The 67613-nt window shown below is 33.2% G+C and overlaps 5 protein-coding genes across 6 annotated transcripts; 3 read left to right on the top strand and 2 right to left on the bottom strand.

Moving 5' to 3' along the window:
* Positions 1–23391: 23391 nt before the first annotated feature.
* Positions 23392–33846, top strand: LOC110657239 (uncharacterized). Of its 2 annotated transcripts, XM_058133751.1 has the most exons (24): positions 23392–23687; positions 23841–23980; positions 24365–24449; positions 24927–24980; positions 25149–25240; positions 25363–25466; positions 25774–25849; positions 26296–26746; positions 27236–27565; positions 28002–28205; positions 28316–28414; positions 28507–28579; positions 29725–29852; positions 29993–30287; positions 30372–30610; positions 30697–30821; positions 30985–31102; positions 32037–32092; positions 32200–32293; positions 32380–32569; positions 32652–32720; positions 32801–32901; positions 32981–33043; positions 33377–33846. In XM_058133751.1, exons 1-24 carry the CDS (start codon positions 23634–23636, stop codon positions 33482–33484), a joined length of 3348 nt encoding a protein of 1115 aa, XP_057989734.1. In that variant the 5' UTR covers positions 23392–23633; the 3' UTR covers positions 33485–33846. The 2 variants fall into 2 exon arrangements, with proteins under 2 accessions (XP_057989734.1, XP_057989733.1); XM_058133750.1 differs by having other exon boundaries at positions 32652–32901.
* A 639-nt stretch (positions 33847–34485) lies between these two features.
* On the top strand, positions 34486–37553 carry LOC110657237 (omega-3 fatty acid desaturase, chloroplastic). Its single transcript, XM_021814377.2, has 8 exons — positions 34486–35426; positions 35615–35704; positions 35824–35890; positions 35993–36085; positions 36173–36358; positions 36462–36542; positions 36722–36859; positions 36959–37553. Exons 1-8 carry the CDS (start codon positions 34915–34917, stop codon positions 37142–37144), a joined length of 1353 nt encoding a protein of 450 aa, XP_021670069.2. The 5' UTR covers positions 34486–34914; the 3' UTR covers positions 37145–37553.
* A 255-nt stretch (positions 37554–37808) lies between these two features.
* On the bottom strand, positions 37809–40277 carry LOC110657238 (N-(5'-phosphoribosyl)anthranilate isomerase 1, chloroplastic). Its single transcript, XM_021814379.2, has 5 exons — positions 39949–40277; positions 39580–39642; positions 39045–39409; positions 38805–38965; positions 37809–38254 (listed from the first exon to the last, which is right to left on the bottom strand). The coding sequence occupies exons 1-5, from the start codon at positions 39956–39958 to the stop codon at positions 38029–38031; spliced, it is 825 nt and encodes a 274-aa protein (XP_021670071.2). The 5' UTR covers positions 39959–40277; the 3' UTR covers positions 37809–38028.
* Positions 40278–43122: 2845 nt separating this feature from the next.
* Positions 43123–46516, bottom strand: LOC110657236 (zinc finger CCCH domain-containing protein 29). The gene is made up of 2 exons (XM_021814376.2): positions 46231–46516; positions 43123–45601 (listed from the first exon to the last, which is right to left on the bottom strand). The coding sequence occupies exon 2, from the start codon at positions 45590–45592 to the stop codon at positions 43565–43567; it is 2028 nt and encodes a 675-aa protein (XP_021670068.2). The 5' UTR covers positions 45593–45601; positions 46231–46516; the 3' UTR covers positions 43123–43564.
* Positions 46517–58439: 11923 nt separating this feature from the next.
* LOC110660168 (jasmonate-induced oxygenase 2) lies at positions 58440–61296 on the top strand. The gene is made up of 3 exons (XM_021818360.2): positions 58440–59169; positions 59455–59785; positions 60758–61296. The coding sequence occupies exons 1-3, from the start codon at positions 58652–58654 to the stop codon at positions 61004–61006; spliced, it is 1098 nt and encodes a 365-aa protein (XP_021674052.2). The 5' UTR covers positions 58440–58651; the 3' UTR covers positions 61007–61296.
* The last annotated feature ends 6317 nt before the right edge of the window (positions 61297–67613 follow it).

Genomic DNA, 67613 nt, shown 5'->3' with positions numbered 1-67613 from the left:
ATGAGTGTCTTGGATTTTGGAGGTCAATGGGATGGCACCCTATGAGGCATTATATGGAAGAAAGTGTAGGTCTCCTCTGTGTTGGACAGAAATGGGGGAAGCGAAAGTGCATGATGTAGACCTAGTGCAGTACACTTCAGAGGTAGTTCCTTTAATCAGGGAACGAGGGCGACTTTCAGATGGCGTAAGAGTTATACTGCACCCAGACGGAGGGATGTGGAGTTTGCAGTGGGCGACTATGTATTCCTGAAGGTTTCTCCAATGAAGGGAGTCATGAGATTTGGAAAGAAGGGCAAGTTGGCACCTCGGTATATCGGACCTTTTGAGGTTACTGATAGAGCTGGAGCAGTTGCCTACCGGTTGGAGCTACCACCCAACCTTTCTCACATTCATCCCGTGTTTCACATCTCCATGCTCAGGAAATACATTCCTGATCCTTCTCATGTCGCTGTAGGATGTGATAGAGCTAAAAGAGAACTTGACATTTGAGGAGCAGCCTGTAGCCATAGTGGACTACCAAGTGAGACAGTTGAGATCCAAACAGATCCCTATGGTTAAGGTTTTGTGGAGGAGTCAGTCAGTGGAAGAGTGCACTGGAGTCGAGGCGGGACATGCGTAGCAAGTACCCTTACTTGTTCAATGCATAATCATGTGTTTTATTACGCCTTGTGTAAAAATTCGAGGACGAATTTTTCTGTAAGGGGGAAGAATGTAACACCCCAAAGTTTCTTATTTGTTAGGATTTTTGCTGTTTTAATTTTATTTTATGTTTAGTAATTTTTTTGAGATTTTTCTGATTTTATAAATCGGGTTCTATTTTTCGAAAATATAAACTTTGATGATTTTTAAAAATTAATTTAAAGACCACGTGGCAAAACTAAAAATATATTTGGAGTCTACGTATTTTTCTGAGTTTTACGGAATTTTTTCGAAATTTTTGGACCTCGTTTTCGGTCCCGAGGCAGAGTAAAAATTCAAAATTTTGTATTTCGAATCGAACCGGCCGAATCGAACCGGACCGGTCGAATCGAACCGGCTCCCTTTCCTTTTTCTTCTCCCGCGCGCGTCGTCCCTCTCTTTTCTCTTTCTTTTCTCTCTCCTCCCCTCCCCTGCGCGCGCGCGTCGCTCCAGTTTCTCCGGCCAAATCCGGCCGATCCGGCCACCGATTGGACCGGGTCTTGTGTCTAAAATCATCTACTCGGCGAGAGCTTTCCATAGACACCAAGAACGCCGAAATCCTTCGAGCGGTTTGTCCGTTTTTTGATCGGTATGATTTTATCCGATTTCGTCTTTTGGGATAGATTTGTCGAAAACCGTGAATGCCACGAGGTCACCGAGGCCACGAGCACGCTCCATTCGTCGAGAGCTTAGCGACATAAATTTCGAATTTTTCCGACACCGTTTTTGGTGGGTCCCACGAACCGCAGTGTAATTTCGAGCATTAAATGAGCTTAGAAAATTCTGAAAAATTTATGTGCTAACCCCGTGTTATGGGCTTCGTAGGTATCCTCGATTCGAAATTCGGCGATTGACCGTTCGCAAATTTCGCCGCATGCACCGTGACCGGGAAAAGTCTCCGAATGGGCCGAGGTTTTGGCTAGCCCCATTGTCGACGTCCCAGCGCCCTCAAGTCGGAATCGGCAAAGGTAAACCCAAACCTAGTTTTTACGTAATTTTCTAGTGCTTAAATAGGATTAAAAATCCATAAAATATTCGTGGTAGCTTAGAAAATTACGATTCTTTTTGCAATAGCTTAGTAATATTGCTAAGGACCGCTGGTCAAAGTATTATAATTTTTAGATCTTGATTGGGCTGTTTTGCAAAAATGATCAATAATAAGGACTAAATTGAAATCTTGCGTATTGTGATGGATGATTGATTTGATGGGCCCAGGAGGGGCTGTGTGATATGATTGAACTGTTGATGTATGGATTGTGAGCATAGAAGTGCGTTTTTAGCCCTTTTGCAGGTTGGGTAGGTCCTAGGTATAGGGGAGACTCTGCCGGATTTTCGGCACGACTTAGGACGTAATTGGTCTTTTTCTTTATTTATATTGAGTCAGATTGTATTAAATAAATGTAATATGATTGTCGTGTGAGCGGGACGACCTTCTTCCTCCGCCCGCGCCACGGTAATTTGTCGTCAAGTCCGTGAGTAAAATATTAATTTTAATTATAATTTCGATATTATTATATGTTCAAGATGCCCATGCATCACTTATATGCATATATTTATGTAGTTAAACTCTAGGCACGATTTATGTTGCATTCATAACTGTTGATGTACCATGGATGTTGTTGTGGTAATTTGGAGCAGTGTGCGTGCGTTGGCGTGCGTGTGATGTGGTGTGGACTATGGATAGGGCGGGGTAGTCACGGCTTGAGTAATTATTGGGACGTTCCTTCGAGGGTAGTCACGGCTTGAGTAATTATTGGGACCCTCGATTTGGTTATTAAGTGGAAGTCCGAGCTTGATTAATTATTGGCACCAGTTGGATTTAAGAGAGTTGTATAGGGATCACTCCCATATGTTATGATTGATACTACAGGTGTGTGAGTGCTCCAAATTACCTTTTGATGTTATGATGTGAAAATGTTGTGTATGTTGCATTTCACTCTACAAAGTTGCATTAGTTTGAGATAGTTATAGAGATTATAGTTAAGATTGATATTTTACTCTACGAGTCGAACGCTCACTCTGTTCAAAAATTTTTACAGCCACAGGAGGATATTTTGTTGCAGGTTAACTGCCTTTTTACCTCGCAGGTTGTTTATCAATATTGTGTAATTTTAATTACTCCTAGAATTTCCGCATGTGTTAGCAGTAATTATTTGAAATTGGTCTGTAATATTATATTCATGTTGGACCTGTAAACTTAATATTTTAAGTCTGTTTGATGGATTGGATGAGGGAGCTGAGCTCCCATTTATTATTATGTTGATGAGTAGGTGGAGGGTGAGCTGAGCTCCCCAATGGATTGTTTATTGTGTTTACAGGTCGGGTGAGTCGAAAACTCCCCGTTGGAAAGTCCATTTTATGGCCGGACTCTGTCCGTTTGTTTTCTTGATATTGGGCCCAAATGGGCCTTAGAGTCGGGTTAATGAATAGTTAAGGCTTACTACGGGCCTCGGGGGCTTTAGGCTGGCCCAGGTCCTAGTGCCGGTCCGGCCCATAGGTTGGGTCGTGACATCAATCCATCGCCTCTGTCTCAAATTAAGTTCCTTCTGGGTTGGCAGATACTTCAGACTCTTATGGTCTGTGTATATGTAGCATTTTTCTCCATACAAGTAATGCCTCCATATCTTCAATGCAAAGATAATTGCTGCTAACTCTAAATCATGAGTAGGGTAATTCTTTTCATGTGGCCTTAACTGCCTGGAAGCATATGTGATCACTTTCCCTTCTTGCATGAGTACACACCCTAACTCATTATGTGAGGCATCACTGTAGACTATAAAGTCTTTTCCAAACATTGGTTATGTTAACACTGGTGCCTCTGTCAACATAGCCTTCAGTCTCTCAAAACTGGCTTGACACTTGTCATTCCAGTCAAATTTTATATTCTTGTGTAGTAATTTGGTCATGGAGCAGCTATCAGGGAAAATCCCTTTACAAATCTTCTATAATATCCAGCTAACCCCAAGAAACTTCTGATCTCAGTTGTATTTCTGGGAGGCTTCCATTCTATCACTGCTTCAATCTTCTTGGAATCCACTCTAATCCCTTCAGCTGATACTACATGTCCAAGGAATGCAATCTCATTCAACCAGAACTCACACTTGAACAATTTAGCATACAGTTTCTTCTCTTTTAGAGTCTGCAGAACAATTCTCAAATGCTCATCATGTTCTACTTTATCCTTGGAATACACCAGGATGTCATCAATGAAGACCACTAAAAACCGATCTAGGTATGGATGGAAGATACGGTTCATCAGGTCCATGAATGCTGCTGGAGCGTTTGTTAACCCAAATGGCATCACTAGGAATTCATAATGCCCATACTGGGTTCTAAATGCAGTATTAGGCACATCTGTATCCTTAACCCTTAGCTGATGATACCTTGATCTGAGATCAATCTTAGAAAACACACAAGCTCCCTTCAACTGATCAAACAGATCGTCAATTCTAGGCAACGAATACTTGTTCTTCACTGTTACTCTGTTTAACTGTCGGTAGTCAACACATAACCTCAGTGTCCCATATTTCTTTTTTACAAACAGTACCGGAGCTCCCCACGGTGATACAATGGGGCGTATGAACCCCTTGTCTAGTAATTCTTATAGCTGGATTTTCAACTCTTTCAATTCAGCAAGTGCCATCCTATACGGAGCAATTGAAATTTGAGTTGTACCCGGCATAATCTCAATAGCAAATTCAACTTTCCTTTCTGGTGGCAAACTAGGCAATTCCTCAAGAAATACCTCAGAGAAATCCCTTACTGTGGGTATGTCAGACAAGTTAAGTTTACCCTGCCTAGTGTCAACCACATGTGCTAGATAGGCTTCACACCCTTTTCTCAACCATCTCCTTGCAATTGTAGCTGAGATGACATTGGACAAGAAATCTGTCCTTTCACCCACAACTGTTATTTCTTCGTTCTCAGCAGTTTTCAGAGAGATTCTCTTCAATTTATAATCTACTATTGCCTGATGATGGGATAACCAGTCCATTCTCAAAATCACATCAAACTCATGGAAAGGCAATTCAATTAAGTCTGCTGAGAACTCTTTCCCTTGAATCTTCAATGGATAGCCCTTATACACCTTGTTTACTACCACACTGTGGCCTAACGGATTTGTGACCAGGATGTCTTAGTCACTTTCCTCCACTGGTATTCCCTTTTTTACGGGCAGCTTGATACAAATATATGAATGAGTAGATCCAGGATCCATTAATGCATGCACAGAAGTATTATAAAGGAGGAACGTACCCTTGATGACATCTAGAGTATCATGTTCCTCCTGTGCCCTTATAGCATAGGCTCTGGCTGGTTTTCTGCCTTCTGCTCTCTCCACAGACTCTGACACAGGTTTCTGTGAAGTACCGGCTGCCTCAGCCTTACCCAGCCTTCTACCCCTTGGACCTAGAGGGGCAGGCCTATCAGTTGATACCGGAGTGGATGTAGCAGTTCTTCTAGGACAATCTGGGACTAGGTGGTCTATAGATCCACACCGTAAACAAGCACCTATCATCCTCCAATATTCGCTCTTATGCCATTTTTGGCAATGTGGGCAAGCAACAGATACTGTTGGGGCTGGTCCCCTAAATCCTGTTCCTGGAGAGCTAGCCATTGAAGGTGTGGACTGGCCTCTCCTTGGTGCAAACTGAGATTTGGGCCTCTGTGATTGACCCTGACTTGGTGCTCTACTGAAACTCTGAGTAGGTGAACCTCTAAATTTCTTACTAGGGGCAGAAGATGTACTGGTCTGACCCTGACCTCTTTTTTGCTGTCTGTCCCTTCTGTTCTACTCATTCATTCTAACTTTTTCAACCTTCAGTGCAGCTTCCACTAACTTGGCCAACTCTGTAATCCCCAAGGCTGTAATCATTACTTTAATGTTATCATTGAGTCCTTCCTCAAATCTCTTGCATCTCTCTGCCTCATTAGAGACTATTTCCCGCCCATAGTGACTCAGTCTGACAAATTTTCTTTCATATTCAGCTACTGTCAGCTATCTCTGGCGTAGGGTAATAAACTCCTTTCTCTTCTCTTCCAGGTATACACTGCCCACATACTTCTTTCTGAACTCAGTGAGAAAGAAATCCCAAGTTATCTGTTCTGGTGGCACCTCACTAGTTACTGTACCCACCACTGGTATGCATCATCTTGCAGTAGTGATACATCAGCTTCCAAATTCTGCTTTGGAGTACAATGAAGTTGTTTCAAAACTCTTCCAGTTCTGTCCAACCAGTTTTCAGCTGTGATAGAATCATCTTCCCTTTTGCCCAGAAAATCCACTGCTCCAAACTTCCTGAGTCTCTCCATATGAGATTTTTGATGTGGAGGTGGTGGTGGTGGCATAACTCCTACCATCTGTCTAAAGAACTCAGCCATTTGCTGAAATGTGGCTGGTGCATTTGGTACTAGTGGAGTAGGTTCCCTCCTATCTCCTGGTTCAGTCATAGATGGAGCATGACTTTTCACTTCCTCATCGACCACTCTCTGCGATGTGGAGTCCATATTCTGATCAAAATAACAAAATAAATCAAAAGATCTGCATTAGAGTCATCTTAACACTTACAATACAATGCATGATATGCAATCCATCTAGGTCCAGAAATGCCTAAACCATGTTTTGATATCACTAAATGTAACACCCCTCACTCGTCTACAGAATAGCCGAGCAAGGCATGCTACACGGCGTGCCGAAACACCTAGTCTGTGATTATTTCATTTATTTTGAGCTCAATTTGATTTTAAGAAGTCTTTTATGCAATATTCATATCATGCTGATACTTGTAACAACCCTGAAGAAAAAAAAAAAAAAAGGTGATTTGAGTTTGGCGTGTGACAGTGGGTTTCCACTGTCACTACCAAACATTTAAACAAAAAAAAAAAAAAGGGTGATTTGAGTTTGGCGTGTGACAGTGGGTTTCCACTGTCACTGCCAAACATTTAAAAAAAAAAAAAAAGTTGAAAACGGGAGGAGAAACCCCCCCCCCCCTCATTCTCTCTTTTCTCTCCTCTCCTTCCCTCTCTTCTTCTTCTTTATTTTTCCGGTGACCGGCCGGTGACCTCCCGAGCAGCTCCCCACCCGGCCGGCGACCCTCCGGCAACGGCCATAATCACCAGAAACGGCGGCAAGAGAGGGAGAAGAGAGAGAAAATGCGCGCACAGTGGGCAGCGGCTTTCCGGCGCGATTCCGGCTTCATCCGACGTCCGATCGAGGCGATTCAGGTGGAATTGGAAAGCTTGTTCCGAGAGCTTTCTTTTGATACCAATTTTGAAGCAAATGGAGGTCCGATGAGTGAGATATGAAGGAGAGAAGTTTCGGGTTTTTCAAGCTTTTTCATCAGATCTATGACGATCCGACCGTTGGATCGACAATCCGAGACCACCTATGGACTGAGGAAGAGGAGAGGAACATGGTGGTATGATCAGATCCAGCAAATGTCGCCGGTGACCGGCGGGCGGCCACCGTGCGCGGTGGTTCCGGCGGTGGCTCCGGTGGGCTATGGAGATAATTCAACTTCCAGAGGCTTCCTCATAAATTTTTGGAATTTTTGAGACACAGATAACTTTGGGTAAGACAATTTTTATTATTTCTCTGTCTGTTGAGCATAAATACAGTGTTTCTTAAACAGGAAAAAATTGGAGAAAAATTCTAAGAAAAATATATGATGAAAGTAAAATTATTTGGAGATATTCTATGGTGTTAGTTGAATTTTTGAGTGATTGTAGAATATTTTTGAGAAATATAGATGGATTTTAGTTAGATTTTTAGCATATGGACATATAAGATTATTTGAAATTAAGATAATTAAATTTTATATAATTGGTTGAAGCTTGAGGATAGAGGTTTAAATATGTGAATATTTAATTAGGTTGAATTAAGAATATGTTAGATGTTGGAAACTTATGGAATCGAGTAAAATTCTTGAATAAAATATTCATGGGTGATTAGAAAATTACAATTCATTTTGCAATAGCTTTATAATATTATTAAGGACCACGGGACAAAATTTTAGAATTTTTAGAGCATGTTTGAGTGGATTTTTGCAAAATGTCGATTATAGGGACTAAAACGTAATTTTTAAGATTTTGAGTATTATCTGATTTGGAGGGCCCAGGAGGGGCCATGTGATATTGATGAGATGTGATTGTGGAAATTGAGAATCTAGAAGTTTTATTTGAGCCTTTTTGCAGGTTGGGTAGGTCCCAGGTATAGGGGAAACTCTGCCGGATTTCCTGCATGAATTAGGCTGTCTATTGCCTCTTTAGAGCTTTATCTTAACTTAGTACTAATAAATTTACAATTTAATTATTAGGTGATCGAGGTCAGCTATTTTTACGCATCCAATGACCACAATAGTCATCGATTATCGTGAGTAAAATATTAATTTTAATTGTAATTTCACTATTATTATATGTTCAAGCATGCCCATGCATCACTTATATGCATATATCTATGTAGATAAACTTTAGGCACGATTTATGTTGCATTCATAACTGTGAAAGTGCCATGTATGTTGTTGTGGTAATTTGGAGCAGTGTGCGTGCGTTGGCGTGCGTGTGATGTGGTGTGGACTATGGATAGGACGGGTAGTCACGGCTTGAGATCTTCGCTGGGACCCGATCCTTCTGGGGTAGTCACGGCTTGAGTTCTTCGCTGGGACCCCCAATTTGGTTTATTAAGCGAAAGTCTGGCTTGAGTTCTTCGCTGGGACCCCCAATTTGGTTTATTAAGCGAAAGTCTGGCTTGAGTTCTTCGCTGGGACCCCCAATTTGGTTTATTAAGCGAAAGTCTGGCTTGAGTTCTTCGCTGGCACCAGGTTGGATTTAAGAGGGCTGTATAGGGGATCAGCTCCCATATATTATGATTAATGTTACAGGGTGCGTGAGTGCTCCAAATTACCTTTTTGATGTTATGATGTGAAATAATTGCTGGTGTTGCATTTCACTCTACAGGGTGCATTAGTTTTAGATAGTTATAGAGATTATGGTTAAAATTGATATTTTACTCTCTGAGTCGAACGCTCACTCCTATTCAATATTTTTCTAGGCCACAGGAGGAGTTATTTTACAGAGCAACCTGTTTTCTTCCTCGCAGGTTTAACGTCGATTATTTAATTGTTTTACTATCTTTTCTAAATTTAAAATCTAGAACTCAGCATGTGTTAGTAATAGTGTGGGCCTTTTTAGAAATTGTGTTAATTTAAAATTTTGAGATTAATAAATAAAAATTTGTATGGTATTTAAACAGTTTGTAAATGAGGTAACAGGGTTGAGCTGGGCTCCCCTAATTTTAGTTTTCTGAAAATTTCTGGGCTAAGTCGGCTTGAAATGAAATTATAACAGTCTGATTTAGATTATTTTATATGCATATTGGGCCTAAATTGTGGGCCTGGTTATGGATTTGAGAAATAGTTAGGCTTACTACGGGCCTCGGGGGCTTTAAGCTGGCCCAGGTCCTAGTGTCGGTCCGGCCCATAGGTTGGGTCGTGACAAAGTTGGTATCAGAGCTTAGGCTCTAGATTCATGGGAAATAATATAAAAGGGAGTGTAAAAGTGAGTCTTGTTAGGATGTTACATGCGGAGTATAGGATTCCGTTTTGTCTTTTCTGTAATTCTTTATTTCTAGATTCTGCGTTATATCTCGGGAAATATAAGAGTACCTCAGTTAGTGTCTTGATTTTCGTGGAGTACATAGAAATGTGAAATAGAGTTAGTAGACATGTGAGGTCTATCATGAGGATACATACTCTAAGAAATGCTATGTTTCTGTCTGTATGGGTTTAAATGGTGTGCCCATTTCGTGCAAGGCACAAGTACATAAAGGTGAGTCTTGAAAGTACAGTTGCCCTAGATAAGGATGATGATACCACTGCTGGCAGTCATCAGTGAATGACCCAGTCAGAATAAGTTTATGATAATAGAAGATTCAAGAGAAATAAGAGATTAAGAGACTTAGTCTGTCAGGACGTATCGTAGTAACTATACAATGTTCTCGATGTCTGCTCTATAAGCTGCAGATTACAGTACCGATATGAGATTATTGTGTAGAGCTGCGTACTTCCCTGTAGTGTTTATGATGAGGATGTTTTCAGGCAGTCTCTGTTTTGGTACAGTAATACCAGAACAGAGTTTTATATTTGCAGAGGAGTTGAGAACTCCTGGTTACGAGTCTAGAGTTAGAATATTGAAATGTCACAGTTGAGTGATAACTAGAGTCAGTGACTCAGTTACCCTAGCATGAGCTAGAGTTACAGTAAGAGTTGCCATCAGACCAAAGGTTTCAGACTAGTTGCAAAGTAAAGGTGACACCTATAGAGTGAGACCATCTAGTCTTCGGTGTGGAATTTTGGATGATTTTTGCAAAACGACAGACGTTTTGCTTAGAGCTTAGTGAGAATAGAATATCTTGTGTGTATTAGCAAGGTGTAAAGTATAACCCTACTACCTAGGGAAGGTCAAAACTATGAATTGATGATTCACAGAGCTATGATATGATAGGAGAGTCATTAATTTGACATGGTTTGGGCAAGGTGGTAAATGTAGTACCTTTGTTGCAGTAAGTTAGGGTATAGTCCTATCTTTTCAGAAGGGATTGAAGGTTATTATTGATAACGATGACTTATGGAATAGTGTCCCAGATGGGACTGTAGAGTGTGGTAGAGAGTAGTTGGCTCGGGTATCCTGCGGAGGATACAAGTTCCATTATAGAAATCATATATAATCAGATCACGATGGATGTAAATCCTTTGAATTGGATGACGGGTTTGGGTGCCCGGAATCTTAAGTTTTGGCTAGTTGAGTAAACATGGAAAATAATAATAATAATAATAATAATAATAATAATAATAATAATAATAATAATAATAATAATAATAATAATAATAATAATAATAATAATAACAACAAATAAATAAAATTACTACAAAATTAGTTTTCGAGGTAGTAAGGGTATTATGTAAGCTAAAGGATAAGAATAGAGATCATACAATAAAAGTATGACTGTAATTTGCTGAGTTCCTTTCTAATTTCAAATTATTCAAAACAATAGTATAATCTAATTATAATAGTGTTAAGAGTAATAAATTAGCGAAGATAAATCACAGAAAGCCAATGGATAAAGAAAGTGCAGAATGAAAGTTTGGACAATTGATTGCAGATGCAATATAATCTAAATGCTAGTGGAAGTACTAGCTAGAGTGGTCAAAGGACCAAATCTGAGTTGCACAGACATATGATAACGCGATAGAGACTCTGAAAGATATAGTTAGCAAGTATAGCTGTTATGTTAGGAAGAAGAATGGAACCAGGGATAGAATAGTCAAGTTCTATTTTGGGTAAGACAAAGGAAATAAATGAAAGGACAACCTAAAGAGCGCATAATAAAAGGAACAAAGTTAAGATATAGGGTAGGCTAACTGTTATTATTGGCAAGGTGAATGACAAGGATGCAGAACCCAAAATGGGACCATATTAGCGAAAATAGTGATGGAGGTGTGGAATCTAGTAATGTGATACTCATAGCATGATGTAGTTGAAGTAGTGCAAGATTCTTTTAACTTGTTAACAGTATCAAGAAGATTAGGCGAGGAATACAATAATAATGAGCAAAGGTTAGAAGGTGTGCGATGGTATTGCGGACTACCTAATTAGGTAGAGAAAGAGAAGCTAGTAAGCAGTAAGTTGAATAAAAGTCAGTCTAAGGGATCAAATAAGTATGATGAGTGGAAAGAATTATAGATAATGACACATAGGCTTTAGGTTAGACTTTTGAGATAGTGAGAAGGTAGTTAGAGGTTCGTTATGAATGTCAGGCAAACATTTTTAGTGTGATCAACATAATCACTTTGTAGTGAAGCAATAACAACAGGACAACAGTAGGGGTAGAACGGAAAGTGACAAGTCTAGGTGGTTATAAATCACTAAAAAGTTTAAGGATCAAATTAATGACTATAGAAAAGGGTGAAATTAGTGTTGGAAGAATCTATTAGTGAGAAAAATCTTTCAGGATTCAACAAGAGTTAAGGGCACAATATAAACGATAATAGATATGAATCATAGGTCGAGTATAAGTAAAGTTAATAAATTATAAAATATTATGTCAGGAAGGACAATGGTACGGTAAAGGGTTCATGCAGATGATACCTTATAGGTAGAGCACAATTGTGCTAAGAGATAATGAAATTTGGAGAGAAAAACCAAGAAACATAGGTTAAACATTATTATATGGACAATCAAGCGTAGTTGAATATAAGAGAATATTTTTCTTTCTTTTCAAGTTTAGCTCGTGTTTTTTATTCTAGAGCGTTATATAAGGAGCAGATACTGAGGCAAGGAGACCTAGTTATTTGAGATTTTGATAGGCACCAATTCATATACAATTTCTTGATATGAGAATGACAGTAAGTGCATACCTAGTGCTAAGTATGAAAGGACGATCAGAGTAATGACAGGAGTTAAATTGAGTTAGCTACTAAGGCTTGCAACTGTTTTAAACTATGAGCTAAAGGAAATATTAATTGTGGATGAGTTTCAATAGATGAAATTGTTGCTGATGGGTAATTTGAGGTTGAAGTTTGGAAAGTTATGGGCAGTATATGTGATTATATTAAGAAGAATAAACACGTGAAGTATCTTGTTTAGAATTAAGGCATGGCACACATTTCCCACAGCCGTGTTAGTTCAGATGGAACATATAGTTTCTGGAGCTCATATCCATCTAGGATAAGCAATTTCCTACTAAGGCTGGTAGAGAATGATAATGTTCTGATAGTTAAGTTGGGAAAAGGGGGATACAAGGAAAATTTTCTATGGTTAATTACAAGTGTTACATAAGGTGAAGAATGTACTGGTAGGAGTAAATCGTAAGGTTAGAATTCCTGAAGTAATAGAACTAGTAATCAAGACAAGACTAAGAAATAAAATGAAAGTTAAAGTTGATGATGGGATAAACATCTTTGAAGGAAAAGGTTTAAGGATGAGATAGGACTAAAATTAAGGAATAAGTACAGCAGGTTGAAAAGATATCAACAATACCAAAAAATAGGAAAAGGGAAGTGGATAAGATGCAAAGGACAGAAAGAGAGCTCGATAGAGCCAGTTATAATGATGAGAATAAGGAGGAATAGGTATGCTAGGAACACACTAAGGGATGTTTAAAATAAGTTATTATGAGATGATAGATTAAAGGAGTAGTGGAGCGTCGATCTGAGTGCCAATGTATCAAAAGTAGGCCACATACTAAGAAGCTAAAGGAAGAAGTCTAGATATTTCCATTTCAGAGAAGGAATGAGAATTGATAAAGTCGCATGGATTGAGTTGTCAGGAAAAATAAACATGTTTGTCATATAAGAGAGGAGACCCAGTTTACTTTCCAATGTTGATAAATGATACACTTGGCCCTTGGAGGAGACTCTACCTGACTAGTTACATAAGATGGATAGAGGTTGGTCTAAGTACCTTAGTAATGACACAAAAGAGATTAAAAATTTGAAGTATCATGGGAGTGAGAAGATTTATAGGTATTGACCACTGAGGTCATAAGAAGAGTGAAGATCTCGAACAAGATGCCTGGTTTAGGTGCTACAGGAAAGCTACTCATAGGATACCATAGAGTAAGGAACATAAGTTATGTCATTGGGGAAACAGAGATTATTGAAACAAAGGGATGAGGACTGAAGTCACTAAGAGACACGTTAGGGCGTAATAAAAGTGAGGTAAGCGCCAAAGTTAATTAAAGTTATCAGAAATCAAGTCGAGAGTAATAGAGTTATAATGAATACCTGAGATGTTAGAAGAATGGTCAGTGAATAGCCAAAAGATAAGAGCATCTCTAGAAAGAGATGATGACAAATAGGAAACTATAGTAGAATCAGAGAGCGGTAGAATATCATATATAACATACAAAGAGTTTGAAGAATAAATATTTTACCAATCTCTGCATAGCTGGAGGAGTAATGATTGCACTTGTTCCGATAATCTTCTTTTCCATATCTCTTGTTTCTTCGAAAATTCGAGGAAGAATTTTTCTTAAGGGGGGAAGAATGTAACAACCCTGAAGAAAAAAAAAAAAAAAAAGGTGATTTGAGTTTGGCGTGTGACAGTGGGTTTCCACTGTCACTGCCAAACATTTATTAAAAAAAAAAAAAATTGAAAACGGGAGGAGGAACCCCCCCTCCCCCCCATTCTCTCTTTTCTTTCCTCTCCTTCCCTCTCTTCTTCTTCTTTCTTTTTTCAGTGACCGGCCGGCGACCTCCCGAGCAGCTCCCCACCCCGCCGGCGACCCTCCAGCAACGGCCATAATCACCAGAAACGGCGGCAAGAGAGGGAGAAGAGAGAGAAAATGCGCGCACAGTGGGCAGCGGCTTTCCAGCGCGATTCCGGCTTCATTCGACGTCCGATCGAGGCGATTCAGGTGGCGTTGGAAAGCTTGTTCCGAGAGCTTTCTTTTGATACCAAATTTTGAAGCAAATGGAGGTCGGATGAGTGAGATATGGAGGAGAGAAGTTTCGGATTTTTTAAGCTTTTTCGTCAGATCTACGACGATCCGACCGTTGGATCGACGATCCGAGACCACCTATGGACTGAGGAAGAGGAGAGGAACATGGTGGTATGATCAGATCCAGCAAATGTCGCCGGCGACCGGCGGCCGGCCACCGTGTGCGGTGGTTCCAGCGATGGCTCCAGTGGGCTATGGAGATAATTCAACTTCCAGAGGCTTCCTCATAAATTTTTGGAATTTTTGAGACACAGATAAACTTTGGGTAAAATAATTTTTATTATTTCTCTGTCTGTGGAGCATAAATACAGTGTTTCTTAAACAGGAAAAAATTGGAGAAAAATTCTAAGAAAAATATATGATGAAAGTAAAATTATTTGGAGATATTCTATGGTGTTAATTGAATTTTTGAGTGATTGTAGAATATTTTTGAGAAATATAGATGGATTTTAGTTAGATTTTTAGCATATGGGCATATAAGATTATTTGAAATTAAGATAATTAAATTTTATATAATTGGTTGAAGCTTGAGGATGGAGGTTTAAATATGTGAATATTTAATTAGGTTGAATTAAGAATATGTTAGATGTTGGAAACTTATGAAATCGAGTAAAATTCTTGAATAAAATATTCATGGGTGATTAGAAAATTACAATTCATTTTGCAATAGCCTTATAATATTATTAAGGACCACGGGACAAAATTTTAGAATTTTTAGAGCATGTTTGAGTGGATTTTTGCAAAATGTTGATTATAGGGACTAAAACGTAATTTTTAAGATTTTGAGTATTATCTGATTTGGAGGGCCCAGGAGGGGCCATGTGATATTGATGAGATGTGATTGTGGAAATTGAGAATCTAGAAGTTTTATTTGAGCCTTTTTGCAGGTTGGGTAGGTCCCAGGTATAGGGGAAACTCTGCCGGATTTCATGCATGAATTTGGCTGTCTATTGCCTCTTTATAGCTTTATCTTAACTTAATACTAATAAATTTATAATTTAATTATTAGGTGATCGAGGTCAGCTATTTTTCTGCATCCAGCAGCCACAATAGTCATCAGTGTACTGTGAGTAAAATATTAATTTTAATTGTAATTTCACTATTATTATATGTTCAAGCATGCCCATACATCACTTATATGCATATATCTATGTAGATAAACTTTAGGCACGATTTATGTTGCATTCATAACTGTGAAAGTGCCATGTATGTTGTTGTGGTAATTTGGAGCAGTGTGCATGCGTTGGCGTGCATGTGATGTGGTGTGGACTATGGATAGGACGGGTAGTCACGGCTTGAGATCTTCGCTGGGACCCGATCCTTCGGGGGTAGTCACGGCTTGAGTTCTTCGCTGGGACCCCCGATTTGGTTTATTAAGCAAAAGTCCGGCTTGAGTTCTTTACTGGCACCAGGTTGGATTTAAGAGGGCTGTATAGGGGATCAGCTCCCATATATTATGATTAATGTTACAGGGTGCGTGAGTGCTCCAAATTACCTTTTTGATGTTATGATGTGAAATAATTGCTGGTGTTGCATTTCACTCTACAGGGTGCATTAGTTTTAGATAGTTATAGAGATTATGGTTAAAATTGATATTTTACTCTCTGAGTCGAACGCTCACTCCTGTTCAATATTTTTCCAGGCCAGAGGAGGAGTTATTTTACAGAACAACCTGTTTTCTTCCTCGCAGGTTTAACGTCGATTATTTAATTGTTTTACTATCTTTTCTAAATTTAAAATCTAGAACTCCGCATGTGTTAGTAATAGTGTGGACCTTGTTAGAAATTGTGTTAATTTAAAATTTTGAGATTAATAAATAAAGATTTGTATGGTATTTAAACAGTTTGTAAATGAGGTAACAGGGTTGAGCTGGGCTCTCCTAATTTTAGTTTTCTGAAAATTTCTGGGCTAAGTCGGCCTGAAATGAAATTATAACAGTCTGATTTAGATTATTTTATATGCATATTGGGCCTAAATTGTGGGCCTGGTTATGGATTTGAGGAATAGTTAGGCTTACTACGGGCCTCGGGGGCTTTAAGCTGGCCCAAGTCCTAGTGCCGGTCCGGCCCATAGGTTGGGTCGTGACAATAGTATTTTCATACTTAGATAAAATCAGTGTTTCAAGATTGGTAATAAAAATTTGGTAAGGTGCCGTCTGTATTTCGGACAAACTGTCCTTCCAAACCTGTTGAAAACAGTTCAATATGATAATATCAAAATCTCAAATATTTCACAGTCTCTATTTCTCAGTAAAGTCAATAGACTTTTATAGTCATTAAACAGTTCCATAATACAGTCTATAATAATTTAAATATATCTAGAAAATCTCCATGTTATTTAATATGTACAAGATATTACAAACTTTAGAGCTTTCATAATATTACAAAATACAAGGCCGAATTTCAAAAATACAACAAAAGTATAAAATACAAGATATCCTAAGTCCTACCATGTATGCAATGCAGTGCAGATGACTCTGGACTCCTGTGCAGATTTGATGTCTCACCCGGTCGTAGGTCTGCTAGGCTTCCCAGTTGTGTCTCCAATACCTACGCGTTACAAAAGCAACGCGCTAAGCAATTTTGCTTAGTGATGCCAAATATAAATAAATATACACTAAAATAAAGTAAATAAAGTGTTTACGAATTTTTGGTGGTGCTGTATGTCAGTAGACTGGATTTAGCTATTTGAATTTAATAGTACTTGAATTACTGCCTATATAGCCTATATACTAACCAGACTGGATAAACGGATATACTGGCACTGGGTACCTAGTACCTCGGCCCGTCACACCATCGGTCACAAAGTGTCTCTAGGTGTGCAAATAGTGTGGCTAAAAAGCCATATAGTCAATCAGGCGATAAGCCAAGAATAAATACACAATATGTATAGCCGTAGGCTATTAAAGTCACAGTGCGGCATAATAAGCCGTAAAAACACAATATGGCATGAAGCCATTTATAGAACAATTGTCAGAATCCTATTGGCATGACAACCTATCCAAACTAGTCAACTAGGCAAACTAGGGCACATTGTAAATTAATTGTTTAATTCATCAATTTTTTTAAGTTTACTAGCTATTATGTAATTCATAAGTCAATGCATATGTTGACCTTTTTATGTACTATGGATAAGTTGTTTCTAGCATCATCATGTCACATATTGTAATTCAATATGCTGCCAATATAGTGCAATTTACCATTTTTACAAGTTGGCATTCATTGCCAAAGTGCTTCAAGCATCATTGTATGTAAATGTCAAATTCTCAAATTTTGGTGTGCTAGATTGGTCTAGCTTAAAGTCCTATTTCTTTTGGTTTTTAGCTTTTGGTCAAAGAAGAAAAATTGTAGCTCTATGTCTTATTGCATGCGGGGCAAAATTTCAGGTCATTCCGAGTTGTATAGACCAAGTTATGGTCAATTTACTAAAACTGGACAGATTGCACCTTTAGTGCAAAATTTGGTCAATTTTAGGTCATTTTTGGTTCGACAATTTTTGTACCCGAACTTGTGCAAGCCATTTGACTTGGTTCTGGCCATTTCTGAGCTTTGGTGTCTGCATAAGAATTGTAGATCTATGTCTAAACTAACCATGGTAAAAATTTCAGTTCAATTGGACCTATTTTGAGTGAGTTATGGTCATCCCAAGGACTACTGTTCATATGGTCAAAAATCTGGATTGCAAGGTTGCTATTCCAGATTTGGTCATTTTTAAGGTCAGTTTCTAGGCAGAATTTTGGCAACATTTCTACATGAAAGTTGGCCTATTTGGTATCTAGTTTCACTCCCCATTGGCCTCATACCAATTGGGTTCACAATATGGCACTTATGACCTAATTTAGGTGCTGCCAACATACACAACCTGCATTTGAACATCACACTTCCAATTTTAACAATCCTCCTCCTCCCAATACTTCAATATTCAATCAATGGAACTTCTATATATATATTGGACACAATTCCAGTAAGCATTCTGGGTAGAATACTCAAGTGCACAAAGCACACAATACACCATTAAACTTCAACATTTACATCCACCCAAATTCAATGTGCATCAACACTTATGTTACACATATACTTTCATTTTAACTACACATGCTGCCCACAATTTACTACCATTACATTTCATTAATAAACTACATATTCACACACACAAATTCATGATATTATAGGCTGCCAAATATGACAGTTTGCCAAAGCATCAAAATCTCATTTCAAACTCTTAATTCAAGCATTAACATGCACATACTTGGATATAAACTTACTACAACTTTCATTTGAATTAATCAACCTTCATTTCCATTCATTAGAAGTAAAAATAACTCAAGCTCAACAAAGGTTCATGGCTGCTGAAAATGGACAAGTCCATATCTCACTATTTCTTTCATTTCTCTTCACCAAACTACTCATCTCAACCTAAACACAACTTTTACTAAAGCTAGGGAGAAGATTTGGACACTTACCACTTTTGAAGCTTATCAAAACTGTCACACCCCGGCTTAGTGGGCCCCAGCTCAAGCCCCTCTAGTGAGCCTTCTTGCCAGCGTACCCTTCTAGAGGCCGGGCCTGCAACTCAAATCAGTACTGTCCGCTTTGGTGGAGTTAATCCCTTGGCCCTGCAGAGCTAGGATTCGAACCCATATCACCTCACGGTTTTACTCGCCTCTTACCAATTGAGCACCTCACGGTTTTACTCGCCTCTTACCAATTGAGCTGCAGCTCAGCTCAATTGGTAAGAGGCGAGTAAAACCGTGAGGTGATATGGGTTCGAATCCTAGCTCTGCAGGGCCAAGGGATTAACTCCACCAAAGCGACAAGATCGATTTGAGTTTGTGCCCTACTCTAAAAATGCCGCAAGAAGGCTCACTAGAGGGGCTTGAGTCAGCCCACTAAGCCGGGGTGTGACAAAAACTTCACCAAATCTTGTTTTTCTTGTTGCCAATATCTTCCCCAAAGTAAGTAGGTAAGCTTTAATGAAGGAACTAAGTAGAAATGGATTGGTAAGAGGCGAGTAAAACCGTGAGGTGATATGGGTTCGAATCCTAGCTCTGCAGGGCCAAGGGATTAACTCCACCAAAGCGGACAGTACTGATTTGAGTTGCAGGCCCGGCCTCTAGAAGGGTACGCTGGCAAGAAGGCTCACTAGAGGGGCTTGAGCTGGGGCCCACTAAGCCGGGGTGTGACAAAAACTTCACCAAATCTTGTTTTTCTTTTTGCCAATATCTTCCCCAAAGTAAGTAGGTAAGCTTTAATGAAGGAACTAAGTAGAAATGGTGGCTTGATCATACACCCATGGAGGTTGCATGTGGGGCGACCATGGTGATTTCCATGGTGAACTTCATTTCTCTCAGCTGGTTATTTCTCAAGGTGGAAGATGATGGTTTTGCTGTCCCAAAGGCATATTTAGGTGTCCCAAATTAAGAGTTAGTGGAGCACTAATTTGGATTTTAATGTTAATTATTCAAAGTTTCATAAATTGGATTTTATCCCCCATTTCTTTCACTATTCTTATAATGTATCACAATTTAATTTTTCATGATATTCTCTGTAACACCCCGAAATTTTAATTTTTATGAGTATTTTGGTATTTTAATTTTATTTAAATTTTAGAAATTTTTTTGAGATTTTTCGGATTTTAAAAATCGGGTTTGATTTTCCGAAAATATAAACTTTGATGATTTTTAAAAATTAATTTAAAGACCACGTGGCAAAACTAAAAATATATTTAGAGTCTACGAATTTTTCTGAGTTTTCTGGAATTTTTTCAGAATTTTTGGACCTCGTTTTCGGTCCCGAGGCAGAGTAAAAATTCAAAATTTTGTATTCTAAATCGAACCGGACCGGATCGGACCGGTCAAATCGGACCGGCCTTTTCCTTTTTCTTCTTCCCTTCCCCGCGCGCGTCGTCCCTCTCCCTTTTCTCTCTCATTTCTCTCTCCTCTCCACCCCAGCACGCCGGCCAATGAGACCGGCGCCGCCGCCGACCAGCCAGTGCCACGGCACGCCGCGGAAAAATCTGCGAAAGCGCCCTGAACGCCGCTCGACTTCCCGGCCAAATCGCCGATCCGCCACCAATTGACCGGTCTTGTGTCCAAAATCATCTCCTCGGCGAGCGCTTTCCAGAGACCCCACGAACGCCGAAATCCATCGAGCGGATTGTCCGATTTTTGCTCGGGAAGATTTTAGCCCATTTCGACTTTTGGGCTAGATTTCTCGAAAACCGTGAATCCCACGAGAAAACCGAGGCTACCAGCACGCTCCATTCGTCGAGAGCTTCGTAACGACATAAATTTCGAATTTTTCCGACACCGTTTTTCGGTGGGTCCCACGGAACTCCGCAGTGTTTTTCCAAGCATTTAATGAGCTTAGAAAATTCTGAAAAATTTATGTACTAACCCCCGTGTTATGGGCTTCGTGTAGGTATCCTCGATTCGCGGAAATTCGGCGATTGACCAAGTTGCGCAAATTTGGGCGCATGGACCGTTCTGGAAAAGTCCCCGAATTGGACCGAGGTTTTGGTTAGCCCCCCATTGTCAGACGTCCCGAGCGTTCTCAAGTCGAAATCGGCAAAGGTAAACCCGAACCTTGTTTTTTCGTAATTTTCTAGTGCTTAAATATGATTAAAAATCCATAAAATATTCGTGGTAGCTTAGAAAATTACGATTCTTTTTGCAATAGCTTAGTAATATTGCTAAGGACCGCGGGGCAAAGTTTTATAATTTTTAGAGCTTGTTTGGGCAGTTTTTGCAAAAATGATCAATAATAAGGACTAAATTGAAATTTTGCGTATTGTGATGGATGACTGATTTGATGGGCCCAGGAGGGGCTGTGTGATGTGATTGAGTTGTGGGCATATGGATTGTGAATATAGGAGTGTGTTTTGAGCTCTTTTGCAGGTTGGGTAGGTCCTAGATATAGGGGAGACTCTGTCGGATTTTCGGCACGACTTAGGACGTATTGGTCTTTTTCTTTGTTTGTATTGAGTCAGATTGTATTAAATAATTGTAATATAATTGTCAGGTGAGCCGGGACAACCTTCTTCCTCCGCCCAGCCGCCTCAGTGACCATCGTCAAGTCTGTGAGTAAAATATTAATTTTAATTGTAATTTCGATATTATTATATGTTCAGCATGCCCATGCATCACTTATATGCATATATTTATGTAGTTAAACTCTAGGCACGATTTATGATGCATTGATAAATGTTAAAGTGCCACGATGTTGTTGTGGTAATTTGGAGCAGTGTGCGTGCGTTGGCGTGCGTGTGATGTGGTGTGGACTATGGATAGGACGGGTAGTCACGGCTTGAGTTCTTCGCTGGGACCCGATCCTTCGAGGGGTAGTCACGGCTTGAGTTCTTCGCTGGGACCCTCGATTTGGTTTATTAAGCGAAAGTCCGGCTTGAGTTCTTCGCTGGCACCAGGTTGGATTTAAGAGAGCTGTATAGGGGATCAGCTCCCATATGTTATGATTGATGCTATAGGGTGCGTGAGTGCTCCAAATTACCTTTTTGATGTTATGATGTGAAAATGTTGTTGATGTTGCATTTCACTCTACAGGGTGCATTAGTTCTAGATAGTTATAGAGATTATGGTTAAAATTGATATTTTACTCTCTGAGTTGAACGCTCACTCCTATTCAATATTTTTTTCATGCTACAGGAGGATTTTATTTTGGTTAACCTGCTTTTCTCCCTCGCAGGTCAATTATTACTGTTTGTATAAACTTGTTAAATCTTAGAATTTCCGCATGTGTTAGAAATGTTATTTGATTTGGGTCTGTAAACTAAATTATTATTTTGGGACACAGAAACTTAATATGCTATGCATGTTTGATGGATTGGATGAGGGAGCTGAGCTCCCATTTATTATTATGTTGATGAGTATGTGGAGGGTGAGCTGAGCTCCCCAATGGATTGTTTATTGTGTTTACAGGTCGAGTGAGTCAAAAACTCCCCGTTGGAAAGTCCATTTTATGGCCGGACTCTGTCCGTTTGTTTTCTTGAATTTGGGCCCAATGGGCCTTAGAATTGGGTAAATGAACAGTTAGGCTTACTACGGGCCTCGGGGGCTTTAGGCTGGCCCAGATCCTAGTGCCGGTCCGGCCCATAGGTTGGGTCGTGACATTCTCTAAGTATAATATCATTTATTTTTAATGGGCATTGAGGTCAAAAGGCAACTCTAGGTGTCAAATGACCAAAATACCCCACTTCAGGTTATATTCCTGATTTTTCGGTAACACCGATTTTGGTCTGTTTCTTGATTTTTCTTTTTTCTTTGCACTAATTTATTAATTTTTCTTTGATATTTCTAGTGTCAATTACATTTCAATAAACCTTTATTTATATCTCAAAATTAAACTCCGAGGGTTCTCCGTGGTCCTGGGGTCGGCAGCGGCCTTCTCGGTGTGGTCACCCATCGCTACGGTGCCGGCTCGTTTAACTTAGCTTCATTTTCTCTCTTTCATTTTTCTCTAATTTTTCTTATATTTTCTTTTTATTTATTTCATCATTAGATGTCTGTTCACTATCACCAAAGTGTAGTTCCAGATATCCTGACTTGTCTGGACTGTTATTTGGCCACTGGAGCAACAGAACTAGAGTGTGGATGTTACAATCTTAAAAAATCTAATCATAAAATTTAAAATCTTTCTTAAATTAAATTTAATGAATTAAAGGTTGAAATCTAACTAATTGTTTATAGTTTCAATTTCTTTTGAGTTTAATACTCATCATCTTGGTGATAATAACAAAGAAAATTCTCTCAAGCTCTTTCTTTCTTGAAAGCAAGAATCTCTCCCTCTACTTTGCAAGATAAAAATTATCCCCAAAAAAAAAAGTTTGGCTTCATTCAGAATTTTTATACTTTAAAATGTTTTATATATTTTAAAGGATAAACAAGCTTTAATAATTTGCGATTTGTACATTTTATTAGTGAGAGTATGAAATTCTTTTATACTAATTTTCTCGATTTTTAAGTTGACGTGATAATTATGTTTATTTATTAATTTTCTCATGATAAAGATATATATCGATTTAAGAATACAAAGAGACATGTTAATATATATTAATATTATTTATTTATTTTATCTTTAAACGTTAATAGTATAATAATATAAACTTTTAAAAAAAAAAACTTTTAAGTTTTTAAAATATACTTACCACTGTTTTAAAGTATAATTTAGTATTAAATAATTAAAAAAAAAAAAAAAAGAAAGGCAAGCCCCATTTGTTTGATGGGTCCCTGCCTACTTTCTTCTGTGGCTAAAGGCAAAACCTTTCACCTTAACGACCAACGAACAACCAGTCATCCGCTTCGGATCACCGTCGATCATCAAACCCAAAGCGCAAATTCCCAATGAAAATCTCCTCATTATCTTCTTCAATTACGTGAAATAGACTCGAACTCAATCTCAATCTGAAGCAGCAGCTTGTAACATCTACTCTTCTATTCAATTTCACCATGCTCGCCAAGCTCTTCCAGAAAAACCCCGCCCAATCTCCACTCTCTGCTAAGGTGCCGCTGCTCTACTTTCTTTTGTAATTTTTGTAGCTTCAGGAACAAAATTTTTCTATGTAATTTATAAAGATTGAATCTTTTTTCAATTTTATCATACAAGATTTTGTGTCTGTGTGTGTGTTTATTGATGAAGATTTTTGTGATGTTAAGGTGGTGGAGGGAAATGTGGAGAGAGTAGTTTTGAGACCTCAAGATATAAATCCACGGATTGATGTTCACTGTGGGATCCCTTCTACCGCTTCCATTCTTGCTTTTGATCCCATTCAAAGCCTCTTAGCAGTTGGAACTCTGTGAGTCAATGAATTGCTGCTGCTGTTTTTCCTTTATAGAAGTTTCTAATTAAGTTTGTTAGATAGTTTCTAATTAATTAATTAATTAATTAATCTAACAGCTATTTGGTGTGCTTTGATGATATTATGGATTAAGAATTTAAATGTGGGTGCTAGATAGTTCAGTTGGTATCATCTCAAATATCAGGGATTAAAGGAACAAGAATAATTACTCCCCTTGTGTAAATGTGAATGGTTTGCGTTTGGCATAACATATAAGTGATTTAGCATGATGGGACTGGATGAAATGTGCACAACTGCACACAATAAGGTTCCAATTTGAGTTTTTTTAAATTTCTTTTATTTGTTTTTTGTCCCTAAAAATTCCCTTTCTGCGTGCTGTAGGGATGGTAGGATAAAAGTGATTGGTGGTGATAACATTGAAGCGCTTCTTGTGTCTCCTAAAGAATTACCTTTTAAGAACTTGGAGGTTTGTGTGTTCATATGCAGAGAGTGGTTTATCTCTTTTTTATTTTTTCCTATCTTCCTTGTTATATGCTGTTGAAGCTTCTTGTTTCTTCCTTTCACAATTTTTTGGCATCTGTTGCACATGTATACTCGTTTTTTCCTTTTAAAAGCTAATTTGGAATCCATATCTAAGAAAATGGATGTGCAAGAACTTTGTTTTAGTAAATTTTCTTCATTTCCTTTCTCATATATTCTGATAACTTGCCTACAGCATTGTTTAAATTTTTTTAATTGGTTATTTAAATACGACAACAAGGTGTAATTCATCAGTTTGGGGTATCTATCTTCAAATAATACTTGTTAAGTGCTTCAATATTTGAAGCCTTAAACAATCATTATATGGTCAAGCAAAGCTTCTTGCTAGTTGTCATTATGTGCTTCTGAATTTGGCAAGTGGCAGATAAATATATTGAGCCAATTTTTTAAATTTCTTTTACAGTTCCTGCAAAACCAGGGTTTCCTAGCCAGTGTCACTAATGAAAATGAGATTCAGGTATCATCCTTTCTATTTATGCTTATTCACAACTGTTTTACTGCTAGCTGTTATTTGTATCCTCCTCTCATACTCTTTAGATTTCTTGAACTATTGCATCTTTTTTATTTTTTCTCTTATCCTTGTAACATATGTGATTGGTTTATTAGTAGTTATTGATGTTGACAGGTGTGGGATTTGGAGCGAAGGCGACTAGCTTCAACTTTACAATGGGAGTCCAATATAACTGCATTCTCTGTTATATGTGGCACAAGTTACATGTATGATATTATATCTGAAAATAATAATTTTATACTGCACTCTAGTTTGGCATTTATTTTATTGGCTGCAAATGCATGCAGAATTTTAGAATGACAGAAATTTCGTCATGTAATCATCTTAGGTATGTTGGAGATGAGTATGGGATGGTTTGTGTGTTAAAATATGATGCTGAAGAAGTAAAACTTATCCAGCTTCCATATTATGTTCCCCCAGAAGCAATAGCTGGTAATGGTTTCATTTCTATAGTTTTTTATTAAGTTTGAACAAGTGCATTCTCTTCAAAAGCTTTCCTCATTCAATTTTCTTTTATCAGCACTTCATATTCATTTAACTATCAGTTCTCATATTAGTTTCTTTTGGATAGATGATTAATTACTGGTATGGCTGTGATGTTCATGGTAAATTTAGACATTATATTAAAGCCCTAGTTTGTGGTCACCTCAATTTGTGCATTTTGCATGTACTTAGGTGTTTACGACTATATCACTACATATTGTTAATTATTGTCACACTTTTTTGCTTAATTTCACAGAAGCATCTGGGATGTCCTCCCCTAATCAGCACTCTGTTGTTGGACTGCTCCCTCAACCCGCATCTCAAGGAAATAGGCAAGATGAGCTTTTCTTTATTGTTTTCTCCCCCTTATAAACACATTTAATTCCTGGTTTTGCATTTTGATATCTTAGAGCGTTTATTATTCTACTAGCATTCAACATAGTTTTCTTCAGAGATTATTCTTGTGCCATCTAGGGGCATATGGACTGGATACTGCCCTCTGGCGCAATATGCCACTCAATACATGTCGGCTGATGACTGTGCTATTGTTTCAGCAAATTTTTACCTTAGCATATTTCTGTGATGGAGATTCAGATAACAAATACACACATAAATAATAATTTGTGTTCATTGATCTCTGTGTATGACATTGTGTGCATGTTCCTGAACATATAAATTGTTTACCTGTATGCTTGGTAGTAAATTTAATTTTGCTAGATGGCATACATATTATTTTATGTTTTTCTGGATGCATTTTAAAGAATTTATCCTTTTACAGATTGTTGATTGCATATGATGATGGCTTAATTATTCTCTGGGACGTTTCTGAAGATAAAGTCATTCTGGTTAAAGGCAATAAAGATCTCCAATTGAAGAGTAAAACATTGGCTGATTTTCACAAAAGCAAGGAACAAGAGCTTTCAGATGGTGTGTCAGAATATGAGCACATGGAGAAAGAAATAAGCTCTCTCTGTTGGGTATCTGCAGACGGGTCAGTTCTTGCTGTTGGTTACATCGATGGAGATATAGTGTTGTGGAACCTATCAACCACTGCATCTGATAAGAAAACTGAAAAATCAACTGATGTTGTTAAGCTGCAATTATCCTCCGTTGACAGAAGACTCCCTGTTATTGTTTTGCATTGGTCTGCAGACAGTTCACACAATGATTCCTGTGGTCGGCTCTTTGTCTATGGTGGAGATGCAATTGGGTCTGAAGAAGCTCTAACGGTGGGCTTTCCTACTTAGATTTGGTTTCTTACAAGTTTTCAAAGTTAATGTTTCATAATAACAGGCAAAAGAATACCTCTACTATCTTTTTTCACTTATTTGTAGTTAGCTAACTCCTAGATGAATGGTAAGTGATTTAACTTCATAGGGAAAAAGAAGCTGCAGGGTAAAGGCAAAGAAACTATGGAACATGAAAGAGAATTGTTTAAATAGAAGATAAAAGCTTTTGTGGACTGTGTAACATGTTTGTCAACGTAGTTTTCTTTCCACATACATGGTATTCTATGTTTAGTTAGTGTTTAATAAATGATAATTTTGACTGTCTCAGGACCAAGGTAGATGTTAACATCCTCTATTGTTGCAAGATGTTAGATTTCACATGAAATTAATAATTAAATCCAATAATAACTTACTGAGTCATTTTACTTTTTGAAAATTTCATCGTTGATGATGTTCATTTTCCATTAACGAATATCTGTCTTTTTACAGATTTTGAGCATTGATTGGTCTTCTGGGATTGAAACTTTTAAGTGCAATGGGCGTATAGATCTTACTCTTAATGGTTCTTTTGCCGATATGGGTTCATTACTAAGTGATGGTGTGAGCAAAACTGGAGGTGCTTTCATATTGACAAACCCAGGACAGCTGCACTTTTATGATGATGCTTGCCTTGCTTCGTTATTGTCCCAGCAACAGAAACAAAACTCTGTTTCTTCAATGGAGTATCCCACAGTCATACCAGTTATTGAACCTGGCATGACTGTGGCAAAGCTGGGTTTGATATGTAGAGATGGGAAGTTCTCAAAGGCTTTCTCTAAGGTATGTCTTTCTTGAAAGAAATACTTCATTACTGTTGTATTATCAGGTGGGTGGAAAATCATTACACCATAGAGGTGTCCTAGGTTCAAACATTGGTAACACTGTCATTACCTATCAAAAGAATAAAAGAAAATGTTTTCAATTTTCCTGAATTCTCATCTTGCATCTTTAAAGAAACAGGTTCTTTCAGACATACTTTTTGGGCAAACTGATCATTTAATTTCCTCTTTTTGTACTTTCCTTGTACTTCATTTTTCCCAGAAATCATTTTCTTGCAAAAGTTTACCAACCACTAAATGGAGTCTTAGGCTGTCTTTGTGGACTGCTTTTTTCAGCTTCAAAACTACAAGAGCCGCATGTTTTGGCAACAAATCCTTTTTGTTTTCTATTGCCACATGTTTAGTAAAGTTGTTTCGTTTGGGGATTTTTCTATCAGACAATTTCTGCTGCAAAACTTCAGGCAGCACATACACCAAGAAGTGTGAATTGGCCTCTTACTGGTGGGGTTCCTAGCCAACCCCTCAATGTGGAAAATTATCAGGTTGAAAGAGTATATATAGCAGGTTACCAAGATGGATCTGTTAGAATATGGGATGCCACAAATCCAACCTTTTCACTTGTTTATGTTTTAGGACCCGAGGTTAGTACTTTGTCACAGCTTTCTAACTTTCATTTTTGGATTTCTATAGACGGGATCACTGTTTTTCAATGACACTATTGATCAAGAATCCAAAAAATTTTTATGGACAGATTAAAGGTATCAATATAGCTGGTGCAAGCGCATCAGTATCTGCATTGGAATTTTGCTCATTCACTTTAAGTTTAGCTGTTGGCAATGAACTTGGTATGGTAAGAGTTGAATATTTTTGTGGTTGCCTTTTTTAAAATTTTCAAGATTTGATGCTGTGGTGATTGTATTTTTTCTGTTTGAGAGAATATAGGTTCGTCTATATAAGCTAATGGGGAGTACAAATGAATCGCATGTGTACTTTATCAAAGAGACTGAAAAAGAAGGTATCACTTTATAAGTACTTTTACCACTGTGCGTATGTCTTTTTGAATTTCTTCTGAATGTCATGTGAGTATTCATTCCTAAATTTTGTTAAGAAAATTTCGGCAATCTGTTCTGACGGTTGAGGAATTGCTAACTTTTAGATATGTTAGAAGTTTAAATTCAATGTTCTACACAGATCTAAACAGTTAAATGAGATTCGAATATCTGGCATGCAAAGTTTGCGTACCAGGTTATTAGGATTCTTATTTTTGTTCTACAACTGAGTTCAGACTTGGATTTGGGACTTCTATGGTGGAACAAGCTAGTCACTGTAAAAGTAATTGTCAAATTTCTAAGAGTAGTCTCTCGCAATAGCCTGCTAACATGTCACTCCATGGTCCTCAATCCCTTTGTAATAGAATTTGTAGTGGAAAGCAGTGATATCATCCATTGACCTGTAACACCATGCAATGCACTTCAAGACTCTTTTACCATCATGTGGCGGGGAACAGGAGTATTTGTAGGATGTCTAATTAAGAATTCCTTTTAGTTTTCTTCATGAGTATCATTTGAAAAGTGACCGACTCCTCCTTGTCCATTTTCTAATTACTCATCAGAGCTGTCATTGTGGCTTGGTTGATTAAAAATTGAAACCAAAGTTTCCTGTCTGAACTAAAAGCTTTGAAGTTAAAGTCATTTAAAATGTTTGCTAATGACATTCAAATGACAATGCTGACCCACTTTTACATTTTTGGTGCTCTAAGTTTGGGTTTCTAGGAAGAAGTTTAAGAATTCTGATGGTTGAAGAGTGTGTGTGTGTGTGTGTTTGCAAGTTTTTGTTTTCTTTCTGTTATTCAATTTTTGTTTCTGGTATGATGCTTATCTTTCAAAAAATTTACACTATGCAGTAAGACCTCAATAGGGAATTGTGGTTAAGTTAAACATGGGTTTGAGGACCATTATTATTTTCTTTTACCAGTGATTGATATTATAACAATTAAAACAGATTTATTTTATATGCATTCTATAGAATTTGGAATCTCTAATTTTTTTCCTAATGACATTAGATTAAAGCTATTTTATGGTTCCTCATGACATATTGACCAACTGTGCATAGGCAATATTGCTTCTTCCATTTTTAATTACATATTAAGTAATTGTGCAGTTCACACTTTGCACAAAGGGGATTGGCCTCAATGCACAGCTATCTTTTCCTTCCTCAGTTCTCCAATATGCACTTTACAGTTTGCAAATCGTGGAACCAGACTTGCTGTGGGATTTCACTGTGGCAAGGTGGGAATCACCTGTCTCTCTCTCTCTCTCTCTTTTTTCCTCCTCCCTTATCTCCTTATTCTTAGTTGAATTATCATCTGGCAAGCCTAGTTGTTAACCAAACGAGTTTCAAGAATTGATGTTTAAATTTTATATTTCAGGTGGCAATGCTTGATATTAGTGAATTGTCAGTGTTATTTCTTACCGACAGTGTATCCAACTCTAGGTCACCTGTCAAGTCTCTGGCTGTGAAGTCAATTTCAGATGCTATTAGCTCAATAAGTAATCCGGAGCACATTGAGTCCAACCGCAAGGCAGATTATGTGAATTGGGAATTGTTTGCAATGACCAAAGATGCACATGTTGTTGTTATAGATGGCAACACTGGCAGTATAGTATGCTATCAATCACTGCAATCTGAAAAGGAATTGTCTATAATTTCTATGCATATCATAGGCAAGTATTTTCATCTGGGTGGATAATAGACTTTGTTTGCTGCCTTCAGGTTGTATGAATTTCTGAGAAACTGTCTCTATGCAGATGGTGGCAACTTAGTCTCTGTAGTGTCCAGCAAAAAAGATCCATTAGACTCAACTCAGACGAATGAAACTAAAAGTGAACCTGATCAGGGTGTCACTCAATGTGGAAGTACTCCACTTGACGTTGACCGTGAGACCTCTGCTGAAACTGCCTATTCTAGGCAGAGAGTAGAAAATATTATTCTTCTGGTTTGTTGTGAGGATGCATTGCATTTATACTCTATGAAGTCTTTGAAAGAGGTGCCTTTAATTTTATCCATTTTCTGTTCTGACTTTCAACATTTATGTATTTCCTGTTTCCCATGAGCGAAACATTCTCATTTTAGGGCGATAGTAATCCTATTCGAAAGGTGAATCTTTTGAAACCATGCTGTTGGACTGCAACCTTCAAGAAGAATGATAAAGAGTGTGGGCTCATTGTTCTCTATCGGTCTGGTGTGATTGAAATAAGGTAAAATGCACATCATTCCTTTGCTTAATTGGATGCCACAAAACAGCAGTACCTGTTTGTTTCTCATCTTTACTAGAAATTGATGTCCTTTATTAATCTTACTACTAGTGCATTGATATCAAGAAATCAGTTTTTAAATGGAAGCAAAATTTATGTTTGGCAGGTCTTTGTCAGATCTTGAAGTGCTAGGAGAAAGCTCATTAATGTCGATTTTGAAGTGGAACTTTAAGACTAACATGGAGAAGACAATGTGTTCATCTGACACTGCACAGATTATGCTGGTTTGTCCTTTCCTCTTCCATCTTTGAAATGGATCAATTTTTTAAATTTTACTGAATTTTTATATCACAAGAACCAGGGAAGATTCTGATCTGCAGTGCCTGAATTATCTTCATGAATTTTGTAGAGTCCTTAGATATTTCCTTCTTTATTGGGTGAATGGGGCTTGTGGGCAGAGTTTCCATCCTTGCATTAAAAAGAAAAAAATGAAGTAGGCTTTGTGTCAACAAATTGGGCTCCTTGGGTACCAAATTATGACAAAAATTCATTGACAAAAACTTTGTTTTGGCGGGTAATCAAAATTTTATTCCGAAACCAACTCAGCAGGACTGGTCTGTATTCAAGTGTTAATGATCAACAACAATAACAACTATGCTTTAATTCCATACTAGTTGAGGTTGGCTATATGGATCCTTTTTTTCCATTTAGCTCTATTAGAGTTCACTAGGTTTGAATCAATATCCAAAACTTTTAAATCTTTTGATACTACTTCCTACACGTCATCTTAGGCCTCCTACACCCACATATAAGAATATTTTTAATAAAAAAAGGGGCAATTGAACCACCACACACCCCCCCCCCCCCTCCCCCACCCACCCAATTTTATAAGCTACAGCTGCCACTGCTATTATATCTATTAACCACTAACCTCAATACCCTATTTATTATGATTTTCTATTTTATTTTAATTTAGTATTCTTAATTAGAATTGAATTAGGATTCCCAATCCTATGTAATTAGGGTTAGAAAACTCTATAAATAGGTCTAGGTTTTCTATTATTTAGTAGTTTTAATTATTATGATATTATTAACAAGTAAATAAAGATTTTGAGAATTAATTCTCTAGAGAATTTGTTTTTCTTTTGTCATGAGAATTTATTTCTTTTGATTTTGGTGTTCTTCCTGTTCTACATCACTTATATTTTTGTGTTATAGGTAAATGGGTGTGAATTTGCTTCTGTCTCTCTTCTGCCCAGTGAAAATATCTTCAGGTCTCCCTCTATTTCTCTCTCCATGCATGCGTGATGTACCTAGTGTGTCTGTTGTTTTTCAAACCCTAAAGCTATTTGTTTCTGAAAGATTGGTTTGCTGATATTAGGATTCCAGAATCATTGCCTACCCTACATGATAAAGTCCTTGCCGCTGCTGCTGAGGCCCCTATCAGCTTATGTCCCAGTCAGAAGAACGTACAGGTTGAACGTCATGTTTTGGGCTTCCAGCTCTTTATATTCCCTTTCATGAAAAATTCTAGATTTTTCTTTAATTTCTGTGGCAACAGGTTGCTCCATCTGGGATTCTAGGTGGTTTCGTTAAGGGTCTCCAAGCTGGTAAAGGGGAACACAATATGGATCTTCCTGAAGTTTGCAAGAATAACTTTTCACATTTACAAGCCATATTTTCCAGTCCCCCATTCTTAAAGCCTTCTCTGGACATCATGGATAACCAGAAAGTTTTGGAGCTAAACATAGGTTCTCTATCTCCCGCTTCAACCATCTGCCTCTGGTCTGTTCCCATCTGTTATTTTTTTCTTACAGCTGCTTTTTGTTGCAGATGATATTAATATTGATGAACCTCTTGTTGTCTTGCCTTCATCAGAGATGGGTAAGAAAGATATAAAGGGTTTAACACTAACCACTTTATACTCTGGTATATGTGTAAACTTTTGGATGTGCTTAAATGATCTTGTTTTGGTTTTGCAGATAAAGGAACAGAAAGGGGAAGATTATTTGAGGGTGCAACTTCTGATTCAAAGCCAAGACTTAGAACAGCTGAAGAAATTAAGGCCAAATATAGGAAGGAGGTAATCTATAATACCAAATTTGGCAAATGTATTACTTTCGTAGCTTATGTTTTTTTAACATGGTAGTCGGTTGCTCCAGGATGCTTCTGCTGCAGCTGCACGTGCAAGGGACAAGCTTGCAGAACGTGGGGAAAAACTTGAGGTCTTTTTTTTTGGCTTCCTTTTATATGTTTGTTGGAATGAATAGTTTCGTATGGAAGTTTATGCTGTCTTTAAGGCTAGATTTTTCAAATAATGCACTTGAAATATGTTTCAGAATACCTTATAGAATGGCTTTAACAAACACTCTTAAGATAAATTATTAGTTATTACTATGACCTAAGAAAAGCAACCCTCATAAACACTAAATCACCATCACCATCGCCATCATCGTAATTAATTTTCTTTTACTAGTAAATTTGTGTATTGTACACTTTCCTGTATTGAGTTATTTAATTTTACCAAGTTTTTCATAACTTTTTGTTGTCCACCCCAGAGGCTCAGTCTGCGCACCGAAGAGCTGCAAAGTGGGGCTGAAAACTTTGCATCAATGGCAAGCGAACTTGCCAAACAAATGGAGAAACGTAAATGGTGGAACATATGAGAGCCTCATACCTATAAGTTCCAAGTTGTGCTTGGATTCATTAATCAGCTTCACTTTCCCAGAAACAGTCTCATTGATCATTCTTTTATGGTTGGATGTGATAATATATCCTTAAGGATCTATAAGGCCTTTCGATGGGCATCGATGTGAAGTCCATGATATTTTTTAGGTTTCTTTGGTTCATTAGTCCCTGACTAAGGCTCCATATCCTGAATCTTGGAAACGAATCTAATACCAGTAATTTAAAAGTTCATTGGTAATTTTTAGGATTTTTATTGTGATTATACCCATTTGTGTATATCGTGACTGGTAAATGTATAACATGAATATGTATAAATTAAATCTCTCTCCCTCTCTCTCTATACTGAATATTATTTTGAGCATTGGTTTTGTCCATTCAAATGAGATGAGAGTTCATTACATATTGAAAGAAACAAAATGCTTATACAAAAGTAATTTTCTTTCTAGTTTGATGATCTGAATTCTGAAGTTGTTACGCTCTAAATGTGTCATCTATCACATTTATATGAATTTATATTTTTTATTTAATTTATTTTAATTTTAAATTTAAATGTTATAATTTTATAAATAATTTTGATATCATTGAATTAAAATAATTTATATATCTAGTCAGACTTAATCTAATGGTTAAAATTGTATTACTTATTTTACATATTTAAATTTGATTTTTTATTTTTTTAATTAAAAAAAATTATAAATGTAATTATGATGATGTACTATTTTTCAACGTGTTTTAAATGGAAAATATGAACAAAAGCCTTAAAATATCAAAAGTTCGGCAGCATCCTTCTCCCTTCCCAAATTCTCATTCTTGTCATAGTCCTACTTTGATATAAAGTAGTCGGAGAGAGAAATAAATTCTATGCAAATGGTCGGAGAAAATAGTTTATGGTGTGAATCACATGGAGCCGTCTTAACATAGAAAATCTTATTTATTTATCATCTTGACGAAGCTAATGAAATTGGGAAAGCTTAGGATTGAACTTTATTTTAGTATGACCTTTGACACAATCTACACATGATCAATCGTACCACATTTGACCACGTCAGCCTCTTTGCCCTTTTCCACACGTTGTTTGTGAGGTCAAATAATTGAAAGTTTTACCATTTTCAGTTTTACACAGCCACCAAGCCGAAAGTTAGGCACACGCATATGAAATGAAACCTCAGAAAAGCATGGGACAGAGAGGACCACGGGTATATAATATGCTTAAAGAGATGTAGAAAGATAGAGAGGACAAGCAACAAAAAGCACAGGTTGAGAATTCAGTAGCTGGAAGTGGGGGAGAGAAATACTTGTGTTATCTCTTCCTCTCCTTTCCAATTTCTAGGTTCTTTCATTTTCTTCTTTTTGTAGTCCATAGACTGGCTGTGGGTGGAATCTTGCATTTTCAGCTTCTGGGTCGTTAATGGCTGCTTCTTGGGTCTTATCAGAATGTGGCCTAAGACCCCTCCCTAGAATCTACCCTCAACCCAGAACTGGCTTTGCATCACAAAGAACTAAGCTTTTCAAGCTTAGATCACTATCAGTCTCAAAAAGTCACAATCTTGGTTCTTCTTTCAAGGTCTCAAGTTGGTCTAAACAAAGAAATTGGCAATTAAATGTTGCAGCTCCTGTAAATTTTACAACTGTGAGTCGAGAGGAGGATAAAGAAAGAGAGGAAACTAATGAGGAGGAAGGTGAATTCTTTGACCCTGGTGCCCCACCACCTTTTAAATTGGCTGATATAAGAGCAGCCATACCGAAGCATTGTTGGGTTAAAGATCCATGGAGATCTATGAGCTATGTTGTGAGGGATGTGGTTGTGGTTTTTGGATTGGCTGCTATTGCAGCTTACTTTAACAATTGGGTTGTTTGGCCTCTTTACTGGTTTTGTCAGGGGACCATGTTCTGGGCTCTTTTTGTTCTTGGCCATGATTGGTAAAATAATCCTTTTCTTTCTTGAATTTTGAATTTCTATTTACTGCTTTCAATTTTGATGCGCATTTCCTTGTTGATCTAATTATCTACGATTTTTTTTTCAAATTTTCTATTTGTTCCACTGTTACATTATCACTACCCATAAGCTTGTTTCTAATGTGAATTGTGTTAAAATTATAATTGTGCAGTGGTCATGGGAGTTTCTCAAATAATCCAAAGTTGAATAGTGTGGTGGGTCATCTCCTTCATTCTTCAATCCTTGTTCCTTACCATGGATGGTTAGTCCCTTAAATTTATGCTAAATTCTAAGTTTTTCTGTATTGTTTTTTTTCTTTTTAAATGTAAATTAGTTATTCAATATAATATGACATAATTGCATATTTGCTGATTATTTCAGGAGAATTAGCCACAGAACCCATCATCAAAATCATGGACATGTTGAAAATGATGAATCATGGCATCCAGTGAGTTTCTGTCAATATATAAATACCCCTTTTTTTCAAGCAATCTTGCTTGTCTCTTTTCAAACTTGGAATTCATTGGAATGTATCCCTTCTATATTGCAGTTGTCTGAGAAAATCTTCAAAAGTTTGGATAATGTCACAAAGACATTGAGGTTCAGCTTGCCTTTCCCAATGCTTGCTTACCCTTTCTATCTGGTAATCCTTTAGCATCTTAATTAGTCAAATCTACTTGTGAACCTAATAATGTACTGATAGTGATGTTTTAATTTCAATTAACTGCAGTGGAGTAGAAGCCCTGGAAAAAAGGGTTCTCATTTTCATCCAGATAGTGATTTGTTCCTCCCAAATGAGAGAAAAGGTGTTCTTACCTCAACAGCTTGTTGGACTGCAATGGCTGCATTGCTTGTATATTTAAACTTTGTAATGGGTCCTGTCCAAATGGTTAAACTCTATGGTATTCCCTACTGGGTAGGTCTATTTCTGCAATAACTTACATATCAAGGGCCTGGGAAAGAATTTCTGCAACTCATTTTATTCTTATTTGTACTCATGAATTTGTATTGAAGTGCAGATCTTTGTCATGTGGTTGGACTTTGTGACCTACCTGCATCACCATGGTCATGAGGACAAACTTCCCTGGTATCGTGGAAAGGTGCAAAGATAAATGATAAATCTTTCTACCCTTGGTCACTCATTTTTTTCTGCAATGAATGAACTATTTATTGCTGCGTTTGACATATGAAAGTAGAAATTTTAACCAATGAGCTTTAGCTCAGTAGTACCTGCCTCCGAGCTGATTTTCTTTTTCTTGCTTTGGCTATAAACTGACAGGAATGGAGTTATCTGAGAGGAGGGCTTACAACCCTTGATCGAGACTATGGATGGATCAATAACATCCACCATGATATCGGTACTCATGTGATTCACCATCTCTTCCCTCAAATCCCACACTACCACTTAATTGAAGCAGTGAGTATAATCTTTTTCCTTAGTTATTACCCTAGCTAGGTTAATTGTGCAGCTCACTTTCTTCTAGTTCTTATGATTTCTGCATTTAACCTTTGACAGACTGAAGCAGCTAAGCCTGTGCTAGGGAAATACTACCGGGAACCGAAGAAATCTGCACCTCTTCCATTTCACTTACTGGGAAGTCTTATAAGAAGCATGAAACAAGATCACTATGTAAGTGATACTGGAGATGTCGTTTACTATCAGAGAGATACTAATCTGTATGGAGGTGTGAAAAAAGAGTGAAGCTGCAAAAGTTTAGGTGTAACAAGTAAAGCCTACCAAGCCAAGATTCTTTGTCACCAATTATTTTACTTCTGTCAACTGCTCAATATATGCCTTACAAAGCCAATGGGGAGTGGGGACAGCCATTCTGCCCCACATAAATCTTGTGTTCTCCCTTATTTGATAGGAGAGATTGCAGATAGTTAATGTTAGCCGATTATGTTGTAATATCGACAGAAAATCTCAAATCTCTTTTTCTTTTGGCCCTTTCTCTCTGTCATTATATGCATTACAAAGCCAAAAAATGTATGGCATAGAAAGAAGATCATGTCACTCCCACAACTTGCAATTGGTCACTACTATCCAACTACTACTGTAGTCTTTCCCTTTGAGAAAGGACTTTAATGAAGTACTGCTAATATTCAGTTGATTTTCATGACTCACGTGGACTACTGACCTAACAATTAAGGTGAGATTAAGGCTCAAAAGTTAATATCCATATGGCTCAAAAGTTAAGCCCTATTTGATGTGGGTCTCACACCAATTCGGGACTCTTTAAGGATAGCCTAAATTTGAAATCAGCTGTGCAAAACTTTATTTTTAATCTGTAAAAAGGGAAACCATCGAGTATTGAAAAGAATGGCAGATTATAGATTGAGCTACATTCCTTGTGATGCGCATGAACTTGCTCCAAGTAAATGAATAAAACAGTCAAATTTACAATTTTAGGTGCTGGTAGTATTTTAGCATGAGGAAAAGCTTATGCTACATCCACATTTTTACCCCGAGATGGACAAAAGTAAAATGGAATTGAATACATAGTAAAAATTTAATGTCTTTTCGGCGATATGATCAGGTGCTTTGCAGTCTGGCAGTTACTGATCGATTCCCTTGCACATGACCAATCAATACTGCACAGAACGGACTGCACTCATGAAGGAAGATATTTTCGATTGATCTTTCTTAATGCCATCTGAGCCACAAATGCCACTACTGACATCAACACCATGAGGTTTCAGGGTAGATAGAGCTTCATAAACATTGTCAGGGTTGATCCCTCCTGCCAAGAGCCACCCAAGCTTGCTTCTAATTGGTGGTAGCTTAAACTGCGCCCAGTTAAATCCTTTGCCACTGGAAACAGGATATCAGGAAAAACTTAAGAACAAAGAATGGGAATCTTAAAATATTTCTAATCTTGAAGTGATAATGCAAACTGATATTAGTATGGGACACCGAGATTCAAAATAATTTATTAATTTAAATATTTGAAGTAATTGATTGTTTCAATTGAAGTACACCCAAAAAGCATGTTTGATAGACTATGATGGAAATCGAAAGATTATTGAGAAAGTTATTTCTATGCTCTATTATGGTCTGTCTCCCAAACCTACTTTAAGCATTTTAGTCTTGGGCCTCTTGCCAAAGGTGTGCAATAGGCATCAAAAGAAGATTCAGCTCTAAGCAGTTCCATTATTAATTCACTTATTGCTGCACAACATTGAGTGCATACCTAATTAAATTTGCAGATGCGCAACTATTACAGTGATGGCATAAAATCAAAAATTGTGCATTTTAGACCTTGAGATGATGGTTCATAGTAGCAATTCATATGCATGCAAAATAAAGCTTGACAAATGAACTTGCTGAAAAGAAGGGGGGACAAGGTATGGTATTTTCTTACCTGCCACCTGTTGCACTATCCACAAGAATCCAATCAGCCATTGAACAATCTTTATCTGAAATTTGATTTAGAAGGTCTCCATCTGAATTTGCATGAAGAACATATACTATTTGTTTTTGAGCTAAATCTGGAAAAGCTGCCCGTGAACCATTTCCATGAAGCTGCAAATACAAAGCATAAAAAGTGTAAAAATTAATGTTATTGCTATACACAACTAAGCCAAAAATCAGATAAATATACCTGAACAAATTCAAGATCACAAGCATCTGCAGCTCTCAATATTGTGTCTGCATCATCATCCACAAACACCCCAACAGGTTTTGCTCCATATTCCCTTGCGACTTCTGAAATTTCCTTTGCTAAAGAAAGTGAAATGGAACGTTTTGAATTGGGCCAAAGTATCATCCCAATAAAATTAGCTCCAGCTTCTGCCGCCATCGCAGCATCCTTAGCACTTGTAATTCCACACATCTTAACCAAAGGCCAGTTCTTTTCATGTTCCTCACTAGTAAATGCAACTTTCTCTAATGGGGAAAATTTGCAAGTGATTCTGTTATTCAAATGAGGCCTAAATCTTGAAAAATATAATTTCCCCACCTCAAAACCTGCAAATACCCAACAGTCTTGATGCTTGAGAAGCATATTGATGCATGTTAAACATGCCAGAATAACATACATTAACCAAGAATCAAATATGCTAAAGGGGTTAAATATTATTGCACATTTGAGGTGTATAAAGGAAGAAATTGCGAAATAAATAAGAGGAAAAACATACCAGGAGCATGCCTTGTTTGCAAATTGATAAATTTGGGCTGCAAGTGACCTCCAGTAGCCAGCCCTTTAAAGAACAAAAATCAATATGAAACTAAAGTCCCGCAAATTTAAATTCCAAGAATATGTGATAACAAAAGCATTAAAACCAATTCTTAACAACAATGACATATAAGAGCAAGTTTCTCTAGCTCTTCAAAATCATTTGACCTATAAAGAAGGAAAATTTCCCCCTCTTTTCATGATCAAACAGGCAAAAATGCATTGTGGGAATAGAACCGAGTGCTAAATTGAGTGAGTTGTCTAATAGGAAATTCAGGGAACAGGTAATATGCATTATAACCAAGTGTATAAAACAAAAAAGGACAAAGACCTGAGAGCATAATTTGGATTCGATTTTGATGGGATGCTGAGTTCTTCTCTGTAGATGCTGAAATGGAGCTTGAGAGTATCGGAAATGAAGCACAGACCGGTTTTGTGGAAGCCTATACTAGTAGTTACCAAACCAAACGTACAAGAGACTCTGGGCTTGATTTTGTCTGTCAACTTGGTCCTTTATCCTGTTGAAAAATAAATAATTGTACAGCAATATGTTTTTCTTATTAAAATATATTATATGCGATTAAAAATATTAAATCCTTTTGTTCTAATAAACCAAATTAAAATTTTATATTTTTTTAATGTAAATTTTAAGTTTTTACGATAATCTCAAAATATTAATTAATAATTTTTACATTCTGTGAATTTAGATGTCATTTCGAATGAGTCAATAATATAATTATATTCTATATAACCTACCAAATCTAAGAATGTATGTTATCACTGAGTTGTTTGTGTGCTTATTTATGTAAATAAATAAATAAATATATATATATATATATATATATATAGAGAGAGAGAGAGAGAGAGAGAGAGAGGTATGCCCCAATTTTCAAATACCTCTTTTAAGGTCACAAATGCAAATGGGTTCATCACTCAAAATCATAGGAAATAAATATGGCTTATTCAAAGGAGAACCATTCAATAAGCAGTAATGTCTTTTTTAAAAGGGTAAACTAAAATTTAGTTTATAAAATTTAACAAAATTTATAATTTAGTCTCTATATTTTTAAAATTAAATAATTTAATATTTAAAATTTAACAAAATTTATAATTAAGTTCTTACCATTAGAAGTTCTTTAAGTTTTCATTAATTTAAGTAAAAATGATCAAAATGTTCTTATTTTTATTTTAATTTAAAAATAATTTAGTCCCTAAGATTTTATTTTCTTAATAATTTAATTCCTAAAGTTTTATTTTATTAATAATTTAATCTCTATATTTTAAAATATGGGTCTCATTAAATTAAAAATTTTTAAATTTAAATTATTAAAACATAAATTAATTACTTTTAGATCTTTAAAAATTTTGGTTAATTATAAAATTATTCATATATTTTATAAATTAATTTTTAAATGTTATATCTATTTATAAATAAATCCTTGTAATTTTGTAAAATTCAATTTAAGTTATTATTATTTTAATATATATATATATATATATATATATATATATATATTATATTATATTGTTATATATAGAAAAACTAAAAAATATATGAATATGGATGTAAATTATTATTAAAATAAAACTTTAAGGATTAAATTATTTTTATATTGAAAATATAGTTAAAAAATTTTGATATTTTTGCTAAATTTAACGGGGGATTAACCATAATTCTAATTGTAAGAATTAACTTGTAAATTTATTAAAATATTAAGGATTAGAATGCTTGATTTTAAAATTATAGAGACTATTTTATTGATTTAACCGAATCTCATCAAGGATTAAATTATTAATAAAGTTTCAATATTAAATTATTTTCCAATTGAAAATAGAATTGAGGGAATTTTGGTTATTTTTGTTAGAGTTAACGATCAACTTAATTGAAAAACTAAGTTGTAGATTTTGTCAAATTTTAGAAATTAAATTACTTAATTTTAAAAATATAAAGAATAAGTTGTTGTATTTTACCCTTAAAAAAAAGTGATTGAAGCAGAAATTTTTGTTTTAAATCTAATTAAAAAAAATATTTTTTTCTAAAAATAAAAATACATTATAAATAATTTAAAAATGAAAATTTTAAACTATTATTAAAAATTGACAAAAATTTTTAAATTCATATTAATAAATTTGTTATTAGCTCATTTTTTTTTAGTATTAAATATTTTTAATTAATTTAATCTTGATATTAAAGAAATGTAGAATAGGGAAATTTTTCTTTAAAAGTTTATACCAAAAATTATACAAATTCACTACACTAAATTATTAAAGAAATCTTAAAAATTTATTGAAATATCCTATAATGATTAAATCAGATGGAAATAGAGAGAATATGCATTAAAATATATATTTTATTTATAAAAAAATTTTAAAAATTAAATAAAAAATTTTAACTCTTATTTTTTAGAATATAGTCGACAAAAGAATATTTTCAAAATTAAAAACATTAAAATAAAGAATTTCTAATTAATATTGTGTCGTAATTTTATTTTATTTTTAATTAAAATTTTAAATAAATCTTTCAATGAATGAGAAATAGATTCAATTTAATGTATTTTTTTTTTAAACTACAAATAGCATCATATCCCCAATTTTCAAAGAAATCTTAGAGTACTCAATAAATCCTTGGCCTATATGTGGGTTGATATTTAATATTTGTGTTTCATTGATGATGTTTTTATTTTTAAAATCATAATACAAAAAAGTTATTTTAATGTAATTTTTTTTAATTGATTAAGAATATATGTATATAAAATTAAATAGATCATATTTTTTAAATAATAATAATTAAATTTAAGATAAATTCAAAATTTTTAAATATTAATTAGATTCGAAAATGACGATTCCCATGGATACTGTAATCGTTGTCCCTAACCAAAAATGGCTTGCTTCTCAAATCTGAATTCAACTGAGAAATGCCTGTCTTGTTCTATCAAGCGTCCACTGGCCATTTTTGCTTGTTAGGCTATGGGTTTTTATTGGGCTTTGGGCAGAGCAGCCTACTGTTTGACTTGTTGGGCTTGGGCCATGTACTAGACCACTGATCAATAGAATTTTCTTTGAAAAAAAAAACATAAATAAATAAAAATCCAAGACCATCAATCACATGCATGAGAGGCATTCTGCCCCCTGTACCAGAGCTCCTTCCCTTTATTAGGGTCCTTGAATGAATCCATAACATACTAGTTCTGCTAAACAATCTTCATACCTTTGAAATCACATGTTGCTGAGAATATAGAGGTCACTGGTCAGGCTATAGAGGACAAGACCTAAGAATATGAGGGTCACTGGTCAGACTACAGAGGACAAGACCAGCACTAAACCGTGATCTTATCTTGTCAAGAAAGAAATATAATCCAACAGAATCCCCAGTATTATTTTTGATCCAATGAAATTCAAGATGTGCCCCAAAGTGTGAAATATTATCAATACCCAAGAACCACCAATGGTGCAATAAAGATGCCCACTAGACCATCAAAGAAAATGCAGAATCAACAACTTACCAGAAAAAAAAAAAAATAGCATTTTACTATAAGCTGTTAATATAAGCCAACATGAAGGAGAAGCCCCAAGAGCCTTTTTTTCTTCTTTTTTCTTGCTTACAGAAGTTTGATCAGAGAAATTATACTCTCTCCATATTGCATTGAATCTTAAACTTTACTCAGAAATTCAAAGTACAATCTCCTCACTTGGGAGAAAAAGAAATAAGAATATAAATAATTAAAAAAATTTCACCTCTCTTGTCCCTTTTAATAAAATTTATTCTAATTCCTCACTTGGCCTATCAATTATATGAGCAGAGACTTCCTGCAGAGAGTTTTCGGTCTTCACTGGTCTGCACTTTAGTTCTATTTAAGTGTTCTAAACATAAATACAATTATCAGTTACTAATATGAATTCAAATAGTATTGAATTTGTCACATAAGCTTCAAGCGCACAGATGTTGCTTATGCCACTATCTGCTCTTGTTCTATGTACAACTGCTCCATCCATGGTGGAAGCGATTCATGGACTCCTTTACTGAGATTGTATTGCTTCTCTGCACCAAGCCCAGCAGTAGGAACGTCTTTAACCAAGGAATTAACCCAAGACACATCAGGCTCGTTGACATTGGATAGTGTCAAGTCTGCCGCTGTTGTGTGATTGTTGTTACGAAATCCAAATGAAGCAGACTTCTTGAGCTTGTTCAGCTCATCTCCTTGAACACCCCAATCAAGTTTTCCATCAGGAGAGCTCCAATCTGAAAGATTGGAGGACACCATGGATACAGAATTTGCTGCTGCAGTGATGCCAAGACGGTTGGTTCCTGCTGCTCCACGATCAATGAAACTATGGCTCCGCTTAGCAAAGGCAGAAGACCTTGAATTCATCACAGCTGCAGCCACTGCAGCAGATGAATCAAACCCATATGACGCAGGTTTCCTCACAGAAGTGGAGGAGAGATTAGCCGGGTAGCTTGAACGAGATTGATTCATATTTTGGCGAATCTGAAGTCCAGTAGGAGATTGCAATTGGGTCGGTGTTGAAGATTTTAATGACATCCCCTGCAATGGAGACAACAGAGAAGGATCGAAAGATCCAAAAACATCATCAAGGTTAGTAGGCTTCAAATCTCCAATCCTGTTGAAGTCCTTGCTCCAACAAGATGGAGAGGATAGACCAGATATCTCATCCATCAATTGCTGTTGCTGAAGTTGGCTAATGTGATTTTCCAGCCCAAGCAATTCCATCTCCAAATCCAAATCTCTAGCACATAACGCCGTCTTTAGCCTACTTCCTGGGAGCTGCAAAGCGGGTGGGTTGAGGTTAACTTTATTCTGCCATAACCCTCCACTCTTGGGGGATGAAGAGGCTACTGCCAAGGGAGACATGGGTGGTGTTGAGACAGTAGGCAATGTCAATGATGGTGAACCAAGACTCAAAGGAGTCAGTGTTGCCGTGTCCATTGAACTAACTGAAACAGACTTGGGTGAAGGCATTGCTGAACCTGTGGAAGCATATACAGGCCGCAACTCCTCAGGCTTGTGAGCAAAGAAACAAACTTTCCGTGAGCAACCAGTCTCATCCTTGCATAGCCGGGTTCGATATTGAGCAGGATGCAACCATGACTCAAAAACGCCATGTGCATATTCACAGGAGTCAGCCTTCTGGCATGTCCCCTTGCGAAACTCAGGGCAAGGGACACAACTGTAAGGGTATTTCTTTGGGTCTCTCCTCCTTGCATTCTCTCCTGGATGGACAAATGGACACTCTGTCCAATCATGAGAGTATGCCCTCGAGCAAGGCTTAACCTTAAAACAGTACATTCTAAACTCATCTGTACCATATATCCCATTGTTTATATCTGGCAGAGACACATCAATTGGATATTCTTTCTTCTCGGTTCCTTCTTTTGCTGGCAGAGACATCATGATCAGCTTTTCTTCTTCATCTTCACTCAAGCTTTCACCTTTTAGCAACAACTCCACCAACTTCCTTCTTGAATTGCAGGGAGACTTCAAAGAAGGGGTAAAGAGATCACTGGGTCTGTTTCCATTAGCGTCGATGCAGTTAGTATCAGCAGATGCATCAAGCAAGAGCTTGACAATTTCAACCAAAGAATTGGAGCCGCCAGCAACAGCACAGTGAAGGGCGGTAACCTTATCCCAACCACAGGCTCTATTGACATCAACTTTCCCAGTACCAATTATGTACTTCAAAACATTAGTACTTCCAAACATGGCTGCAATCATAAGAGGCGTTCTCTCTTCAAAACCCATCTTTTTCAACCCAATTCTTCTACCATACCAATAGCTTGCCTCATCAACATCTAAACCCTTCTCCTCAATCTCACTTTTGAAGCCAACAAGGTCATCAGAGGCTGACAATTCAAGCAACACTGAGCATTTGGACAAGATACCATACTTCGGACTGCCAGACTCAACTTCCATGGTGGGATTTGCAGGGAAAAGTTTACCCTTGGAACCGCTGCACATAGCCTAACCCTGCATAATTACAACATACAGATATCAATATTCCACTCTGTTAAAGGGAAAAACAATCTAATCACTTAAGAGCTCAATTTCCTTCCTTCCCGGCCCCCCCCCCCCCCCCCCCCAAAAAAAAAAAAAAGGACTCCAAAAGAAGAAACTTCAATTATGAGTCTCAAATAATTCAGTAATTGTACAAGCAACAAAACTAGTTTTAATTCCCAGCCCCTAAATAGAAAGTCCCAAAAATCTATGAAAGTTAGAATTAGATAACATCAGTAGACAAATTGAAGAAAGTCAAATTAAACTCTTCCATTTCCATCTAGTCCAACTTTTATTTCCCAAATTTTCTGACTTAAACAAGCAGAAAGAAGCTCAAAGTCACAGATTAACAACAAAAGAACCAAAGCTAACACTATTAGTCAACCCGCTACCCGCAAGCCAAAAGATAAGACTTTGTTCTTCTAAGATCAACTAACATTTCTAATACAAAACCCAAAACAAAAATATTAAAAATAATCAACTCAAGCTAACCCAGAAACAAAAATTCGAACTTTAAACAATAGCAAACAAAACCCATGAAAAATAACCAAAAAAATTGCATCTTTTTCCCTTTTTTTTCCTTTTCTGGAATAAGAACATACCTATAAGCAGTCTCTTGTGTTGTGAGAAGAAAAGAAGGAGAGATTAATGAAGTGAGGTAAGTAGCTTAGTAAAGGTGTATATAGAAGATGATAAAATGAAGCTGTGAGCTGCAGGTAGAAGAGAGCAATGGTGGGCTCTTTATATGCAGAAAAGATATCTTCAAGAGGCAAGAGGAAGGAGGAAGGAAGGTAAGACTTTTCTTCGGCTCTCTTTCTTGCTTACTCTGCTTCGATAATGTGGTCAAAGTCAAAACTTCAAAGCGAGGGCCACTTCTCTATCAGCACAGCATCTGGCCTATAGGCTGTTAGCTAAGCTATTTCTCTCTGGCATCTGCTAAAAAATTGAAATGAAACTCAAATGAAATTCAAATGAAATGTAAATGAATTTCGGAGTTTCGGAAGTGGACCCACTTTCGTCAGCCACTATCAAACCGTCTCAACGGGTTGTCCTTTACGTGTGCTTCTGTGCCCTAACCTTAACTCACGCGCGCCACCGAAAGTGTCTTCAATCTCTTTTATTATTATTATTATTATTTAAGGTGAGAATTTAAATTTTTCTAATCTTAAAATTATTTAATAATGGGTAAAAATATTAATTAACATTCCTTAATTCTCTTCAAATAATAAATAATTTTAAATAAAATAATTTTTAAAAAATAATATATCTAATATAAATTTAAACTCACATAAAAAGAAATTAATGATTATCAAATTAATATTTATATTTAACACAATTAATTAATACATATGATTGATGAATTCATTTTCATATAAATTTAAATTTATAGTAAATGTTTTTTTAAATGATAGATAAAAATAAATAAATAAAATTATTTTTATATTTTAAATTATATTATAATTTTTTATATAAATAAATTTAATTCTTAAAAAAATTAATTTATATGTTAAACATAATTATATTATAATATTTAGAAAGTAAGTTTTGAAAAAAATATATATATTTTTGAAAAATTTACTTTTTAAAAAATAAAATATTTTCAACCAAGGCGAGTAAAGAAGAAAGAGTGTGGGAGAGGGAGAGGGAGAGGGAGAGGGAGAAAGGGAATGAACAAAGAGAAGAAAAGGGTGACCGGGTGAAAGTGAAGAAAGATTCTAAGGGCGTCTGGAGACCACGCTGAACGCGTTTCCTCTTCTCTTCCATTTGGGTGGGTGACAGGATATGCCTGACTCACCCTTCCACTACATTTATATATATATATATATATATATATATATATATATATATATATATATATAATTTTTTTTTCTCATTATGACTATTATTATTTTTATCCTTTTCTTCTTGTTTTCTACCACACCAACAGAAGTTTTCTAATTCTGTTGCTCAATCCACAATGACTTCCACTTTGTTTTCGCATCCTCTTCCTGCCCTCCCCTTCATCACTTATCAAGATCCAGCTTTAATGGTGTTTTTCAATCTAGGACTCATGGGAGGGTTTTTGGATTCAACCCCATTTTCTTTTACTTCCTTTACTGTCATTTTGTTGTTTTCAAACGTATAAATATTCACCCATTAAAATTTATTTAATATATTATATTTACATGTTGAATTATAATTTAGGCAAATCATAAAAACTTTAATATCTGCTTATTTTTATAATTTTATTCATCTTTTTTTTTAATAATTTTATTCTAACTTGTAGCATCTGAATTAATTTTACTCTATTATCAAAATTAATTGTTAAATTTAAATTAAAAAGAAAACTCAAAATCTCTAATTCAAAATCGATTCTACTCCTCTGACTCATTCTTCCATAAGTAAAAACAAGTAGGAGAAGAATGAACATAAAAGAGCAGAATTGATTTTTTACTTGGGGATCCTGAGTTTTTATTTTTAATTTAAGAATTATTAGGATAATTTAATAATAGGGTTAATATATATTTTAATACTTATTAGTCATGATAACATTGTGTTACTAATAAGTTTAATAACTGATCTTAACAATAAAATAAAATTAAATCGTGTATCAAAAATTAGAATGAAATTATTAAAAAAAAAATAAAGTATAATTATAAATATTATCAAAGATTAGAATTTTTATGGCCGCTTTCCCTTACAATTTCTAATTTATTAAATATAATTTCCTCTCATTTAGTACAATTTTCCATATAAATTGTCATTAATGTGCGTTAAATAGACCTTAGCATATGCATATTTACACTATTAAAATAATTGTTTTGTTATTATTAACAATATTATGCTCTAATATTATAATTTTGATGCATTATATTATTTAAATACAATATTTAAGGGCTTTAATCTAATGCTAAAATTGAGGTTCTCTAATCTAGAAAGTTTTAAGTTTTACTTTCACTAAAATTGAGTTAGTTGTATCATTTAATGGGTAATTCATAATTTAGCTTTTGAATTATGATAAAAATTATATATGTATATATAATTATATTTCTTACTTGAATAAAGCATTATATTACTAAAAATATCCACAATAATTAAAGTTCTGTAATTTTATATTTAACATAAATGAGGTATGTGTAATCTTTAAGAGTGAGAAATAATTTACTTACCTTTTATTTTATATATAAAATATAAATATCTCACACAGGCATGTTAATTTCATAATAAAATATTATTAATAAAATTTGAAGTTTAAATGTGTGATGGAGACTACTCATATTACAAATTTAATTCATAATTAATATCAACTCAAGCTTTATGTATGTCTTTTATATGATATATATATTATGGAATAAATAAAGTTTCTGTCATTATCCAAATAAATAAACAATGGGCATTTGGATATATTCATCAAATAATTAGAAAAAAAAAAAACTAGCATTAGCTAAATTGAAAGAGTCATTAATTATAAATAATGGATAAGACATAATCTCTTGTAAAAGATTACATGTAAAAGAAAATAATTAAAATTTCTAATTCTAATTTTCCAAGAAACATTAAACTTTAATTTCTTCCTTTTTTAAGTCACCTATGTTCCCATTTTTAAAACCCATTTTGGCTATGCACTTTGACTCAATCTATCTTCTTATTAAAGTAACATTTAATCATATTTTTATAATAATTTAAATTGTGAGTTTTTTTTTTATATTTTTCTCGTAGCCTTTTTCTTACCAAAAATAGCCATGAAGTTACAAATTAAATATTTTTTTATTCTATTATTAAAATTTTTTATTAAAATTATTATTAGAGTTATTATTGAGAAAAATATTGAAAATATATATTCACATGGAAAATGAATACAAATGAAACAGTGGATATAAGTGATAGAATTACAATATTGATTTAACTAATTATTTTAATATTTAAAATAATTTTATTATTTATATAAGGTAATATTAAAATAAATTAATACAAAATTTATTCACTTTGAGAATTTAATAGAAAATAATATTTTAAATATATTAATCTAAAATATTAAAAAAATTAATTAAATTTAAAATTAACATGTAAAATTATAAATTTCAAACATTTAAATAAATTTTATTAAATTATTTGTTCAATTCAATTTGGTTCCTTTAGTGATATTACATAACTTATGGCCCATTAAATTTTAAGTTTTGCATGGGCTGTAGTTGTTTAATGGCCTAGCCTAAAGCTCCATGAGCTCTAGTCCATTTAAGGAGGCTGAGGTTGGGCTAAGCTACAAAAGTGACCAAGTATGGTCTTAGCCAACCATAACAAAACAAATAAAAGAAATGTCAATTTGAGACTAGGGGTGCAAAGTTTAACTCCCCACTTATAATTTATTTTAATTTACATAAAATTTAAAATAATTTATAAAATTAAATTAATTTAGATTAGCATTTAGTTTAGGAATGGTAGCGGATCGAGCATTTTTAAATATTTAATCCCACCAAACTCTATTATAACATATTTAAATAATTTATAATCGAATTTAGGATATATTTGAGATTTAAAAAGATAACACCTATCAGGTTTAAATTTTATGTTTCCCTATTCATTATCAGAATCTGATTAAATAAATAAATAAAATATTTTATTTTTATAATAATATTTATAAATATATAAAATATTATATTTAAATTTTAAATATTTTATTAGATTATTAAATTTTTAAATATAAATTATTAATTCAATATAAAAAATTAAACTGATTCAGATAAAATTAGGGTTTTAATTAAGTACGAATGAATACAGATAGTTTAAAATAAATTTTAATTAAGTATGAAGCAGATTTAAATATTAGAGCTATTAATAAAATTGAAATTTAAATGTGTTGATTTTCATGAGTATTCTGTTCGTTTTTAGATTTTTTTTTTCTTTTATTTGGGATTGCATTGGTGAAGCTCATGGACCATACTTGGTCATTTTAGTTTAAAAGAATGGGCCACAAATTAAAGGTAGAAATTATGGGAAAGGCCCACATAAAATGCAGACTCTAAATACAAAATGGGATAAAAATTCTCTATTTGAATTTTTGTATTTAAATTCATAATTTTGAATTAAATATATTATTTAAGAAAATTTAAAAATATAAATTTAAATTTTAATGAAGTTTAAAATAAGTATAAAAATTTAAAAATAAAAATTGAAATAAAAATTTTAATTACATTATGCTAATTAGGAGTAGCCTGGTTGATATTCCTTCATCTTTAAAGTGAAGGAAGTAGGGAGATCTTGAATTCGAATCTCCCCAACTATTTATTTTAGGTAATTTATTATTTTTTTATTAATTATAATTTTTAAAATTTAAATATAACTTCAAAAAATATTTTTTTATTAAATACTCACATGTATTTCAAAATTAAAATTTTTTGTTAATTAAATAAAATATTTTTAAATTTATGAATTTTAAATTTAAAATCTAGATTCATAAATTTAAAAGCAATCTAAAATTAAATATAGAAATTGAAAACAAATGAATAGTTTAGTTCTAAAATTTCTTTAACAAAAATATTATGAGTTCAAATATAAGTAAAATCCAATGAAAATTTAATTTCACTAAAATTTAAGAACAAACAAAATTAAAATAAACTTTTGCTCCACAATGTTTTCTTATTTATAAGGATACAACATGCATTTAACTTGGATAATCAATAAAAAAAAAAAAATTCATATGACCAGAAATTAATAATCATAGCTCTACAGTACTAGTGGTTCTTGTTCCTTTCCCTGTGAGTTGTCCCATGAAAGCCACTTTGCCTGGTCCTTGCATCCTCAAGAAAAGAAATATATATATATATATATATATATACTTTTACTAGTAAAACTAAAAATACGAGAAAAATAAATCTCCTCTCATCTCTTTTTTTTTTTTAGCCATAGTAAAATTTTCACGATAATTATTAAGAAATCGATTTTATTAATTTTTTTAATAAATTTTTAAATTTGTGTCTATTTGAAACATATTTTATTTCTCTTCATTTTTATTTTCGTTATGAATAAATTTAAAGTTTTCTATCTAATATTGTTCTCCCCATTATTAGGTTTATTGTTTTTTTCCTTAATGGGTTTTATTTATTTTTACGGTATTTGAATGAGTTTTTTAACAATTTAAAATATAGTGTGAATTATTAATTTTTTTTTAATTGGAGACTTTGTGATTAATAATTTTTTATTAATAAAATTTAATAGTGCGACTTGTTCTTTCGTTAGGATTCTATGATTTACACTCTTTTGCATATAATAGAGATAGCAAGTTGAACAATTCTATACAAAGTTTATCTTGAATAAAAAAAACTAATTATTACTGAAAAAATTATTTTACTATATCCATATATCTTTGAATATAAAATTTTAAATTTTTTTAAAAAATTATGTCATACTTATTTTATAATTCTTATCAATAAATCATTAAATCTTTTATAAAAATAAAAAGAGTAAAACTAAAAATACATATTTTATGTTCAATAATTTTTTTGTTGGAAAGATTTATGCTCAATAAATTAGTTTAGTGAATAATTCAATTAAAAATTGATTTTATTAGAAATTATTTAAAAATTATATATATATATAAGCTTTAATTTGAAATTCCACAGTAATTAATTAAAATTAAACTATTCGAATTGATTTAATTTTATTAATTTTTTCTTAAAAAATCAAAGTGAGCCGAATATATAAAATTCCTTAAAAGAAAATTCACACTAATTTATCTAAAAAATATAACTAAACTTTTAAATGATATTAATTTAATATTTTTTTTAATTTGAATCAAAATTTACTCATCTAGCAAAGAAATAATCTTAATACTTAAAAAAAATAATTTTAATTAAAAAAAAAAGTATGACTTATTGCTTATTTCTTTTGTTTTTTTTGTCGTCAATATACAAGGTAAAGGGAGAGGGGGAGCCTGGAATCTGGCTTCGCTAGATTTCGTGAAGTGTCTTATGCCACCAAGTTAGGTGGACCAGGGTACTTATTGCTTCTTTCATTCCCACCATCAACCTTTCAAGGGCTTTGCCAGATTTCGTGAAGTGCCTTATGCCACCAAGTTAGGTGGACCAGGGTACTTATTGCTTCTTTCATTCGCATCAACCTTTCAAGGGCTTTGGCGGGTGTAGAAGAAAACAAATTGCAAAAAATGTGAAAAAGCTGTGCCTTATTTGTATCCTTGCGTTTCAACACAGCCAACTTGTCCATGTCCCATTCATTATAGCTTACCCACAGCCATACTCGTTTCCTTTTCACATTTATATATTCTTATCGTTTTACCTGATTATTTTAATATATAAATTAATATCACGCTAAAAAAATTAAAAAAAAAAAGTGAAAGATATTAGATATTGAAACGTGGATGTTCAATTTTAATCTTTCAATTAATGATATAATTAGCTTATTTAATTGCTGCCCTCCTATAATTATTACTTGCATGCTCTTTTGTTTGATTATTTGAAGTCTTATTGTTGAATAATTTCTCCAAGTATGATTCACTAATATTTATTTTTTTCTTTTCTTGAGAAATGATATGTATTTATGACTTTTTAGTCAATTAAATTATTATTACTAGAAATAAGTTGGAAAAATGATGAAACCTATTGAAGCCAACAAGCACTCCAATTACATTCTAACCTGTCCTTAAATTTTGTTTTATATTTCATTTTTTTTTAATTTTAATTTATTATTAAAAAATTCTAATTTTTAATTTTATTTTATAAAAATCAATCCAACACATCATAGTAAGTTTTCAGGTTAAAAACTAATTAGATTACTTTTTTACTTAATTTTTTCTTACACTAAAAAAATATCAGTCATTTCAATCATTGTCTAGATCTATCATAAAAATATTAATGCCATCACAATGATCTACTTCCTAAAAAGGAAAAAGGATTTACTATTAACGAAAAAGTACTGAAATTATATTTTTTAGAGAGAGATTTTTTAATCTATAAACTTACTATTACAGGTTAAAGTGATTTTTTTTACGAAACAAAATTAAGGCTCAGGAGTTTTTCAATAATAAATTGAAATTAAGAGAAAAAAGTAAAATATTGAACAAAAATAAAAAATGAGATATAAAAATTACCCGTATTGCAAAGAATTGGAGTTTAAGTTGCTATTGAGAAAATTATTATATTAAAAATATTTATTAAAAAATTTTAGATTTTAATTTTAATTTAAAATAGACAAATTTTAATTATAAAATTTCTGAATGGAATACTTTTATTTTTTTTTAAAAGGAAAAAGGAGATTTCATTAAAATCAGACAAAATAAAAATTTTGAAGTACACAACTTTATATTGCAAGTAAATTCAAAATGTATTACTAATAATAATAATAATAATAATAATAATAATAGTGATTTAAAAGGTTTGATTGTGTTAATAAAGTGCTTGAGTTAGCCACTAAATAAAAGCATGCTTCATTCGATAATGATCTATCATTGTTAGACTTCATAATTTTTCTATAAGTTTAATAGCCATCAAGCTTTAATCTCGAGAAAAGCTATAACTACTTCTACTCATAGAATAAAAGGTCACACCCAATAACTTTATAAATCATAACATGAAAATAAGATATATCATTATAAAGCAGGAAGCAAATAAAGAACTCAAAATTTATCAATAAGAAGGTACATGAGTTGATACCACGTCTATTTTAAAAATACACAAATTTAAAATAATTGAAAAAAAAAACAATGACCATGAAAAAAAAAAAATAATAAGAAAGAAGGGTAACTGTTATTGAAAATATTTATTGGTAGTCATTTAATAAATAATTTTTTTACATAATATAAAATTTTATTATTATCAAAAAAATTAATTATATATATATATATATATATATATATATATATATATATATATATATATATTTATTTATTTATTTATTTATTTATCTTCCAACCCCAATAATAAGCAAATTTTAACATGTTGTAACAAAAAAGGTTGAAATGTAAATACATCAGATAATGGGTCCAAATGCGCAATTATATTTCAACAATTTGTACAAGCATTCATAAAAAATTTAAAAACAAATTGAATACTGGTTTTACATATTTGATAAAACTTACAAATTAGTGTCTAATATAAATTTAGTAATAATTTAATCCTTAAATTTTATGTCCATTAATAATTTGATTCACATTTTACTTTTATTAATAAATTAATTTTTATAACTAGCGAATTATGAGAATTAATTTGTTAATAAAAATAAAATGTGAGGATCAAATTGTTAATGGAAATAAATTAATTATCTAAGTGAATGCATATATATAAGTGAATGCATGAATATGCCTTGAACATATAATAATAAAATTGAAATTATAAATAAAATTAATATCTACTACACTTGAAAATTACCGAGGTGGTTATATAGAGAATGAGAGTTAGCCTGAATCACCTAAATAATTATATTTATGAATCCATCAATATTAAATCAAAACAATAATTATTTAAAAATTTAGAGTATTACAATGAGTATGATTATTCTTCCTCCCTTTATATTTACGTTTTTCTCATCTTTTGAATCAGAATTCATTTGCTCAAAATTAAATTAGTTTTGATCAGAATTGATCAAATACAAATTTGATTAGAATCATTTTGACTCGAAAATTGAATTGGCTTTAATTAGTCTAGTTCGATTTTATTTCAAAACTGAATTTTTCTCATTTTTTTTAACTTAATAAATTTAAATCATCAAATTTAATAAAATCAAATACTAAACTGAATGAACCCAATCATAATTAAATTAAAATTTAAAATTAAAATAAAGAACAAACTTAATAAATTCCTTTCCATTTTGTCTTAAAGTCTCAATCCTTATAATTACAATCATCAATCTACAATATATTGTCCAGAACTAGTAGTTACATTGGCCTTTTGATCACTACTCTCTCTCTATATATTCACGTCAACTTCACCATGAAAGAGGAAAAAAATGTGGTATTGAGGAAGTAAGGGAAGAATTCATTCAAGTAAAGCTAAAAAATAAAAATAAAACTATCTATATCAGAGGTTTTAATCAGGCAATGTGTCTCACGGGTTTCCTTATCATATACAGTTTGTAAAATAAAATCTTGAGGTCCAATCACCACTTTAAAAATGAAAACTTCCAAACTTGCATTAATTCATTCAGCTCATCCCAGAAAAGCTCAAACCAATGCCACACCCTAACTAGGCAGAACCAAAGAGAAAAATCAGCAATGCAGAATTGCTGCCGCCCCAGTCCAAAAGTAGTCAACCAAAGGATGTACCTTCCCTGCCCAGGGCCAGTAAAGGTCGCTTACCAATAGGAACAGAGGACTTTCTCTTAAGAAAAAAGAGAAGAAAGAAAAATTTCTCACTCTAAAACAAGAGAGAGAAGAAGAAAGCTCTTTTTCTCATCATTCACCTCACAGAAAACCATGCTTCTCACGTATTTGGGAAAATGTGGAAAGTGAAAAGAATAACGTGTTTTTTTAGGTTGGTGTAAACAGAGAAGAGAGCTCCTTTTCTCGTTCCCACATAGAAAGTCATGCTTCTCATGTATTTTTGAAAATGTCCAAGAGTGAAAGGAATGAACTTATCTTTTAGGTTGGTGTAAAATAGAGAACTAAATACACATATATCTGATAGTTTTTTTTTTTAATTATTTTTTAATAAAAAAAATTACTGGTCTATTAATTCAACAAAAATAATTAGTTAATAGGATAATGAGCTCCTAGAGAAAGACTCAAATCTGAAAGAAAAGAAGCCATAAGGCGATTCAAAGAAAGAAAGTAAATAAATTGTGTTACCTAGTGCAGGGAAACTTGTCCTCTTACCCACTCCAAGAATATTTGAAGCTTGAAACTTCCAAGATATGATATTTGCAGTGGTTAAACATCGAAATAAGAGTCGACTATGATCCTATATAGAAAAAAGATAGGTTTAACTTAACTCAAAAACTCATTCAAAAGGAGAAGTTGTCTAAATCTTATATTTAATACTCTTGATTTACACCTGCTCAATTTGGGATAACACGAATCATGATTGAATTAAGACTATGAGATTGGTACGATTAGTTGAGATGAGAGTTTGGGCCCTTGAAAGCAAGATGCGTAAGGTCCTGTAAAACGTTTAGGAAGAACACGTTTTATATGTCCAGCTGCTATGGGGTCAGGCCGGGAAATACCTCCGTACCCATGGCAGCTCAAAGGAATGAATAAATAATTGATACATATTATACCAATTTTATACATACTCGATATGAATGAGTAATGCATATTTTAAACACTCATTTATTTAGTAAAATATAAGAAAAATTTAGATTTCTAATTATAAAAGTTGGTGGTTTTATAATCAATATATTGCTTCTTTCTTATAATCCCTTTACATGAACATATGGAAAATTTGTATATTTTTGTTTTAGAGAAGAATATTGAAGGAAAATATTGAGTGGTCCTGCAGATTTTTTGTCTTATAGAAGAGATGTCAAATCTCAATAATGTGACAATATTAGAATGGAAGAAGTTAAAATAGAAATAGTAAGCTGCGATTGTGGTTGGCGCCGAAATTGGAACATCTGCATATGGTTCCCTTTCATGTGTCATGCTCGTGATTTGTTGTATGTGAATTTATATATGGTTGATAATTTACCTATGTCGATAATCACTCAATTTAAAAATTTAAGTAGATAAGAGATTTTAAAAATAATTTTATATTTTTAATATATATATTTTTATATATAATTTATTGAGTTCAAAGCGTGAATAAATATATTAATAAATAAAGATAATCAGAATTTAATTAAATTTTAATTTTTTTAATTTGAAAATATCTAATATCATTTCAAAAATCACAAAATTAACTAAAAACTTAAGCTAGTAAGTGAGAATTTAAAGAATAATTTTATTTTATATTTCTAATAATTTCTAATTCTTTTCTTTTTTTTTCCATATTTATTTATTTATTTTTATATATTATGAATCACCAACTTGCATGGAAAAGTTGAAACCCACACTTACAACTTACCCTTATAAAAAGAAAAGAGAAAGAAAGAAAGAAAAGCTTCTCAACCTCACTAAAGTTACAACCACACACACAATTAACAATTGGACACACTTAATTGCTTAATTATTGCAAGTAAACATATGATTCCATTTTATCTGCACTCAAATGTATATATTTAGCTAATATGATAAAAATAAAAATTTAAAAATAATTTTCATCCTTAAATCTTATATTCTATTTATATAACTATTAACTATTTTAGATTAATTAACGTATATGAGGTATTTATATGGATATTTTAAATTAGTTAGATGTATGTGGGGAATGATGGAGCTAGGCCAAAAATTTAGGGATCAAAGTAATATATAGCATATATTTATATTTATAATTTTTTATTCAAAAAATTATGTGTCAAATTTTTATTTTTATAAATTTAGGGGGACATTGGCACCCATCAACCCTCCTAGTTCCGTGAGCATATAATATGAGATATGAATATGGATACAGATAAAAATACATAAATATGATATTTATTTTAATTTATAAAGGGAAAAGAGAAATTGAAATGGGAAATTAATTAGATTGAAAAGTATATATACTTTATTAATTGTAAGTACGCATGCTTCAGAAATTCTTTAAGAAAATAAGGTGTCAAAATTTGAATTTTAATATTATATATTATGCGAAAAACAGATATTTAATCAATAGATTATTGACCAATAATTAATATAAGTATATTTATATATGTGTATGTCACTTCCACATCCAAAATATATATTTTTTTAAAGAAATTAAACCTCCACCATTTTCACGTTCACATCTATGTCTATTTCACATGCTTGGACTCGCCACTACTCTTCCTCTCCTTTTAACCACCGCTCCTCAGTTCTGTTTCTCTCGTCCCCATCTCTCCCTCTGCCTCTCTTTTCTTTCTTTGGTGAAACCGAAAAAAGAAAAATAATCTAATAAGAACTTTGTTTATTTCATTCTGATTGTTTCATGGCACTTCATCATCATCAATTCATATAGAAGAACACCAACCTTATTAAAAGCGATGAACAATCTTCAAGATTGGCCTGAACCAATTGTTCGTGTTCAATCCTTATCAGAAAGCTGCCTAGATGAAGTTCCTAATCGATATATCAAGCCACCGCTCGAAAGGCCAAGCATAAAATCTTCATCTTCTTCTTCTTCTTCCGCAAGTGATGATGATGTCAATATCCCTATTGTTGATCTTGGAGGTCTATATGGAAAAGATGATACTCTTCGCGCTTCAATACTTGGCGAAATTTCCATAGCCTGTCGCGACTGGGGATTCTTCCAAGTTATCAACCATGGAATTAAGCCTGAGTTGCTCGACCGAGGTCGCGAAATATGGAGAGAATTCTTTCATTTGCCGATGGAGGAGAAGCAAAAATATGCAAATTCTCCAAAGACCTATGAAGGGTATGGAAGCAGATTAGGAGTAGAGAAAGGAGCCATTCTTGATTGGAGTGATTACTACTTTCTTCACTATCTTCCCTTGCCGTTAAAAGACTATAATAAATGGCCTGCTCTCCCATCTAATTGCAGGTAAATTATTAAGAGCTTCTACACCTTCATTTCTTGCTTTCTTCTTGACTCTTGACTTACCTTTGTCATTTCATTTATATATAATTAAAGTGCTTTCGATATTGGAAATTTCTTTATCATCGTACTATAAAGAATATTGAAGTTTCCTTTATGCTTTTGCAATTGCCGGCCACTAATAATAGTTGACTAGTAAGTCAACCAATATTAACAAACAAGTGATCATCAAAGTAAAATTAGAAGGGATAATCTTAATTTGTTTGAATATATATATATGTATGTATTTAGGGAAGTGATTGATGAATATGGTAGACAAGTTGTGGAGCTCTGTGGAAGGTTGATGAAGGTATTATCAATAAATCTTGGTTTAGGAGAGAGACGTCTACAAGATGCATTTGGTGGTGAGAATATTGGGGCATGTCTAAGAGGAAATTTTTATCCAAAGTGTCCACAACCTGAATTGACCCTTGGTCTATCATCCCATTCGGACCCTGGTGGCATGACCCTTCTCTTGCCGGACGATAAAGTCACCGGTCTTCAAGTCAGGCGAGGAAATGATTGGATTACTGTGAAGCCAGCTCCACATGCTTTTATTGTAAATATTGGTGATCAAATTCAGGTAACAACAAATAATTCCTAACGGATATCTCTTTCTTTCTCTATCTCTATCCCTTTATTATCTATAAATGTGAAATATGTTTGGCCCAGATATTAAACCTAATCAAAGACACATGGAGGGGTCATGTTTTGATAGGCAAATAACGATGTATAACTTTTAGTCAAAAGAACATGTCACTTGGCCATTTCCCTTCACTTTAAAGGCCAGGCTAGGAAGTGGTCAAAATTTCAGTTGAGAAAAGATTGGATTAGTTAAGCACCTCATTAAAATAAAGGTTACATTGAATGTACTTGTTTTGAAAAGATGTATATGTTTGTGACTCACCAAGCAAATCCACATCAATATATAATTCTCTACTTAATTTAATTAGTCTGATATGCAATAAAAGTGAAATTATTTTAAAAAATATATATCGACATATACTTATCTTTAAATAAACACGATGCGATAATTTAATATATCACAACCCTACTCATTTATACAATAATGAATAATTCTTTTGTTAATGGGATCACAAGTGCTCACTTTCACTCTCATCACCACATCCGTTATATAATCTCTTCCTTCTTTGCCAAATTTCAATGGTGACTTTAAAGATACCTAATTCTTTAAGCAATGCCACGTTTTTAATATGTGTAGCAAAGGTTATATTTGATATAGAAACCCATGAGTCATCGTTGAGGTCATCACTTAAATAGTTAAAGGGTTCCTGTCATTGCTTTATCTATACATTAAAGTCCTCTTTTTGACTTATTAGCAGTTACTTCAAACACTTGAATAGCCTCCAGATATGCTAGTTAGCTAGTCTTCACAATGTAGCTTATCCCCAATTCATATTCTATCAAAATGTAGGGATTAAAAGAATAAGCAAAGTAATTGATGAGTGAATTTAAGTATTATTTTACGATTTTAGAGATGATTCTATACCTTTGATCTGAACAATTATTTATATCTTTTAATGTTATATTATAGGTATTAAGCAATGCAATATATAGAAGTGTGGAGCATCGAGTGATTGTAAATTCAGCAAAAGAACGTGTCTCACTTGCCTTCTTTTATAATCCAAAGGGTGATATACCCATAGAACCATTGAAGGAGCTTGTGACACCAGAGAGACCTTCATTATACCAAGCTATGACTTTTGATGAGTACAGACTTTTCATTAGAACAAGGGGTCCCAAAGGCAAATCGCAAGTGGAGTCTCTAAAATCTCCAAGATGATGAAGATATTATTTTAAGCTTTTGATTTTATTGTAAATCAATTGTAAACAATCCCATCATTGCTTATTATTTGAGATAATTGCATATGTATGTAATCACGAGGGGATTTGCCTATAAGCCATAAGGTAGGACAAATATTGATAAAAAAAAAAGAAAAATTAAAAAAAAGATAAAAGAACAATAGTTCTAGTTTTTTGTTCTTATTTATATATGTGTTTTTTTTAATGTTTATTCTCTTCTGGAATTTAGGACCCAAAAAGATTCTAATTACGTCCCTTGATGGGATGTTAGTCCCACTTGTACCATTGATTGAGGCAACAAGTTGCTAATATAAAAACTTGTCATGTTCATTAATAGAATGAGGGGAAAAAAAAGAACCTATATATATATAACACCATTTTTACCAAGAAATTATAAGCAAATTAATTGAAAAAATAGATTATTAGTTATCATTTTTTTAATATTTACAATTATATTTTATAAAAATAGATAAAAAAAATTAAATTCTCCACCCTTTTAAAAGTAAGGAAAAATAATTAAAATATCTCTAGAGCAATATGAAAAATTATTTTTATACTTTATTTCAACTCAATGAAACCTTTCATTTACACAAAATTGGCAATCTTATTAAATAATATAACACAGTTAAAGGTTTTAGCCATATAAGACTTGTAAAATTATTATTAATATCAACATTCATTTGCAACTTTTAACAAAAATACCTATGCAAGGTCTCTCATGAGCTTCATAAAAAATTTACACACTACAACGAATTTAAATTTTAACAATATACCTTATATGCTATTAAAACTTTAAAACATATTATTAATGAGAATTATTAACTAATATGATATGTATATACCTCATAATTTAAAGGTTTTAACAATATTTTTATATTAATTTACAGCGTTATTATACATAATATTATATTCATTTTATATTATTTTTTAATGTTTAAATATGTTGTATTGATGTTTTTTGTTGCTTTAACATTATTAGTGACATTTCCCACTAAAAAAATCCGAAACCCAACAAAAGAAAACAAGAAAAAACAAAAAGAGAATATGCTCAATATTCAGTGCAAAGCAAGAGGTGTATAACTCATGTATCAATTGTTGTTCAACCTACTGAACTTCTTATGATAAAAGAAAAAAAAAATCAATCAATGGGTGGAAATCATCAATCCTCACTTAGCTTATTCAAAATAAAAAAAATTAATTAATGGCGCCTTTGATATTCAATTATTCAATTTGACCAATTGCATACAAACAGAATATTTATATACATGTACAAAACTCTAAATAAGTTGTTAATTATTCAAATTGATTCAATCTGACTTAATTCATTAATTATTTTTTTTATGTGTAATTATAAATAATTATATTTTATTTAAAGTTTGAATTTATCTTTAATTAATTATTAATGGATAAGGATTCAGTAATTTCATCTTCAATAAAATTAAGATTAAATTAAGATTAAGAGTGGAAATCCAATTATGAATCACCCACTATAATATTTTTGTATGGAAGTTATTTAATTATGACTCTTTGGGACACCCATGGTAATCACTTATGTATAAAGAATAATATCACTCACAATTATAAATCTATTGTGATGTCTTGTTTATTGGCATTATCCAATCATAATGAGTCATCTTTGGAACCCTTCCAAAAGCCATGCCTCTAATTAATTTATTTTCATATATATTCATATGTGACGCTCCTAACGACTCATGACTTTTGAGCTTTTACATATAGGATGCTAAATTGGACACAATACAAAACCTTTTCTTCTTCCTCATTTTTCTTTTTCCTCTTTTTTTTTTTTTTTATCCTTTCTTCTCTTTAATATATTTTTTGTGTGACTGTTGGTGATTATTTTCACCAGTGATAACTCTTTTCTTGTCTTTTCTATTGATTTTTTTTAATAACTCGTAAATCTATATTGATTTGAAACAGATTTGAATATACATCTCATCATATCTATTATTATCGATAGATTTTGAGTGAATAAATCTTCAGATATGTCTTTGTTGATACATGTTGAATTTTTGTAATATTTTCTTTCATTTAATGGAGTTATTATGTATTTTTATTATTAAAATAATTTATTTTTCGGAGAAAAATACTTTATGAATAGCATATCTTTCCTTCAATAAGAGATTAAAATTTGATGTGATTGGGCTCATAAAAAGAAAATGGAGTAAAAAAGTAGACTGTGCAGTCCTCCTACTAGCTAATCTACATAATCTGTCAAAATTATTGAATCTTCTAAATTAATTTTATTTATGTAAAAATATAATATATTAATTTACATTTACCTTGCTTGGATGTAAGGGGTATGTGTTGTCTTGCATTGATTTGAAATTAGGTATTTGAACTGTATGTATGACTTGGGTAAACCTTTTCACCTTGAGTTAGCTTTTAGTTTGGAGTTAGGTCTAACCCATTTTCTTTACAATATTAACCGCTAATGGATAACTTTTTATCTAGTAGTTATAGTTAAAAGCAGGAGTATTCAATAAATAATAGTATAAACACTTATACATTAAATAATATAAATAAAAAAGACTATGTTTTAATCCCAATTAAAATACTAAATATTACTGTAAAAATTGTTACCGAATAGGTCATAAACTTAATAATAAAACATGTAGCTTTCCAACAAAAAATCAATAGTGGTGTAAATGTCATAGATATAAACAGTTAACTAATTTCATGCTTTATCTAAAATATATTATAATCTTTTTGGATTATTTATTTACCTAATTATAATGTTTGGAAGTATCCATTTTTCATTTGTTTAATTAATTCCTGATCAAAATGAGAAATGCAAATTAAATAAACAAATCACCACAATTATATGATTTCTCCATTCTACTAATGGTGAGTCATTCTTTAATTTGGAACTTTAAACTTATCCAAAAGCCATATCATGTTATTGATAGGAGAGGTCTTTAAATATTAATCTATTAATTGTGGTCTTTTGAGATTTATCTATGGCTATATGGACAAAATACATATAATAAATAAATACATATGCTTTAATATGTTTTCATATTAATTGTGGTCGTTATTTTCATATATATTCATATGTGACGTTCCTAACGACTCATGACTTTTGAGCTTTTACATATACGATGCTAAATTGGACACAATACAAAACCTTTTCTTATTCCTCATATATATATATTTTTTTATCCTTTCTTCTTTTTAATATATTTTTTGTGTGGTTATCGGTGATTATTTTGATCAATAATAACTCCTTTCCTATCTTTTCTGTTGATTTTTTTATTAACTCATAAATTTGTATTGATTTGAAATAGATTTTGAATATACATCTCCTCATATCTATTATTATCGATAGATTTTGAGTGAATAAATTCTTAAATATATCTTTATTGATATATTGTTAAATTTTTGTAATATTTTTTTTTATTTAATGGAGTTATTATTTATTTTTCTTATTAAGATATTTTGTTTTTTTGGAGAATAATACTTTATGAGTAGCATATCTTTCCTTCGATAAGAGATCAAAATTTGATCTAATAGGGCTCATAAAAAAAAATGAAGTCAAAGGGTAGAGTGCACAGTCCTCCTACTAGCTAATTTACATAATTTGTCAAAATTATTGAATCTTCTAAATTAATTTTATTTATGTAAAAATATAATATATTAATTTACATTTATTTACTATATTTTTAATTAATGAAATATCTTAACATTTCTATAAAACAAAAAATTGGACATAATATAGTAAAACGGTTTTAATTATTTTTAAAATATTTTAATACTTTTATTAGTCATGCTTGAATAGATGTTGATTTTTCTATATGAATCAATCATGTTTTAAAGTCAACAGTATCAACTATAAAATAAGGTTACTAAATTATATCATGATATCAAATCAAAAAATTTAAAAAAAAAAATGATGACACGTGTCTCTTGCCATGCAGGTTTTTGAGATGCTTTTGCATACTAATTAAATTCATACATTAACAAATATCACATGTTATTTGGATTTTTTTCATTTAAATGATACATCAATTTTTATAGAGGAGAAAGAAATTATTTTATTGCTAATATAGCTTCACTAGCAAGAGAAAATGAGTGTTTGAATATTCATTTTTAGATTTGAATTCTTGCTTTAATCAATATAAATATATATATATATATATATATATATGTTTGGCTAAACTAAATTGTTCTATTAATTAACTATTAATTGTTATAGTAGTTACCAACTGTTTTACTAGCTATTAGATATTTGTTGTCTCACATTTATTTGATATGAGGTATTTAAGCTATATATATGATTTTGGCAAACCTTCTCCCTTTAAATTAACTTTTAGATTAGACTTAAGCCTGATCAATTTTCTCTACATGGTATCAAACCTTATCTTGCCTGGACGTAAGGGGTATGTGTTGTCTTACATTGATTTGAGATTAGGTATTTGAACTATATGTATGGCTTGGGCAAACCTTCTCCCCTTGAGTTAGCTTTTGGTGTAGAGTTAGATCCGATCTATTTTCTTCACAATATTAGCCATTAATAGGTAACTATTTATATAGTAGTTATAGTTAAAAGCAAGAGTATTCAATAAATAGTAATATAAACACTTATACACCAAATAATGTAAATAAAAAAGATAATGTTTTAATCTCAATTAAAATATTAAATACTACCGTAAAAGTCGTTACCGAATAGGTCCACATACTTAATAATAAAACATGTAGCTTTCTAACTAAAAATCAAGAGTGGTGTAAATGTCATGAAATGTCATAGATATAAACAGTTAACTAATTTCATGCTTTATTTAAAATATATTATAATCTTTTAGGATTATTTATTTACCTAATTATAATGTTTGGAAGTATCCATTTTTCATTTATTTAATTAATTCCTGATCAATATGTAAAATGCAAATTAAATAAGCAAATCACCACAGTTATCTGATTTCTCCATCCTACTAATGGTGAGTCATTCTTTTGGAACTTTAAACTTATCCAAAAGCCATATCATGTTATTGATAGGAGAGGCCTTTAAAAATTAATCTATTAATTGTGGTCTTTTGAGATTTATCTATGGCTATATGGACAAAATGCATATAATAAATAAATACTTATGCTTTAATTAAAAGATAATGATTCCATCACATACATCAATAACCAAGCTCTTTAAAGTCAATATTATTATATAATGTCATGATGACAATAACATAAACTATATTATATATTTTAATACATTTTTAAAAATCACATGTTTGTTTTCATGTAACTTTTTGTGGGATTTTATCTATATTAGAATAAAAAAGAGAAGAAAAAGATGGCCTTATAATGGAAAAGGACATGACCAAAATTATTCTATTATATATATATATATATATAATACACACTTGTTGTTGTTAAGATCACAAAGTAGTTTAGTTGGTTTGAAATCAATAAATCTTTTGAATGGTTATTTAATATCAATCTCACTAGTCTATTAAACTATTCAATAGCAAATTATGGTAGTCCTTTATAGGTAATAGTTGATAGTGTGATGATTTAATTTGTTGTGAATTCCAATGGTAAATAAGCCTTTTGGTCATTATTGATTTATTCTGTGTCCTTTAAAGAAATGTATGTTTTTGGTGTGATAAGTGTATAATTAATATTTTTTACTCCCATCACATTTAGTGTTTCTAGTGTATTTTTATACCTAATTTAGTTGATTAAAATATAATTATCAATTAGGCATATTTTTAGAGAGTTATTGAAATAATTGTGTTAAATTGAGAAATTTTTAGTATTTACATTAATTTGACATTTGCTGTATTTTTTAGGTGTTTCTAAAGTTGTGAGTTTCTAAATCTAATGTTGTTTAATTCATTGAAAAGCTAATCAGAGCACTACAAATGATAAAGAGGGATCAAAGCCCAAATCAGTCTTCAACATTATCAAAATTAGCTATGAGTCTATTACAAAAGCTCACACTTAATATGTCACGACTAATTTTGATATTTATTTTATATCTGGAGCTCTAGATGTTCAAATGAAGCAAACCCAGGCCCAATTGAACCTTAAGAACCTCCTCTACAATTTCTATGAAGGGCTGAAGATAAGACTATATCATTTTCGTGGTTAAAAACGGCAATGAAATCAAATTTATGGGCTAGATATTCTGTCAGAATCAGTTTCAGTTTTTGGCTCATAACTTGGGCTGTAGACCTCCAATTTGGGCAAATGAGTACTCGTTGGAAAGCTAAGAAGTAGGGCTACAAATTTCCTGAATAAGTCAGAGATAGAATCAGAAGGAAAGTGGCTGAAAATTAGCCGTGATTGCAAAGCAAACAATCTGTCTTTTTGAATTTCAAAAATTTTTCAAGTTTGGTTCTTATCTGTGGATTAGGTTTTTGATTATAAATATTATCTTTGGCAGTAGCAGAGAGACATCTTCAAAATCTTCAACACCTTCATTCACACATTCATTCTCCATTCACGTTCATTATTTTAGATTACTTCATTATTTTACTTTTTTTTATGTAAGCCATGAACATGAGCGGCTAAGTTTCTAATTTTAGTTCAAGGGATTCTAGTTCTTATGCATGATTTGTGAGATCAGGTTC

Source organism: Hevea brasiliensis, chromosome 14 (genome assembly GCF_030052815.1).
Source record: "Hevea brasiliensis isolate MT/VB/25A 57/8 chromosome 14, ASM3005281v1, whole genome shotgun sequence".
Taxonomy (NCBI): domain Eukaryota; kingdom Viridiplantae; phylum Streptophyta; class Magnoliopsida; order Malpighiales; family Euphorbiaceae; genus Hevea; species Hevea brasiliensis.
Note: the sequence above shows the minus strand (reverse complement) of the source record. Positions and strands in the feature narration are given on the sequence as shown.

What these genes read in the sequence shown, in the direction of transcription:
- LOC110657239 (XM_058133750.1), top strand. Translation starts at nt 23,634, where the DNA reads ATGCTCGCCAAGCTCTTCCAGAAAAACCCCGCCCAATCTCCACTCTCT. An exon ending in TGGGATTTCACTGTGGCAAG is followed by an intron (nt 29,853 to 29,992) that starts GTGGGAATCACC and finishes TTTATATTTCAG; the next exon opens with GTGGCAATGCTTGATATTAG. An exon ending in AGTTTTGGAGCTAAACATAG is followed by an intron (nt 32,570 to 32,651) that starts GTTCTCTATCTC and finishes TTTTTGTTGCAG; the next exon opens with ATGATATTAATATTGATGAA.
- LOC110657237 (XM_021814377.2), top strand. Translation starts at nt 34,915, where the DNA reads ATGGCTGCTTCTTGGGTCTTATCAGAATGTGGCCTAAGACCCCTCCCT. An exon ending in ATGATGAATCATGGCATCCA is followed by an intron (nt 35,891 to 35,992) that starts GTGAGTTTCTGT and finishes TCTATATTGCAG; the next exon opens with TTGTCTGAGAAAATCTTCAA. An exon ending in TTCCCTGGTATCGTGGAAAG is followed by an intron (nt 36,543 to 36,721) that starts GTGCAAAGATAA and finishes ATAAACTGACAG; the next exon opens with GAATGGAGTTATCTGAGAGG.
- LOC110657238 (XM_021814379.2), bottom strand. An exon ending in GCAAACAAGGCATGCTCCTG is followed by an intron (nt 39,410 to 39,579) that starts GTATGTTTTTCC and finishes GGGTATTTGCAG; the next exon opens with GTTTTGAGGTGGGGAAATTA. An exon ending in GTGATCTTGAATTTGTTCAG is followed by an intron (nt 38,966 to 39,044) that starts GTATATTTATCT and finishes TTGTATTTGCAG; the next exon opens with CTTCATGGAAATGGTTCACG.
- LOC110657236 (XM_021814376.2), bottom strand. Translation starts at nt 45,592, where the DNA reads ATGTGCAGCGGTTCCAAGGGTAAACTTTTCCCTGCAAATCCCACCATG.
- LOC110660168 (XM_021818360.2), top strand. Translation starts at nt 58,652, where the DNA reads ATGAACAATCTTCAAGATTGGCCTGAACCAATTGTTCGTGTTCAATCC. An exon ending in GCTCTCCCATCTAATTGCAG is followed by an intron (nt 59,170 to 59,454) that starts GTAAATTATTAA and finishes GTATGTATTTAG; the next exon opens with GGAAGTGATTGATGAATATG. An exon ending in ATATTGGTGATCAAATTCAG is followed by an intron (nt 59,786 to 60,757) that starts GTAACAACAAAT and finishes GTTATATTATAG; the next exon opens with GTATTAAGCAATGCAATATA.